This window comes from Pinus tabuliformis, chromosome 4_1 (genome assembly GCF_031772625.1).
Source record: "Pinus tabuliformis cultivar Carrire ecotype Pingquan chromosome 4_1, CPIR1, whole genome shotgun sequence".
Lineage (NCBI taxonomy): Eukaryota > Viridiplantae > Streptophyta > Pinopsida > Pinales > Pinaceae > Pinus > Pinus tabuliformis.
In genome coordinates this window covers 722,564,256-722,636,344 of record NC_142303.1, presented here as the reverse complement: position 1 = coordinate 722,636,344, position 72,089 = coordinate 722,564,256, and positions in this window count along the sequence as shown.

The following is a 72,089-nucleotide window of genomic DNA, read 5'->3' as shown; positions in this document are numbered from 1 at the left end:
GATAGGAGATTATGAGATGGACTAGGTCATCTTGGACCTGGGGTCCGATGCAAACATTTTTCCAAAATAAACATGGGAAAGAATGGGGAGACCTACGCTATAGTACTTTCCGATCCAACTTAGAATATAAAACCAATAGAAGATCATCCCTATGGGATGATTAAATGGAGTAATTGTTGACATCGAAGGGGCGAGCGTGCTGGATGATTTTGAAGTAATAGATATCGTTGATGACAATAATCCATACCCTGCGCTCGTCAAAATTGACTGGGCCATTGACATGAATGGAGTCATAAACTTGAAGAATAGGTCATTGTCATTTGAAAAGAAATCGCTTCGAGTTGTAGTGTCATTGGAACCTGTAGAAGGGGCGAGCCACACTGAATCGGATGACTTAGATTATATCTAGAAAATAATAGGGTGAGATGAAGAATGGATCAATCCAACAGTAGATGGATGGATTGCATGGGACTGGGAGAGTTCCTGCACCTCTGATTAAAATAAAGAGTTGGAGCATTAGAAAAATCGGTTGCATGAAGTATCTACATTGCACTGCAATATGATGACTAAATCGTTGCGCTTTGTTTCGTCGGAGGTAAGGAATTTACCTTATTATGATGGTTTAACTGACATGGATAGGTTTTTGGATGCGTTTTAGAATGAAGTCCCTGAGCATCACCGCTTCCAAGTGTTAGATTTGGCATTGTGCGCTATGCCAAGATGATGGTGGGGTACGCACAAAGATAGCTTTGATGGATGGCAGGATTATAGAAGAATGATGAGGTTATAGTTTGGGCATCCTAACATTTGATTGGCCGAGGAATATGATGGGAGGGATGATCCATGAGATCGCCTAGCAAAGTGGACTAAAGCTTATGGAACGGAGCCACAGCCGGAGTGGGTACACTTATTTTTCCATACTTTAGACACAATCCCCATGAACTGGTATTTGGAGACGAATCTCTGCCATGGCACCGCATAGTGGGATATATTAAGAGAAGGATTCTTATTAGCCTTCACTTTTGAAGATGGTTTTGAGAGCATTGATGAAACTCTGCAGGATTTTAAGGCAGTTATCTTCAGAATGCCACAAGAACCTCTAAAATGGGTACAACCAGATTAGGGCACCTAGCTGCACCATGCACTGGAATATCATAATGTGACCACTATGGAGGAGGATGAAGATCTAAGAAATAATAATATTCCAGAGGTCGAAGGGCATCGGGAAGTATAGGGCCTACAAATAGACAACCTAGAAATCACCGCGATGTTGAAAACCAAGCAAGTGAACATTGGTACTGAAACAGAAACGAAGTTTGCAAAAATTGGGGATTATTGGGACGAAGCTACTGTGGATAAGGTTGTTGAGTTACTCTGTGAATATCAGTATCTATTCCTATTATGTGCAATTTTGCATCTATGGATAAACACAACTTCCATAAGTGGGTAGCTACACTTAGAACAACATAATTAAAGAGTTTAACCTTTTTCTATAGAAGATAAATAAGACAAGGGACCTACTTGTTATCTTTCGCTTCCCTTTGTCTCATTTGAATAGCTCCCGTGGCTCCTTTCCGAACTAAATCTGCTCAATCAGTACCTGCAATCATAAACAGAGGACAAAAACAAATCAAAGCAAGATATCTATCTACTATAAACAAATGGAATCGAAAGCATTTACACATATAATCATCATTCATAAAGACAAGAATATGGGAAAAGTGCAAACAACTTTATTACATAGAAGGAAGAGTTACAACTAAATAAGTCTGATCCCATGTCACTCATCCAGCTTGAGTTCCATCCTTCATCACACCAAAAGCACAACACTCTGGCAGCATAACAATACTTGCTTATGATCTCAAACCTCAAACCAATAGTGTCTCCTTACAATTCTTCAAAGTCGAGCCCTTGATCACTATGATGAGTGCTCAATTGATAGGGAAATGGAGGTGATTTTGTCATAAAATTGGCATTGAATGGCTTTCCAATTTGGGAGTTAGTTTCAATGGAGGAAGGGATGAGAGGATATGAGGTTATTTTATTCATTCCCTATCCAATTTCAAGCTCATAGGAGAGGATAAGAGGTGGGAATATTCTGGAATGAAGGAATATTCCTAGAACCCTATGAATATTTCGCTCAATCTCACCCAACGTAGGTCAAGGTGGGCCTAGGTGCTCTGTAGAGCAGGCTTGAATGGGCCTAAGTGCTCTACAGAGCACTTACCCATGACTAAGGTTGCGTTGGTCCCTCAAGGAGTCATTTTAGGATGTCTTCAGGCCATGAAACTCTCAGGAATGATGGAATTCAATGTGGTGACTTGTCTAGGGCATGTAGAAACTAAATTATGGTTTGATGAGCCCTAATATTACTGATCTGAATGTTGGGAGTGATGTGCCCAAATATAATTTGATCGACAGCTGATTTGGGTCAATCAATTCATCAACTAGTGAAGGATTAAGGGCGAGTCTCCTGTAACTAGATGGAAGTCGTTGCGAAGAAGCAGGACGGTTATCCAACACTTTTTTGGCTTCATACAGATAGGGAAAAAGGTGAATGGGGTGATTCATTCACATAACCTACAGGGAAATTGAACTTTACCCTTTTTTCCAAGAACTTTACTACCACTAGTTGATGGTGTGTCACCAGCATGATCTCCAGAAGTCGATGACACAGGATGATGTGAACGAGTAGATCATTCTTTTAAGATCTGAGGAATACCAGAACAATTTAGAAGAAGATGGTCTCCCATACAAAGTTTGCATGGATATCGAACTTTGTGAGGCTTATCGGATGGTTTCTCATCAGAAGTTGCATTCAAAGCAATGGTTTCTTGGTTTCTCCCCTATTGAATTTTCTTGTTCTTGTTCTTGTTCTTCTTCTTCTTAGCCACCCAGTTACTAGTGTCAATACTTTCACCAAGTGAAGAGGAAGAAGGGTAGGAAGAAAAAACCGAGGAAGAAGGAAAAGGTTCAAATTTAGGATCAACTGGAGGTTGATTTTTTCCAATTGGAGGAGTACTCGATTGCAGAGAAATCACGACATTTTGAACCAAGGAGGTTGAAAACAACCATACTGGCAAGCCAATGGTAAATCCTGGAAGGGACAAAGTAGCCATATAAGGAGCACCAATATTTTCAAAAGGAGGAAAAGGGCTAGGATTCCCATCAAAAGGAATCCCTTGATCATAGGACTCCAGAGTTGTTGCCATATGTCTCAACCTAAGATCAACTAAGGAGTGATGTGGAGGAGGTTATCCATGGTCACTTAATATTATTTTAATCAAAATAGCATAACAAAACAAAAGAGAGATAATCTATGGAACAATATTACCAAGTAACTGTGAATTATAGAATACCTCCTGGCGAACCGAGAAGTACAAGCAGGAAATCTCCTCGAATGCTGTGTTCAATGTATCATGGTGTACAAGGCGGCCAACTCGGTTACCTAAGGGTGGATAGCAACCTAATGTAGTCCTCCCATATGTACCTGAAAGTACATGGAGGCCCAATCTGTGTTAGCATTGTCTAATGTGAAACTGCACAATGAGAGCATTCCTTTATACTTTACGTATTGTAACACCACCCTAGATACCCAAAGGTACGTGGAAGAGCTACGATATACTCATGTATGTGGAATGAGGTATCGCACTTGGAATGTATTGCAGACAAGTTAGCTACAACTGCTATGTTTTACAATGCTGGAACACCTCTCTAGCCTATAACCTCTAAATTTTTTGTGTTAGGTGACAATGCTCCATTAGGTTAATTGAGATAACTTTTAAGTTGATCTTCTTAAGAATTTTCATTTCAAGGTTCACCACGTGATGTATGCTTGCAATTCCTAGAATGCAATTAACATGAGAAACATTCTTTCATTTAATTAACAATGAAAACTGTAGCTAGTAACGGATAGAGAAATCAGATCTTTGACAAAGAGCAAAGAGCACACATAATGCAATTTCCCTAGCTATTCCTATCAAGCATTCAAAAACTACAATATGAAAAATGCAAGTTTTTCTTTTCAGTCCCTTTAGTATTTAGATGAACAAAAGGAAACTAATGCACATACAATCAATCAATCTTTTTGCAAGAACGAAGACTTTATGACAGTTCCTTTTTGAAAGAAATGAAGACTTTACGACACTTTCCTTTCAACAAAGATTAATCGACTATAAGCTAACTTTGAAAATGATAAAGAAATCACTTAAGAAACACTAAACAATCAAGGTCAAAGTAGGGCTAGGAAAGGAAACACAAATTGATTTCAGAGACACAACAATCATTGATCTTTTAGCAAGCAAAAACAAAAGGAAATTTGCAAAAAACTAAACCAAAGGTGGGATTTTTGACCTAAGGAGGATCAGTGCAGCCCTGATTTGGAGAAAGTGCACTTCAGAGCACTGTCATCAAGTCAAGGGTGCTCGACAGTGCACTGTGTCCTGACCAAGCCTGCGCTGGTGCCAGAGAGGCCATTCAAGGAACATTCATGCACAATTTTTTACCAAAAAACACTTCAAAAAGGCTGAAATAAGATCAATGGAGGTAAGTAAAGTCTACCAGGGTGTACTAGGATGAAGGTAAAATACCCAGAATGATGATCGTTCCCCAGTGGAGTTGCCAATTTGTTATGTGGAATTTTGCATCTATGGATAAACACAACTTCCCTAAGTGGGTAGCTACACTTAGAACAATAGAATTAAAGAGTTTAACGTTTTCATATAGAAGATAAATAAGATAAGAGACCTACTTGTCATCTTTCGCTTCCCTTTGTCTCCTTTGAATAGCTCCCGTCACTCCTTCTCGAACTAAATCACTCGATAAGTACCTGCAATCATAAACAGAGGACAAAACCCAATCAAAGCAAGAGATCTATCTACTATAAGAAAATGGAATCAAAATAATTTACACATATAATCATCATACATGAAGACAAGAATATCGGAAAAGGTGTAAACAAATTTATTAAGTAGAAGGAAGAGTTACAACTAAAGAAGTCCAATCCCATGTCACTCATCCACCTTGAGTTCCATCCTTCATCACACCAAAAGCACAACACTTCGACAACATAACAATACTTTCTTATGATATCAAACCTCAAACCAGCAGTATTACAATTCTTCAAATTCCAGCCCCTAATCACTATGAAGAGTGCTTAATTTATAATGAAATGGAGGTGGTTTTGTCATAAATTAGGCATTGAATGGCTTTCGAAACTTAGAGTTAGTTTCCATGGCGGAAGGGATGAGAGGATAATAGGTTATTTGATTCATTCCCTATCCAAATTCGATCTCATAGGAGAGGATAAGAGGTGGGAATCTTCTAGAATGATCTAGAATAGAGGAATATTCCAAGAACCCTATGAAGATTTCACTCAATCTCACCCAACGCAGGTCAAAGTGGGCCTAGGTGCTCTACAAAGTAGGCTTGAATGGTCCTAGTGCTCTGCAGTGCAGTTACCCTTGACCAAGGCTGTGCTGGTCCCTCAAGGAGTCATTTCAGGATGTCTTCAGGCTAGGAAACTCTCAGGAATGATGGCATTCAATGTGATTACTTTTCTAGGGCATGTAGAAATTGAATTATGTATTGATGAGCCCTAATAGTACTGATATAAATGTTGGGAGTGATGTGCCCAAATAGACCTGTAACAATTCCCTACTAAGTTTTCAGACTTGAAGGGCATAATAGGAGACTTGGGTGTTATGAAAATACTCTGAAGCCGGACGTGAAGCCTATTAAGCAGAGGTTGTATCGCCTGAATCCTAAGTACAAGGAAAAGGTTCTCTTAGAGTTGGATAAGATGCTGGAAGCAAGCATCATAGAACTAGTTGAAGAATCTGAATGGGTAAGCCCCATGGTCGTTCAGGAGAAGAAGTAGAAGGGTGAGATAAGGATTTACATAGATTTTCGGAAGCTTAATGATGCCTCTGTCCATGATCCATTTCCAACATCATTTACTGATGAGGTATTAGACAATTTTAGAGGGCGGGAGGCCTACTTGTTCATTGATGGGTTTTCAGGGTACCATCACATTAAGATCACACTTGAGCATAGGAGAAAAATGACCTTCACGAGGGAATGGGGTTGTTTTCAATACACTATAATGTCATTTGGACTCAATAATGTGCCTGTGATATTTTCTCTCGTAGCCATTGCATCATTGAAGGAGTTTATTTCTAAGTTCTTGGATGTGTACTTTGATGACTGGACAATGTTCGGACTAGTAAAGCGCCTTGTAGCAAGTCTACGCTTGATGTTTAATATGTGTCACAGATACCATATCGCACTCAATATGAAGAAATGCATATTTTGTGTTCCCTTTGGAATCCTGTTGGGTCTTGTGGTGTGCAAGCAAGGGTTGATGGTGGACCTTGCCAAGATAGCGGCGATAGTGAATCTGGAGGCCCTAAGGAATGTAAAGCAGTTGCATGCAACGTTGGGACATACGGGATATTACAAAAAAATTATCAAGGCATATGCTCATATTACCAAACCTATGGAGAAGTTGAAGAAGGACACAACATTCTATTGGGACGAAGAATTCCAACACAGCTTAGATGTTTGAAAGAAAAGATGGTCACTGCGTTGATCTTGGTATTCCTGAATTGGAAGAAGGAATTTCACGTACACATTGATGCCTATTGCATTTCGTTGGGTACAGTGCTAATGCAAGTCGGTGAAGGAGAAATGGACCACCCTATAGCCTTCACCAGTAGGAAATTATCGATGGCTGAGAAGAATGACTCAACAACGGAGCTTGAAGGATTGGCCATGGTGTATGCGCTGCAGAAGTTCAGGCACTATCTGTTAGGAGGAAATTTCAAGATGTACACAGATCATTTTTCCTTGAAATACCTGGTCAATAAGCCTATGTTGGGGTGATGATCTGTTGATGGTTGTTATTATTCCAGGAGTATGACTATGAGGTCATTGTGAAGCCAGGGAGGTTGAATGCAGAACCTGACCATCTGTCGCGGATCGAAACAAGAGAGGAGCCTACTAATTTGGAGGAAGGGTTGCTAGATGTGTAGCTCTTTGCGATGCGTGTAGAGGATAACCACTTTGCAGATATTATTCACTTTTTGACTATGGAGTTGGCACCTGAAGGTTATACAAGTTAGAAAAAGAAGAATCTAGTAGTGCACATGATAGACATTTTAGAGATTGCGGGACATCTGTATAAGATGGGTGCTGATGAAATATTGCGAAGATATGTGCCTAATTTTGAAAGAAATAACATTCTCGATAAGGCTCATGGAGGGGCTAAGGGAGGACACTATGTAGGAAAAGTGACTGCGCAGAAGGTTTTTCCCGTAGGGCTATGGTGGCCAACACTACATAAGGATTCCAAAGCATATTGTAAGGCATGCGATGCGTGTCAGAGAATGGGAAGACCATCACAAAGGGATGAATTTCCATTACAACCTCAAGTATCATTGCAACCATTTGAAAAATGGGTGATTGATTTTGTTGGGCCAATTCATCCCCCAGGCAAGAAGACAGGTGCGCACTACATCATCAACGCGATGGAGTATCTAACAAGATGGGTAGAGGCATAGTCGGTTAAGGATTGTACAGGGGCTACAACAACGAAATTTTTGTTTGAATATGTCTTAACTAGGTTTGGATCCTTGAAAGTGTTGATGAGCGATAGAGGTACACACATTCTGAACGAAATCAGCTTGCTGACATAAGAATTCTAGGTCTACCATCAGAAGAGTACATCATATCACCCACAGCCCAATGGAACTATTGAAGCATTCAACAAGATTTTGGAGAATACACTGACAAAGATCTATAACGCAACAAAATGACTGGGATGTGCATGTACCTACAGTAATATGGGCATACAGGACTATTTGCAAGAATTTGATAGGAAAAATGTCATTCTGAATGGTCTATGGTATAGAAGTTGTGATGCATATGGAATATATTGTGCCTAGTTTGCACATAGCAGCTCTCACGGATATGGCAGATGGCGAAGCCCTGGAGGAACGGCTCGTGCAGCTGATGGAGCTCGAAGAGGACCGCTTCCTGGTTGGGTTCCATTAACAAGTACAGAAGGTATGTGAGAAAGAGTGGCATGATCGACACATCAAGCTTTGTACGTTTAAGGTAAATGACTTGGTCTTATTATATGATAGTAAATTCACTAAGTTTCCGGGGAAATTTCAAATGCATTGACTAGGGCCATATATTATCAAAGAAATTATAGATGGAGGTGTAGTTCAGCTTTGTGAAGCTGAATGGAGAACCTTTTCTAGGAAGAGTGAATGGAAGCCCATTGAAGCTGTATACAGGGTATCCTGCACAATGACTATATGGCAGTAGGATAGTCTTAGTGCTCTAGGTAGTTGCAAGGGAGTGCAAAACTATAAAATACGTTGCCAGGGTTAGAGGACTATGTAGTCTGCCAGTTGCATGGAAAATGGTGAATTTGAAACATATGAAGATGCGCTATGGATGGAGGTGCCATGCAACACATCAGAAAAGTGACCGTTGGAGTGATTGTTCATGATTTGATAGCTAGAAGGCAGTTAAGAGGAGAGGGTTGGTGGCATTTAAGGCCAAAATATTTGAATATCCATTACCAAAACAAAATTAATGGTCGAAATTTTGGGGCAATGGTTGGATTAGAATTCAAAAACCCCTATAAATTACGTGTGCCGGTCCAACAAAGAACACTTTGCACACTTGGAGTTTTTGCTGAAACTTGATGTTTATTGCTTATGAGCCAAGCGTTTTGGGAGGAATTCTTCGCCCACACAGATGTTTCCCTAGAAGCCCGTGAGCTATTTATGGAAAGGATGACTCCCACCAACCCCACAGAATCTTTGACTTCGAAAGCCACTGTATCCGATGCCCCAGCCCTTGAAATATCTAGTGTTGAAGCTACGCTTGCAGTGCCCATGGCGCCGAGGTCACCAAGGCTGAAACAATCCATCGCAAAGGTAAAACAACCTGTAGCAAAGGAGAAGCAGAAGAAGCCAATACAGATACAAGCTTCCACCAAGAACCATACTACGACACCAGCCCAGAAGAAAGATAAATAGTCGACTAAAGATAAGTAGAAGGTTGTAGACTTGGAGGCGGAAGAAGGCCAAGGAACAAAGGATATTGATGCTGAAGACGCAGAGCCCATAACAAAGCTCCCAGGGTATATCCCTCCAAGAAAGGGGAAGGAAAAGATCAGAAAAGACCCTGAGTCAAACAAATTCAAGTTGTCCACGCCTTACTACCTGAGCAGGTTCCTTTTGAAGGTCTGCGGCTCGCACGAGTCTTGTTATTGAAGATGGAGGACTCTGCAGAAAATTTGTGATAGGTTAACCTGATAATGCAATATAAATCAAAGAAGAATACTATAACCTACTTCTACTATCAATTTGCGGAAGATTAAAGATCGATCTGAACAATATAACTAGAAGAGGAAGAATCAATGGAACAATACACATGAAAATACTTTGGGGAAAGTCTTAGATAAAAGCCCCACACTATTGTATTATCATACATGGTAGAAATAGATAGGAATTATACAAAGCCTTAGCTCTCACAGCTAGCCATCTCTTAGTACAATCCTCACAGATGCTCACAGGCAATCTTGGCTTCTCTCCATCCTTCCTCTCTACCCTCCAAGCTCCTATTTCCTTGCGTTGTTCCTTGTGGATGATTAGCCTATTACCAAGTGGAAAAACAAGCCTTCAAAACTGTGCAATCCTCAAGGATGAATCCTTGACTACATGCATGAGTTTTCTCCATGAGAAAACACATGCAACTGATAGTACATTGTCCTTGAATATTAATCTCAACTGGGTCTTTCTCAGAATAGACATGCATGAGTTTCTGATGAGGGAATCTTCAGTTAACTAGAGTAGCAATAGTTGAGTGCATTAATGCATCAGCTGATTGTTAACTCACTATTAGTTCCTCAAACAATTTGGAACTAATTTAACTGGACTTAACTCAGTAAATTGAGTTAACTAATTACAACTCAAATATAACTCAATCTTATCTCCTTAATTTAAGGGATAACTCTTGCATGACTTCAGAAAGACTTCTAACTTGAATTTCTCCAGCTAATTAATTTAAAATAAATAAATTAATTATTTCCAAGTAGTTGTTAAGACTGAATTTGACTTTAATTCCCAATTTAATTCAAGGACAAATTAAATTGGAATATTCTTGTTTCCATATTTCAACACTCCCTCTCAACAAGAAAGGGATTATCTGCCACCTCGATCCTGTCTCTATGGAACTAGAATTTGCACTTTGACAATACCTTTGTCAAAATGTCAGTATCTTTCTCCTCTGTCAAAATATACTGCAGCAACATGATCTTCCTCAACTTGTAAAAAGCCACCGGCAACAAATATTGCCTTATGCTTCTCCACACTACCATCAATAGCTTTCTTTACCTTGTAAAGCTAATAAGAACTCACAACTGACTTTTTCTCTAGTCTCGGAACCACGTCCCAAACTTTGTTACGAACTATGGAGTCACACTCCTCCACCATAGCATCAACCCAAATTGGCTGTTGCACTGCTTCCTCAAAAGAAGATGGCTCAGTCTCAACACATTCCCCAGCAAGGGCCATGTATCCAGTGTACCTCTCAAGTGACCTCCTATGTCTGCGCTAAGAATATGGTGCTCCCACATTCTCTCTCGCATCCTCCAACAATCTGTCATCTTCTCTTGTGCGCTTCCATCCATATCTCGAAGACTCTGCTTGAGTGGATGTCTCCACTCCTGGAACCTCTGCATGTGGCTGCTCCACATCAGTCTGAGGCTCCTCCTCCTTAGGAATCAACAGTTCATCCACAACTTGTAGTTTGAGCTCCCTCTCAAGGGAAACTCACATGGCCTTCTGCTCATCAAACTTGAGATCTCTGCGAACCATTGTCCTCTGACTGGTAGGTAAGTACACCCGATAGTTGTGAGGTGTATCAGTGTACCCCATAAATATCCCCAACTCTGTTTTCGGCTCAAGCTTCTTCCATGCATCCTTTGTCACATGGAAATATACCGATGAGCCAAAGATCTTGAAGTGACCCAAATCTAGTCTCTTACAAGAGAAAGCTTCCTCTAGTTTCTTCATCCCAAGTATCTGATGCGGGCTTCTATTCTGCAAATAGACTACTATGTTTCATGCCTTAGCCCACAAGTGAAGTGGTAGGCCTTGGTCATGCAACATTGCGCGTGCTGCCCTACAATAGTTCTTTTCTTCCTCTCAGCCACCCCATTCTGCTATCGGTTATGAGGTGTTGTCAACTCTCATTTAATTCCTTCCACTGCACAGATTTCCTTAAAGTCTTGAGAGACATATTCTCCACCATTGTCACTTCTCAAGGCCTTGATCTTCTTCCATGACTCTTTCTCGACCAAAGATTTGAACTCACAAAACTTTGTGAAAGTTTGGTCCTTCTTCTGCATGAAATAAATGTTAAGGGATAAATTCCCCTAGGGTCTTGGGTTAATACCCTAGTAGATCAAAGGTTATCTACAAAGAGAAACACACATTCCACACAGCCATGATGCTAATATAAACAAACTACACGAAGAGGGGTGCACCTGGGGGTCCTTCGTTTGAGAAGATCCAGTTAGGGTCCAAACCCTCTTGGAGTTCCTTTTAGTCCTTCAACCTGCAAAACAAACAATTCCAGAAAGTACAACAATATATTGACCAAGCATCATAAAGAAATCATCTTCATAGCATACTGAAAGGTAGTTAGTTATGCAATTAAAAACAACCATTCATATGTGAATCATAACATTGATATCATAAACATGAAGAAGATTTATATCAGGAACAAGACAAGTGTTTCTTTTATTATAGATAACTAAAGTACAGAAAGGAATAATTTCACCTGAGTCTTCCTTTCGCAGGCTCCAAGCGGAACCGTCCTCTGGATTCGTCCAGTCTCAAGCCTTCGACAAACTCCTTCCATGACTTACTCCAAGATATCTCAAGTAGTTGAAAGACATCATAACACAAGGAAACAAGGGTTTCCTGTAATGGGGGAAGTGCTGGAAGCACAAGGATCTTTAGACCTGGTCAAGGATATTCTCAGCAAAGTGATATTTCTCTATATTCTCCCCCCTTAGGCCTTCCCATTGAAGCCTTTATACTTCTCCCAAAGTAGTTTTTTAGTTGGGAATTCGTTGGGAACAGTTGGGCCACGGGCACTAATAGGTAATCAACAGGTAAAACCCGCGATCTCCGTCCGAAATTAAGGAGTTTTAATTTTTTTAAGTGTTTTAAGACATATACGCAGGTTGGGTATACACAGACCCGCGTATACATGCATTTAGCTCAGGGAAATGTCGCGTATAGGGAGTAAAACACTATTTTTTGAATATTTGGACCAGGTCTAGAAGGATGGGTTGCCTTAGGCCATGAGTGCAACATCACAAACATCAAAAGTGAGATTTGGAGCTATAACAATAAATCCAGCATTTACGAGAATAGTCATCAATTAAAATCAAATAATACCTTTTCTTCGATGTGGATGCCATCGAGAATGGTCCACAAAAATTAGTATGAACTCGCTCTAAGATAGCCTCTACTCGACTATCTCGATCATGAAAGGAAGACTTGGTGTACTTTCCCAAGGTACAACCTTTGTATGTGTCAACTTGCTCAAGTTTACCTTTGGGAAGTACTGTAGATATCTGCTGCATTATCTTCAAAGCCCCATGATGCAAATGGCCCAACCGCCTGTGCCACAACTTGCCAATGTCTTGGCTTTGCACCAATTCTGATTTCGTACTCGATGCTGCACAATCATCTACCTCTAGTTTATAGAGATTCTTCACCCGAATCCCTATCCTCTTGGCCTGACCTGTGGCTATGTGTCTTAAGAATGCCTTTTCTTTACCGAAGACAACATCGTAGCCTTTGTCCTCCAAAATCACAACCGATACCAAGTTCTTCTTCAGTCCAGGCACATACATCACATCTGTCAAGGTGAGAGGAGCTACATTCTCCCTTTGAAAAGCAACAGTGCCCACTCCTGAAAAACTGTACCTTCTGTCATCACCCATCTCTATGAGCATATTGAGGTATTTCTCCTCCAAGGCACTGAATAAATTTTTATCACCGGTCATGTGGAATGAGGCTCCACTGTCAAGATACCAGACACAACCCATCATCGATGAAACCATGCATGTGATGAGGGTAAATTCCATTTCGAACTAAGAGGTTAATGCCTCACCTTCTGATCCTTTCGAGGATCCCTTCTTAGACTTCTTCGATGGGAAATTAGTCACATAATGTCACATCTTGTGACAATTAAAGCATCTTACTTTAGACATGTCACCCCTCTTCCCTCCATGAGAAGAATTCGATTTGAAATGGGAAGCCTTCCCCTTCCCTTTCCTTGCCTTACTTGTTAAGGCCAGATTTTCTTCATCATCATTCTTGGATGAAGAACCATCTGGTGTGCTCCTCCTGATCTCCTCCTGCATAATATCCGACCATAGTCGTTCCCAATCTGGTAGTTTCTCCCTTCTATTCACAGAGTCCTGGTAGTTATTCCAACTCTTTGGAAGGCCAAGGAGAGCGAGGCTCACCATATCATCATCGGTAGTAATTACTGCCAAGCTCATCTCTGCAGGTGGTGAGCTTGTTTAGATATGTGGAAATAGTATCGCCCTTCTCAATCTTGATTCTTCGAAGCTTATCCTTGAGCGCCAATTTCCTCTGGTCGCTACGGTTCTAGTAGAGGTCCTTCAATGTCTTCCAAATTGAAAATGGAGTATCCTTCCCATAGAGACTCGAGACAATATGGTCTCGAACTCCCTCAAGAATGATCCGTCTCACCTTCGCCACACACTTGTTCCACTTAGCCAACTCTTGTGCATTAGTTTAAGCTGGCTTTGGGATTTCTTGATCAATGAATTCCTTCAAGCAATTGTCTTCTAATATAGCCTCCATTCTATCTTTCCATGCTATTTAATTCAAGCTACCTTCGAAGGCATACTCGAGTCTCAAGCCATAGAACGCCATTGGCTAACCTTGAAGTATGATATGAATTAAATTTGCACTTGCAACCCTAAACTTCAAACTTCGAATTCTCTTCTCAATATACTGTTCACAGCTCTAATACCATGTAGAAAATCTATGATAGGTTAACCCGATAATGCAATATAAATCAAAGCAGAATACTATAACCTACTTCTACTATCAATTTGCAGAAGCTTAAAGATTGAGCTAAATAATATAACTACAAGAAGAAGAATCAATGGCACAATACACATTAAAATACTTTGGGGAAAGTCTCAGATAAAATCCCCATAGTATTGTATTATAAAATATGGTGGAAATACATGGGAACTATACAAAGCCTTAGCTCTCACAACTAGCCAACTCTCAGTACAATCCTCATAGATGCTCATAGGTAATCTTGGCTTCTCTCCAGCCTTCCTCTCTGCCCTCCAAGCTCCTATTTCCTTGTGTCGTTCCTTGTGGATGATTAGCCTATTACCAAGTGGAAAAACAAGCCTTCAAAACTACACAATCCTCAAGGATGAATCCTTGACTGCATGCATGAGTTTCTCCATGAGAAAACACATGCAACTAATATTACACTGTCCTTGAAGATTAATCTCAACTGGGTCTTTCTAAGAATAGACATGCATGAGTTTCTGATGAGGGAATCTTCAGTTAACTAGAGTAGCACTGGTTGAGTGCATTAATGCATCAACTAATTGTTAACTCATTATTAGTTCATCATTATTAGTAAATTGAGTTAACTAATTACAACTCAAATATAACTCAATTTTATCTACTTAATTTAAGGGATAACTCTTGCATGACTTCAAAAAGACTTCTAACTTGAATTTCTCCAACTAATTAATTTAAAATAAATTAATTAATTATTTCCAAGTAGCTATTAAGACTAAATTCGATTTTAATTCACAATTTAATTGAAGGACAAATTAAATTGGAATATTCTTGTTGCCATATTTCAACAAACTGGGACCTAGCAGATCACACTAAGTTCCCACACTTAGTGACGGATAACTTTGTGAAGCGTGTATACTATGAAGACATGGGTGTGACAATGTTGGAAATGGAGGAATGAGTCCACAGTGTTGAGCAATCCAGGATGCTCAATTTTCTTTGGGTTCCACATTACCACCGCACCCTAACCAACACAACTTGCATAAACTAGCTGCTCACTCTGGTGAATGATGGGTGTTTATGCTATGGGGGCCTAGTGGCCTAGGTGTAGGGCATATGAACAAACATTCAAACTCTGATACAATTTCCTCTAATTCTGGTTGAATCCCTTCTTCAATCCCAACTGGAGTATTAGTCATCTATTTGTAGACTGATTGTTTTATAAATTTTCCATTTTAGGGCCACTATTACCAATCCTTTTCCCTTAATTAGTCCAATCCTTGTTATTAGGTGCAATTTCATAACAGAGGCGATTTTCCCACTATCGGAGTTGTAATTCCATAGGAATTACGTAATACACTATCAACACTGTTTAAAATGACAATAATGCAATTATGCGTAAAATAAACTATCGGCGGGTTCAATTGCCCATAATGTAATTATACATGAAAATACACTATCGGTGGGTTATTCCATGAGAAATGGAACAACACTGTCAGTACTTCAATTTAACACTATCGACGTTGTTTTCCCCCAAAGGAATGTGGTAACACACAAATACACTATCGGCGGGGTTTATTCCATAAGAAATGGAATAACACTATCGACACTTTGCTATCGGCCTTTTCCCAATGCGATAACACTATAGCATTATCAATGATTGCAATTGGCAGTTTCAACGCCCCTCCTCCAGGCTCCTTCCGCTTAAACTTGCAATGCGATAACTCTTCGCAGACCCGATAGATTATAAGTCTTCCTGTATAATATTTCGGATTCGAATGTGTTGCAACATTGGACTTCGGTGATTCAAAAGGCCAATTCCTCTCCATTGAAGCACTACGATGTGATAATGCTTATGGAACTGATATGGATATCAACCACACTTAACAAGATTGCAAGTCTGAATTCCAAATTTAGACTAAGCTTTTCACGGTTTCTTAGTGTAAACCAGAATTTGGCTTGCGGACTAAAACGACACGTAAATTGGAAACGGAGCACGCCGATATGAAGGAAACACACTCAAATAGACTTCAATCAAAGTCTTAACTATAAAACCAAGCCGAACCACTATTGTAAAGGCTTAAAAGAAAGCGATGCGTGAAAGCCAAATATACGCATAAATACCAGATTTAATAGACAAACAAGTGTTCAGATGCATAGAAAGGGTTCGAAGGCCACAACGCCTCTGTAATCGTAAAATACACAGAAATGTCCTACTCTTTTCATAAATATGAGATAAACCCACTCGGTCAAAATCCCTTTACAATAGCATAAAAGTTACATATATACTAGTTCGTTTTAACACCGAGATCCTAAAACAAAGGCTAAAATTCATTACTACTATCTGTTCTATGAGGCATTCTCCTCGAGAATCTCCATTACACTAACTAATCCTATCTGTTCTGTGAGGTATTCTCCTCGAGAATCTCCACTACAGTTAGCTAATTAACACTTATTACATCATGATCTAACTCTAGATTTTAGCTCTATGCTAAACTAGAAAAACATGGAAATTCATGGCTAAAGGATCCCACTCCTTTTCTTGTATATTTTTTTTGTATTTTTGGAATAAGTTTGAAGTCTTTTCCCTCCAAGTCTCATGCTCCTGCATTAGACTCCTGAGGACAAAATTATTCATGGGCTCCTGTCCAGGAGCTCTTCTATAGAACTGCCCAACTTCTTTAGCATGTTTTCTGTTACCCAAGTAGGTTCAGCAATTGGCTTATCCTTCCATTTCACCAAATACTAAAAGTACTCCTATCCTCTAGTTTTCTTGAACACTTTCTTGTCCAGAATCCTTTCTCGCTGCAATTCCTTTGCTCTAGGTAACTGTTTTACCCAGTCAATTTCCCGTGTCTCTTGGTCTTCTTCTGTATCTTTTGCAATTTTAAATTCATACTTGTATAGATCGGAAACATTGAAAATTAGAGATATCCCAACATCAGGGGGTAACTCAATTTCATATGCATTTGCAGAAAATTTCCTTAATACTCTGCATGGTCCAATTTTCTTGAACTTCAATTTGTTGTACTCCCTCTTTGGAAATCTTTCCTTCCTTAGGTGTGCTAAAGCCAAATCTCCAACTTCAAAGTTCACTTCTCTTCTTTTCATGTATGCTCTACTTTTGTACTTGATGTTACTATCCTGCAACTTTTGTTTCACTTGTTCATGTATTTCTTGCATTTCTGAAACAAAATCTTCTCCCTCTGCACTTCTCATCTCATCTTTTCCCAAGTTTCTTAACTCAGATACTCCTCTTGGGTGCATTCCATAATCTATATGGAATGGAGTTTGCCCTGTACTCCTGTTAGGTGAATCATTGCATATTTAGCCTGTGCCAATACGTGATCCAACTGTTTTGGATTTTTTGCAGCAAGACTCCTTAAAAGATTACCCAAACTTCTATTCACAACTTTAGTCTGTCCATCAGTCTATGGATGACAGGCAGAACTGAAACTCAGTTTAGTTCCCAACTTCTTCCATAGTGTCCTCCAAAAATGTCCAACAAATTTGGAATCCCTGTCTAGACAATACTCTTAGGAAACCCATGAAATCTTACAATCTCCTTGAAAATCAAATTAGCAATGTGAGTAGCATCACTAGTTTTATAACATGGAATAAAATGTGCCATTTTTTAAAATCTGTTCACTACAACAAAAATTGAATCACTTCCTCTTTGAGTCTTTGGTAAGCCAAAAACAAAATCCATACTTACCATATCCCAAGGCCTATCTGGAATTGGTAATGGAACATACAAACCTGTGTTTTGGCTTCTTCCTTTTGCATATTGACAAACTTTGCAAGTTTTCACATACTTTTCCACTTCAAATCTCATTTTCAGCCAGAAATAAAATATGTTCAACTATTCATAAGTCTTACCTATACCAAAATGTCTTGCAAGTCCACCACTATGTTTCTCTTTGATTAAGTTCTCCCTCATAGAACAATTTGGTATGCACAACTGATTTCTTTTAAACAACAATCCATATTTTAAGAAATAATCCAACCATTTTCTCCTATCCATCAAAACAAGATTCTTACAAGCTTCAAATGCTTCTTTAAAATCTAAATCTATCTCATACAATTCTTTAAGAAAATCAAAACCCAATACTTGAATTTGATTCTCTAGAAGTAACGTATTTCTCCTACTTAAAGCATCTGCAACTTTTTTTAATTTCCCATTAATGTGCTTCAAAACAAAATGGAAACCTTGAAGATACTCTACCCATTTAGCATGTTTCTGGTTAAGCTTTGGCTATTGCATAATATACTGTAGTGCATGGTTATCTGAATAAAGTATGATTTCTTTTGACATTAGATAATGTCTCCACTTCTTCAATGACTGCACAACTGCATAAAACTCTTTATCATAATAAGAATACTTCTTCTTTGAATCATTCAACTTTTCACTAAAATAAGCTATAGGTATGTCTTCATAACTTAAAACACCTCCAATAGCTTATCCACTGGCATCACATTTCACTTGGAAAGGTTTATTAAAATCAGGTAGAACCAAAATAGGTTTTTCAGTGATCTTCTTCTTCAACAACTGAAAATTCTTTTCTGCTTCAGTAGTCCATCTAAATGGTTTCTTATTCTTATTTATAGTCTCAACAATAGGAGCATTGATCTTACTAAAATTCCTTATGAATTTCCTATAAAAACTAGCAAGACCATGAAAACTTCTAACCTCAAAAACACTTTTAGGTGAAGGCCACTTCATGATTGCCTTGATCTTTTCTGGGTCCATCTTCAACCCTTCAATAGAAACAACAAAACCCAAATACACTAACTCCTCTTTCATGAATGAACACTTCTTCAAATTCAGCAATAATTTCTCTTGCTGTAACCTTTGTAAGACATAATTCAGATGTCTCATGTGTTCCTCCTTAGACCTGTTGTAAACTATTATATCGTCCAGATATACTTTTACAAATTTACCAATAAACTCTTTAAGAACTTCATTCATGAGTCTCATAAATGTACTTGGTGCATTTGACAACCCAAAAGGCATTACTCTCCACTCATACAATCCTTCATTTCTCTTAAAAGTAGTTTTCCACTCATCTCCTTCTCTTATCCATATCTAATGATACCCACTCTTAAGATCTAGTTTTGTAAAATACTTTGCTCCACTCAAACAATCCATCAAATATTCAATTCTACGTAAAGGAAATCTCTACCTGATTGTGATTTTATTGATGTCTCTTGAACCAGTACACATTCTCCAGCCTCCATCTTTCTTTGGACTCAACACTGTTGGTACTACACAAGGACTCAAACTTTCTCTGATTAGTCCTTTGTCAAGCAATTCCTGAACCTGCTTCCTAACCTCTTCATTTTCTGTCGGAGTCATTCTGTAAGCTGCTTTGTTTGGTAGATTTTCTTCAGGAATCAAATATATATGATGGCTAATTCTTCTAATGGGTGGCAAATCATTAGGCAAATCATCAACAATGATATCACAATAGTTGTCCAACAATTCTTGAATTTCAATGGGTAAATCAGAAACTTTAGTAGAAGTCATTAAACCTTGGGCTTGCAAATTACAACAAAATTTACCTCATTCTCTTCAATCTGCTGTAAGTATTCCTTTCCTCCTAGCAATAGAGTTTTTGGATCAGTCTTCTTTCCTGATGCATCCTCTTCTCCCATAGGCAGTAATGTATGATTGTTACCATCTTTACCAAACTTGTAGGTGTTTCCTTTCCCATCATGCATAGCTCCTCTGCCATATTTCCAAGGTCTTCCAAGAAATATGTGACACACATCCATGGGAATCACATCACATACAATTTTATCCTTATATTTGCCCAGCTGCAACTCCACTTCAAACTGTTTGTTCACTAATAACTGATGTCCCTTTTGTAACCATGACACCTTGTAAGGTGTTGGATGTTTCATTGTCTTCAACTTCAATTTATCCACCACTTCTGTAGAGACCAATTTAATTATCAGTGCTGTCACTATCAATGATCATCTAACAACATTTTCCTTGAACCTTACACACTGTTCTGAACAAAGTCTTTCTTTGTGATGGTTCAACTATCTCCTTTGCTGGCTTGAGCAAAACTTTATTGACTACTAAAGATTCTCCTCCCTCTGGTACATTTTCTTCTTCTGCCACTGCTGCTAATTCTTCCTCAACTTGAGCAACAATTGCATTCCTCTGACTTGTTCCTGAATTCTCTGGGCACTCAAAATCTCTGTGTCCCAGGTTTTTACACCTGTAACATCTTACTTCTCTTCCGCTGCCTCTGCCTCTTATTCCTCTAGAGAAACTCCCTCTGCCACTTGCATCACCTCCTGTGGGAGCATGCTGGTTTGAGCTGCTGCTAGCTCCATCTTTAGGTGTTGTAGATCTTCCTCTACCACCTTGACTTCCTTTTCCTTGGAAAGTACCCCTTCCTCTGGAAGACTACTTCCTTATGAGTTTTTCTTCAGCTCTCAGTACCATCTGATAAGCTTCTTCTGTTGTTTTAGGAGACAGTATACTTATCTCATCTTGAAGGTCCATCCTAAGACCATTCACATATCTAGCCACCTTCTCATCTATATCTTGAGTTTATCTAGCTCTTATGATTACCTTATAGAATTCCTTAGTATATTCTCTCACTGTCATAGACCTCTATCTAAGATTCCGCATCTGTCTGAACAAAGTTTGCTGATAATTACATGGTAGAAACTTACTTCTTAGCTTTGCTACCATCCTATTCCAATTTCTGATTGGTTACTTGTTAAGAATCTTTCTTTCTGCCTACACTCCATCCCACCAAAGTGTTGCATGTCCTTTTAGCTTGGTGACAACAAACTTTACTTTCTTCTCATCTCCTGTTTCTTCATAATCAAATAATTTCTCCATGCCATTAATCTAGTCTATCAATTCTTCTAGATTCAATCCTCCCTCATATATTGAAACCTCAGTCTTTGGCCTAGCTGCGGATCTCAACAATAACTGGAAGAATCTCATCTCGGGAGTAACTGCTACAGTTTCCTCTTCTTCTTCAGCTTGAAACTCAGGCTCACTAATATCCCCATCATCTATATTTGTCCCTGTTGTTAATGCCTCTAATCTAGCCTACATCTGGTGCATAGCTTCCATCACCTTAGCATCAGTAACTGGTCAACCTCTTCTACCATGTCCTTGTCCTCTTCCAACTCTGAAAGCCATATTAGATTGTCTTCTCTTTCTGAGATTCAATTCAGTGTCAATAGGTTGCTCTGATACCACTCATGGTGGCCTGGGTGTAGGTGATATGGACAAACGTTCAAACCCTGATACAATTTGTTCTAATTGTGGCTGAATCCCTTCTTCAATCCCAACTGGAGTATCAGTCATCTATTTCTAGACTGACTCTTTTATAAATTTTCCTTTTTAGGCCACTATTAGCAATCATTTTCCCTTAATCAGCCTAGTCCTTGTTATCGGGTGCAATTTCATAACATAGGCGCCTTTCCCACTATCGGAGTTGTAATTCCATAGGAATTATGTAATACACTATTGGAACTATTTAAAATGGCAATAATGCAATTATACATAAAATATGCTATCGACAGGTTCAATTGCCCATAATGTAATTATACATGAAAATACACTATCGGCAAGTTATTCCATGAGAAATGGAACAACACTGTCATCACTTTGATTTAACACTATCGGCGGTGTTTTCCCCCAAAGGAATGCATTAACATGCAAATACACTATCAACAGGTTTTATTCTATAAGAAATGGAATAACACTATCGGCACTTTGTTATCGGCCTTTTCCTGATGTGATAACATTGAAGCATTATCAACAATCACAATCGGCAGTTTCAACACCTCTCTGCCAGGCTCCTTTTGCTTAAACTTGCAATGCGATAACTCTTCGTGGACCCGATAGATTATAAGTCCTCCTCTATAATATTTTGGATCTGAATGTGTCACAACATCAGACTTTAGTGGTTCAAAAGTCCAGTTCCTCTCCACTGAAGCAATGTGATGTGATAGTGCTTACAGACCTGATATGGATATCAGCCACACTTAACAAGATTTCAAGTCCGGATTCCAAATTCGGACTAAGTTTTTCGCTGTTTCTTAGTGTAAACCAAAATTTAGCTTGCGGGACTAAAATTATGCATAAATTGGAAACAGAGCATGCCGATATGAAGGAAACACACTCAAATAGACTTCAATCAAAGTATTAACTAGAAAACCAAGCTGAACCACTATTGTAAAGGCTTAAAAGAAAGTACTGCGTGAAAGCCAAAGATATGCATAAATACCAGATTTAACAGACAAACAGGTGTTCAGATGCATAGAAAGGGTTCGAAGGTCACAATGCCTCCAGGATTGACCAATACACAAATATGTCTTGCTCTTTTTAGAAATATGAGATAAACCCACTCGGTCAAAATCCCTTTACAATAGCATTAAAGTTACATATATACTGGTTCGTTTTAATAATCAGATCCTAAAACAAAGGCCAAAATTTATTACTGCTATCTGTTCTGCGAGGCATTCTCCTCGAGAATCTCCACTACACTAACTAATGCTATCCATTCTGCGAGGTATTCTCCATGAGAATCTCGACTACAGTTAACTAATTAACACTTATTACATCATGATCTAATTCTAGATTCTAGCTCTATGTTGAACTAGAAAAACATGGAAATTGATGGCTGAAGGATCCCACTCCTTTGCTTGTAGATTTTTTTGTATTTTTAGAATAAGTTTGAAGCCTTTTCCCTCCAAGTCTCATGCTCCTGCATCAGGGCCTATACCCATCACATATATGCTTATTCACAGGATTACACACCTTCTGCATGAAGGTCTGAACCCGACCAAGGAGTTTGGTGGAAAAACGGGGAAGAAGGACCTTCCAGAGAGAATGAAGGATTATGAACTGGTGAAAAAGTCGCGTGGATACTCAATCACCTCCATAAACGACCCCACAGTTCAATTGGCTGTGCATATATTAGCTAGAAAGGTGATGAGAAAATGCTGCACGGATGGAGTTCTGACGCCCGTAGTGTCTCTAGTGGCTCAATGTGCGAAAGGCGTACTATTCAATTGGTCTAGGTACCTATGCCAATAATTCCTCGCAAATTGCCGTGAGGCCCAATATGAAACCAAGTCATTTCATTACGCTTGGTTGCTACTCTCAATTGTTGGTTGCATGGGAACTGCCAGAGGATAGCCAGTTTCCTCCGTTGGAAGAAGGATTACCAGAAGTAGCACAGTTTGCATCACTATGGGCCACAAAGGACCCTGCGTGAATCACAAAGACTAAGATTTTTTGGGTCTTGATGGAAGCAAGTCTCTGCATGGCAGTTAACCAGTGCCCAAGTTTGTCCCCAACCTTGTACATGTAGCTGTCATCCTACGCAACCTTCAAGGTTGACTTTCATCGGGTATATATCTAGGTGCGGAAGGATCCCACACAAAAGTGGCATGATTTTCCATACTTGGTAATAGAGACCAATGTGCAGGAGGTAGTGGCGCATTGGCCCGTCGAGTGGCACGCCCCTTCGGATCTAGCTGTTGGGCCAAGAACAAGTGCAGAGAGTGCGACTGCGAAGAAAAGGAAGGAGGCAACCAAGCAGGCTACGCAGAACTTGGTTGTGCAAAAAAAGAAAGATGTTGCAGAGAAGGCTCGAGTCGAGAAGGAATGCACTTCCAAGGAGAAGGAAAAGTAGGAGCACTGTGAGACCCTGAAAGGTGACAAGTCACCTTCACCAGCAACAGAAATAGAAATAGGGTAAGGCGACAGAGGCGAGGAAGGACAATGCACCCCCTTCCTTTTGAAAATGTGTGAACTAGAGAAGAAATAAGGATTGAGGAAGAAGTAGAAAGCCCAAAAAACGTAGGTCGAACCCATGGTGCTCATAGAAATCGATCTGGATGAGATCAGTGACAAAGTCTACGACACCACAACAGAAGTGTTGCAGCAACTGGAACAATAGTACTTGAAAACATTGGGTGGAGTTTAGAAGGATCTCAGCGAGTTGCAACTCCAAGCAACCCAGATCCAAGCAGATGTTGGGAAAGTGAGTGGCGCAGCAAGAAGTTCGATGTGAGGTTAGAGTACAGGCGTAGAGATAATTTTGTGGCTGTCGCAGGATGTGCGAGTCTTCCCCTTTCCTGCAGGTTCATCCTCACCGACACAAAGGAACAACACACCCTCCTTGATAGAGTCTCGAAGATGGGCCTGAACCTTACCGTGATGCAACTAGAGTCATTTCATGCACTATTACAGGGATTTGTGGAAGAGCTTCGTGTCAGGGAACAATGAACTCTTCGTGTTGTCGGCGAAATCAAGGTTAATAATCACTAGTTGTTTGCCGAGAAGACGTTGGTCCTGCAGGAAAAGGAGGCATTACAGGCACACAATTCACAACTGGAGTCAGCAGTCGCAGAGACATGTAGGACAGTAACTGAGATTCATATCCCTAAAGATGCATAGCCATAAGCGAAGATGAGGAAGTTAGTTGCTGGTGTGCATGAAGCAAAGGCATAGGTTAATCGAGTTGAATTTGAACTCAACATGAAGATCATCAAGCTGCAATTGAAGATGCAACCAAAAATTCCACTAGAGGTCCAAGAGTAGTGCAGAGTGCTGATGAAGGAAGGACTGGCCACTCTGGATGCCATAGTTGCAGACTGCAGAGCAGTATTTGAGTAGGTCATGGAGTTGGTAACAAATTTGTGAGAGGATCCAAACCTGCAAAAAGTAAATACTGAGATCAAGGAGCTGTAGAAGCAGTATGATGAAGTTAGGGCAACGATGTGCTCCATTGTACCAGCGCAGTGCCTAGCCAAACTACAGAGGGGAAGCAGCTCCTCGAGCAAGTAGAAGTAGCACAGAAGAAGGAGGCCCTTCTTAAGGCCGGGCTGGAGCCCCCGTTAGAAGAAGCTTATTAGATCTTGACTACCATTTAGGATAAGCTCAAGGGCTTGCAGCAAACGCAGTGAACAATGAGGTTGGCCGCAAAAGGAACAACTACAAAGAAGCTAGTGGAAGAGATCAAGCAGGCAACCACTCAGAGCGCTACTGAAGTTGTTGTAGTACAGGTGGAGCTGGGCGATCTTCACAGCAAGATCGCAATGCCAGGTGAGTGACTTGAGGGTGAGTCATGATCTTTGTGTTGGGGGCCTGTTGGGATGGGGTCCCTTGGGTCAGTTTTGGGGTTACAATAACCCAAGTTTTGATGTATATTTTGTCAATGTTGTATAGTCTTTGTGATTTGTGGGTGTGAAGCGCGTAGATTGTTATGAGTGAAAGGGGTTTTATCCCCTTGTTCATGTAAAACTTGAGTCGGTTTTGAGATCCACCCATGGTCCACAGACCATGGGATTGTATGTAAAAAGCTATAAGTAGGTGTGTCTTAGAGAGTCTAAGGCAGGTATCATTTAATCTGGATGTGATGGGTCGATATAAGAGAAGTCTTAGTGCAAATAAGTGGGTCAGATAGGAGAGAAAGGCTCTACGTCTGAGTGCGCAGAGGCCTAGCTAGAGTCCACAGCTGAGTGCACGGACCCCTGCAGCTAAGTGCGCAGGGAAGTTTTGAGTATGTATTTTGAAATGGAAATCAATAAAGAAGTTATTTCTGGAGAAATCTTGTGTATTCCTGTTTACTTTTGTTTATGACTTATGTTGTTAATGAATAATATGTTTATGAAAGATTGATATAATAATGCACGATTCTATTGAATAACTGTTAGATGATGTATGCAAGCATTGTTTAGGTAATTTTGCAAAGACATTGATGAGTTATCTAATGTTATTAATAACACAAGCTTATCTATGCGAGCCGTAATCTATAGTTGTTCTCTGATGTGCATGAGTGGATAAATCAACTGATAAAGGTCCACAAAAGTCGATCATAGACCTTAGCGAAGGTCTCAAGACTATTTGAATAGAGTTGTAGTGCTAAGCCCTAGGGGCTTATAGATCTACACGAAGGTAGATCTAGGGCACTAAAAGACATGACACTGATCTCTGGATGCAGAAACTTGGTTCCAACATTCCCCCATATTGCTTCGGGTAAGACTATTGCGTGCACTATGTGAGTTGTTGCCGAAAGGGCTAGTAGTGTAGGGTTTTGTTGGTTGGTGCAACTAACTTTGAACCTGGGTCAGGACCCCCTAAGCCAAAATACATTTATGACATCCTCCTTGGAACTACTAGTGACTTCATTTACCCTTAAATATCAGTGGAAGTGGTGGTGCTCGATTAATGAACCAGAGGTTTGCAATACAAATTCCACCATGTCAATATTGAGTAAAACAAAGTTTCGATGAACTCTTAACAGAGTCAGGGAAAATTTATCAAAATATAAAATATAATGTTGACTAAAAAATCAAATAATGAAATCTAAGAGAAAGGAAATTATGAAAATTTAAGTGTAGAAACAAACATTCATGCATGGGAATACTTTTGTTAAATTGTAGGATTTTGTTGAACGTGAGTATTTTGAATAATCCTCTGCCATAACATGGAGCCACCCATACGACCGATCTCTAGTTTGAACCCTTTCAAATAAAGAGTTTATGACAAGGAAAGGGATTTATTGAATGGATGAGGCTAGTCCACAACACTTATTTCCATCAACATATAGAGGGACAAGAGACGACGAACAATAGATAATTGAGTGACTCAGTTCAGCGTGTTATGTAATTTTTTAAATTTCAAACCGGGTACGGCCACACTATTGACTAATGTTTGAATACAGTAACATGCAAGATACAAGGCATACAACAAAGCTTCATCCATAACTCTTAGCATGCTAGAAAACGTATTTCTACATATAATCCAGTTGCAAAAACATAAATTTTTTAATAGTGAGAAAATTGATCAATTATTCAGATATTGCCCAAATTGATCGCCAGATGAATTCCCATGATCATATGGAATTCGTAACATAATCATAACCGAATCAAATGAAATGGATTTAATGAAATTGATGAGACTATCACCTCACAAGAATTCGTATTGACTAATATCAATTGTTATGAATAGAGCTTAGTTATGATCATGCTTTGTAATAGCTATTTTGTCTGTTAGTCCACCACCTTATATATTAGCATTGTGCAGAGGTCCTTACTCACAATGAAAGCTCCGCAAAATATTAATTGGAAATTAGTTCAACATCCCCACCCTCCCCGTCTACATAAAGGACTTGCAATCGAATCAGTTATGGAATCATTGGGCAGAGCAGTAGCATAACAATGTCAGTGCCAGAGTTAGTGTTAAAGCACTCCCATACAAAATAGTCACTCACAAAATTAGCATTTTTTAGATTTTAAAATCACTCACATACAAAATAGTCACTCACAAAATTAGCATTTTTTCAATTTTAAAATTATTTTTCAGGCACTGAAAAATACCAAAGATAAAACACCCTCCACTAGGGGAGTTATGTCCCTTTAGAACCAGCTCAACCAATTGAAAATTGGAAATAAAATTTCTAGAAAATTAGAAAATTAAATTTTTAATTTACTAGAAAATAAGAATATTAAACATTTTCTTAATGCTTTAGTTTAAATTACAAAAAGATCAACTTGAAAAATAAACGCACTTTAACACTAGATGAATACTATAGTCCTTGATGAAGCAATGACTAATAAACATAAAACTAGTATAGATTATCTAAAATATATATACATACTTTATAAAAACTTAATTGACAAGAAGCTATGCTAATAAATATGAATTATATATATACAATCTTCTTTAATAATTTAATCACAAAGACCATATAAATTCTCATATCAAGTAGATAAATTATAACTTAATAAACATTGATTCAATAAAAATTTCCAAATTCAATGGAACATTACCCAAAAGCAAGTCAATACATACAAAGTCATTGTAAATTGTTTTTTAAGATTCTCATATCAAATATATAAAATATAACTTAATAAACAATGAATCAATATAAATTATTTTAAAGAACATGTCAAGGTTTTCTTTGTCATAACCAAAAAGCAAGTCAATAAATACACAATCATTATAATTTGTTTGAAAAAATGCTATATTTGTCCAAATTTAATGGACAATTTAGAGAAAAGAAACTAATAAATATAAAGTTTATTAAATAGACTTTTTTTTTATATATATATATATATATATATATATATATATATATATATATATATATATATATTATATTCATAATAATTGTCTTGAAAGGAGTAACAATATTTTATAAAAAGAAGGTAATATATCATTTCACATAAATACCAAGTTTAGATTTTAAACATGAAGAAATTAATGGCGCATTTGAAAAAAAACAAGTTCAAAATATTAATTCAAGATTTAAAAGGTGATTTATTAGATGTGGTGTTAATGTGTTTAAAGAGGGGGCTTGGGAGGCTGTGCTCACCACTCTCAGAAATGATATGCATTAATGAAGGGACAGCGTGGCCAACCCCTTGCATTTAATTGCATGCAAACCCCTAGTTGGCAATGATAATTATAAACCTAGCTCAATTGAAGTTTTAGAAAATTGTTGGTGGTGGTTTGAGTGGAGGCAAGGGTAAGTCCTCGACCTCCTTGTGCATGCCTTTTGTTCCAGCTGGTAGTGTAAGGAGTTTTTCATTTGGGCTTGGGTCTATGATTGAAATGATAAAAACTGAGTTTTATGGCTTGAGAAGGTGTTGGTGGAAGCCGTGGAGTTTCCTTTGAGGTGTGGCCTATGTCTAGATGCTTAGAATCTTGGAGTACAATGGGTTGGTGTGGGTGTCATTTGCAACTCCCTCCACTAAAACTCAGGGGGATTAATCTTTGCTTGAGAATTGGTCTTAATATTAGTTTTGTGATAGGGCTTGAGGTGATAGGTCCAATTTATTTGGGTTATGAGGTTTTGTTTTAATCTTCTATATGGGGTTAGGGAGGCTTGGAAGCCGATTCATATCCTTTATTTTGGGATTTCTTAATTATGACTGCTCAAATTTACAACATCAATGAATAGAAGAAGAAAAATGCAAGTGTTAAGAGAGGCAAGAGAAATTCAAGCTTGAGATGTACTCAGACGGGAGACCCTTTGACACTAGATTACAACTGACCAATTGTTCTTTGAATAAGTAGGGTTTCCCTATGAAAGAGATTGGATTAAAATGAGAAAATAGGCCCTCTGGGACAAGAATGGAAAAGTTATTTTAAGAGAAATTCATGGTGATCAATTTTGTCATTTTCACAAATTTTGTGGAAATGCTCTCATTGAAGTGATTTCTCGATAGTTTTAGAAGTAGATATTGCTTATGAGGGCGATTTCCATTGGGATGGTACTATTGAATTCATTTTAGATAAATCAATTCTATAAGATAAATAATTTTACCAATTTATGTGGGAATCATACCGGACAACCTATTTGTGTTAATCTTAACATATGTTAGGGAACTAAACTTTTTATCTCCCTAAGAATCTTACCATAAAGTCTATTCTTTCTAAAATCGATATGTTTTAAAGCACTCAAGTTTCTTATCTCCCTAGGAATCTTACCTGAAAACTTGTTCTTGTTGAAATTGATATGTTCACACTTACCCAGATGGCCAATATCTAAAGGAACATTACTAGACAACCTATTTGCATTGAAATCAATGTAAGTAAGAGCAATGAAGTTGCTTATCTGCCTAGGAGTCATACCAGAAAGGTTGTTCTTACTGAAATCAATATGCTCAATTTTACCAAAACTTGTTATATTTGAAGGAGAACTACCATACAACTTGTTTGTGCCGAGATTAATGTATATCAGAGCACTACAGTTGTTAACCTCTATAGGAATCATACCATAAAAAAAAAATTGATGAAATCGATATGTTCAATTTTAACCCAATTGGCTAACCTTTGGTGGAACATTACTTCTTAGTTAATTTCCATCAATCACAAGTTGCTTCAAAGCACATGATTTCCACATGGACTAATGAATAGAGAAAACAGGCCCTTTGGGACAAGAATGGAAAAGTTATTTTAAGAGAAATTCATGGTGATCAAGTTTTTCATTTTCACAAATTTTGTGGAACTCTTGTTGAAGTGATTTCTCGATAGTTTTAGAAGTAGATATTGCTTATGATGGAGATTTCCATTGGGATGGTACTATTGAATTCATTTTGGATAAATCAATTTCTATAAGATAAATAATGTTACCAATTTCTGTGGGAATCATACCAGAAAACCTATTTGTGTTAATATTAATATATGTTAGGGAAATACATTTTTTATCTCCCTAAGAATCTTACCATAAAGTCTATTCTTTCCAAAATCGACATGTTTTAGAGAACTCAAGTTTCTTATCTCCCTAGGAATCGTACCTGGAAACTTGTTCTTGTTGAAATTGATATGTTCTTACTTACCTAGATGGCCAATATCTAAAGGAACATTACTAGACAACTTGTTTGCATTGAAATCAATGTAAGTAAGAGCAATGAAGTTGCTTATCTGCCTAGGAATCATACCAGAAAGGTTGTTCTTGCTAAAATCAATATGCTCAATTTTACCAAAACTTGTTATATTTGAAGGATAATTACCATACAATTTGTTTGTGCCGAGATTAATGTATATCAGAGCACTACAGTTATTAACCTCTATAGGAATCATACCATAAAAAAAATTGGTGAAATCGATATGTTCAATTTTAACCCAATTGGCTAACCTTTGGTGGAACATTACTTCTTAGTTAATTTCCAGCAATCACAAGTTGCTTCAAAACAGATGATTTCCACATGGACTAATGAATAGAGCCACTCAAATGATTATTGGAAATTATCAATGTTAGCAATGTTGAGGATACATTACACATTACATGAGGTATGCTCCCAATAAGATTATTATTTTCCAATTTGATCCAAGTCAACATAGTTAAGTATAACAATCCTATAGGAATCAAACCATTCAAATATTTTTCCCCATGTGAACTTTAACCAGAGAGTTGCATATACCTAGAGACTCAAGAACTGAGCCAAAAAATAAATTATTTGTTATAAATAATTTTTGTACCCTTCCGCCCTTGCAGAGATTTTGAGGGATGAAACTAGTGATTCTGTTAGAATCAAGAAAAAATATTTCTAACTTTCCACTTACACCCAATTACTGAGGAACGAGAACCATAAAATTATTCCTCGAAATCCGCTAAAAATATAATTTTGACAAGTCTCCGATGGAAGATGGAATCCTGCCATGTAGTTTGTTATAGGATAAATCCAGGAATTTTAAGCTCACAACTTGGCCTAGTTGAGGAGGGATAGGGCCCGCGAGCCATTTTCCGTACAAGAACAACATCTCCAGATTTGGAAGACCACCAATATGCCAAAGAATTGCACCACTAAGAGCACAACTACTGATATCTAGGAATACAAGGTTGCTCAAATTTCCTATCTCGGGAGGAATCACACCATTGAATGAATTAAAAGACAAATAAAGTGTTCTCAAATTCCCTAGTTTTCCAATCTCTCTAGGCATTTTTCCACTTAAACTATTTTGATATATAAAAAGAGATTAGACATATTTTAGCTTCCCGTACTCACCGGAATGCTACTTGAGAATTGATTTCTTTTGAGGTCAATATAGTTGAGCTTCATGAGATATGCCAAATCCATTGGCAATGCCTCTGACAAAAAAATGTTATGGATGTTGAGGACTTCTAGGTTTCTCAATTTTGGCAAGTCCCCAATGAAAGATGGAATATTTCTATGTAGTATGTTATAGGACAAATACAACTCCCTCGAGTTGTACAAGCTTGCTCAAATTTCCTTTTCTTGGAAGAATCCCACCATTGAATGAATTCCCCACCAAATAAAATGTTTCCCAACCCACCATGTAACACCCTCCTCCCACATCTACCCAAGAAATCAGCCAGCCGGCATAAACATGTGACGAGAGGCCACTATGATATGATTCGACCTCCTAAGTCATGTTAAGGAAGTGGAACTGATGGAAACACACCATACAGACATTAATCATCAGCTACAAGACCCTCATGAACCAATCCAATACTTTAGACAACTTGCCTTGGCGTCCCACTGAGCTTTTGAACAATTTAAGGCTTAGTCTCTCCCATGGTATAGGCATGAGTATGACCACAAACCTAAATTCTCTCTCAGAGGCTTGCCTGCCAGTGACTAGATACCAAAAATGTCAATGATATGCCATCAACTCTGGGATTTGGGCCACTTTTTCAAGCCCGCAGCCTAGGTCACTGCCCATAATTGATCCATCTCTTCATATAAGTAAAATAACATGGAAATGACAGTACTAAAGCAAATACTCATTTAATACCTTGAATGGACCCATACTAGCCATGACAGGCATGTTTTCAAACATATTGCAAATGTGTAATCTTCAGGTGTAATTAATGATTCTAAGCATAAGGGTCTCACACTTAGCTGAGAATCACTAAGAACCATTGACGCCTCAACAGATAAACTTCCATTCCATCCATTAGGTCATAGATACATTGATCATTCAATTACGAGTAAAAACATGATGAGAGCCGCACATGGATGCTGTCATAAAAACACATACATAACCAACCTAATAGCGACATAATTATCAACAATGTAAACTTTAAAATGGGAACTATAAACTCAAAATGGGAACTCTAGCAAAAAAACCCCAAAAAAACATAAAAAATAGTGCTAAAAACAAAAAGTGTGTATACGAGAACGATGATTTTATTTTTTAGGGGTCAATTTTGAACATGTTTTAAAAATGCAGTGACTACGAAATTTACTACGAAATTTTCATGCAAAATATAGCTTCAAAACGAAAGTGATGATACTGGAACAATGTTTTTTTTTTAGGGTAAATTTTCAAACTTTTTAAAAAATGATAGTAAAACTGAATTTTTATGTGCCAAACAAAGTTGTTTATGAGGAACAAAACACATTAATGTTTTTGGAAGAATATATCATTTTTCTTTCCTAAGTATAAATTCAACATGTTTTCAACCATAACATGCTAGATACAAAAGAAATTGAAATTTTTTCAACTATAAAATTAAAAAACCCTGACATTATGAACAAATTACATCACTAAATGAATTCATAAGTCATTATTTGTATATTGAATAAAACATACATTATATCTCTAATTTAATATTGCATTGCAGATATTTTAAACAATAAAAATTATCATAATTAAGACATATAATCCAACAACATAAAAATGCCTCATAACTTCTCATTTAACACCATATGGAAATCATTAATTTTATTTCAAGATACGATGCATACATCAGTTATATAAACTGTCTTAAACAATTATTCAAAATCACTCATATTTTCTTGCACACCATCAGAATTCACATCTTCAGATGAGTGACTGGATGCTGACGAAGATGTTCCATATTCTTCTCTTTCATCAACTAGTGCCCCATCTGAGTCCACATGCATGCCCAACATTTCAGGTTTCAAAATTCTTCTAGATCTACGACTGGTTTTAGCAGACTCCCATCTCAACATTGTTCCTTCTGGTAACAACCTTTTCAGAATCTCTATCATCTTGAAGCGAAGAGTTTCTCTCTTTGTTAAATTGAAGTCATAAACAAGTATGTCAACATCCTCCAATTTTAACATGTCTGTGTGGTGGAAATTTATATTTGTACCCTTTCTTTTTCTCTTTCCGCCATTTTTTTTGTCAACTACCATCTTTGGCTTATACATACCATTGAATGGGTGTGCATTTGTGGCATACCAATGTACTTCAACACTTGTAACATCCTCATTTTCTGTAAATACCTTTATAACTTTAGCAACCCAAAATGGATAGCCATTGGGATATCCATCTGCTAGCACTGCAATCATGCAACCCTCCTTAATATCCTGTACTGAACCCCTGTAAAGGTCTTCCATGGGTTCACGTTGTGCATGAGATATTCTGGAACCAATATACATCTCTCTTTCCTCTGCCTGTGAAGAATTAATAAGACCTTGAGATTGTTGCTGTTCAACAATGTTTATTTCCTCATGTTCATTCGACACATTTTGTGGCGAAATAAATGGATTTTTCAAAGGTATATCTTCATCTGTTGTTGTTGAAATGATATCACTTTGATTATTGAAAAATGACTCCCACCAAACTGAATCAGCAATGTCAAAGTACTCATATGTACATCTAATACATTTTTTAATTTCTTCCAGGCAATCAGAATAATTTATATCTCTATTTTGTCTGCATGCATTCTGAACATCACAACTGATTTTAATAACAATATTTTTGATGCAAATATTGGATGATCTAGAATGAACTTCAAAAATTGCAAGCGTGATGATGGTGCCCATTCTGCAGTAGTTGAATACTTCTTGCCCCAAATTAGTGTTTTCCCATCAATTTTTTTGATACGAAATTGATGTTGGAAGCTAATGTCCTTAACTTGTTCAATGCATTTCCCCTCACCATATGATCCCAGAATAAACCTTCGCATGTGAACAATTTCTTCCAACACATCAAAAGTAGGCTCTTACATGTATGATTTCTTAATACATTCAATTAGTGATGGAAAGCTCCCAACTTCCTTCCTCCTCAATGTGACTGAAAAACGACTGAACATCTGATAAATATGGTCATGAGTATGCCCAACAAGAAGGAAGCCAACCTTTACCTTTTGAAAAATTCTCAATTCAACAAGCATGTTTAGATATCCAAAAACAACCTGATTTTTATTTTCACGGCAAGTGTTGTCCAATTGTAGATACAAAACTTCAGGAAGATTACCAAACCAATGAAAAATCACATCATGAATTATGGTTATGGTCAGATTTGAATCATTATGAATATTTGGAGCTGTGAAGTACACCCTTGGCAACATTTTCCCATTGAAGAGCATACAACCGACCAAGTGAAACTGAATAAAATTTTCCTCCTGTAAATTTTTGGGTGTGCGAAAAAAATGTCGTAGAAGTGTTTTCTCCTAGTCCATACCATCAATTATCAAACCCAAATATTTATTCGGATTATCATAACACTTCTTTCGATGCTTGTACAATTTATTCCTTTCGTTTGTTTTTTTTTTTTGATGCTCCTGAAGTTCTTTGACAATTAAATCTACACAACATAAAAGAAATTCATTAAGAAATATGTTTTCATAGTTGATTACTATAAAATTTTAAAAGTTAAAGTTATGAATGCTTACCTCTTTCTAACCCTTCACATTTGTCCCTTTTTTATTTAAGAGAAGCACATGTACTGCAAATCCCCATCCTTGTCTTCTTAGGAATACGGACATTTTTGAATTCTTTCTTCCATACCTTCACAAAATATTGATATGTAATAAATCGGCCATGTATGTCAGCACCTTCTGCATATTCTTTGTATAAGTTGTAGATTTCTTGTCTTGAAAAATTATCTGGAATATCTATTGTCTCTCTATTTGGCATACACTCTCCATGCTTTGAAAAGAAATCTTTCATCCATGAAATTGCAGTGTTTGATAATGGCCCAAACTGTCTATTATGATGTACTTCCGAATAAAATGTGGGATCCTTTTCCAAATTTTCTTGAATTATCGAGAGACAAAAATTCCCAATCGAATGAAACATTTTGAAAGATTTTCTACCGATAAATAAAGTCCTAATATGATAATCAGAACCTAAAAATGTAGATTGCATGCACCCAACTAAATATGAATTTTGCATGCTTTTATTCATTGAAAAATATCTCTTCGTGCTTTCGAATGCAAATTTGAAATCCATATGTTTCAAGCAATATTTTTCACAACATTCACTTGAAATGAGAGCGCTGATAGAACTTCTTCTCGTCAGATATTCTGCTCTACCCCTTGTATAACTAGAATAGCTTGCATTGATATGAAAAGGTCTGCTCCTACTCCTTAATACAATATTTCTTGGCAACATCTCCATCATTGGATCATAATTTGTATAAGGATTTTCATCATCATTAAGAGGAATGTTATCTACACTATGATCAACTCTGCTTTTCAAATATTGACTTGGAGGATATTCTTCATCTTCCCCTTCTTCAGTGCTACTATCATAGTCCTTAAAATTCAGACTGAATGGAAAATTTGACTCGATGTTTAATGGATAGTCTTCCTCATGTGCATTGCCAGTGCTATTCTCATAGTCCATAGAATTAGGACTACGTCGAAAATGCAACTGTTTACTTATTGAATATGCTACATCCTGTCCTTTGTCACTGCTACCTTTATACTCATTAGAATTAGGACTAAGTGCATCATCCTGTCCTTCATCACTCCTGCTCTCATAGTCCTTAGAATTAGGACTAAGAGGACACTATGACACTCCATTCTTTCGAAATTCATCATCACGCTCTTCATGACTATTGCTCTCATAGTCCTTAGAATTAGGACTAAGTGGACACTGTGACACTCCAATCTTTTTAAATTCATCATCCCGCTCTTCATCACTGCTGCTTTCATAGTCCTTAGAATTAGGACTAACTGGACACCGTGACACTCCATACTTTTGAAATTCATCATCATGCTCTTCATCACTACTACTCTCATAGTCCTTAGAATTAGGACTAAGTGGACACTTTGACACTCCATTCTTTTGAAATTCGTTATCACACTCTTCATCACTGCTGCTCCCATAGTCCTTAGAATTAGGACTAAGTGGACACCGTGACACTCCATTCTTTTGAAATTCACCATCATGCTCTTCAAAATTGTTGCTCTCATAGTCCTCAGAATTAGGACTAAGTGGACACCGTGACACTCCATTCTTTTGAACTTCACCATCATGCTCTTCATCACTATTGCTCTCATAGTCCTTAGAATTAGGACTAAGTGGACACCATGACAATCCATTCTTTTGAAATTTGTCATCAAGCTCATCATCACTGCTGCTTTCATAGTCCTTAGAATTAGGACTAAGTGGAATCTATGACTCTTTATTTATTTGAAATTCTCCATCCCCTCTTTCATCAATGCTGCTCTCATAGTCCTTAGAATCAGGACTAAGTGGAAGAATTGACTTTATATTCATAATGGAAGAATTCCCGCTATATTCATCAACATGAATAGAGTTGTTACGCGATGAAGATGCTGATGGTGTATAAATCGAAACTTCACTATCAGAACAATCCATCCCTTTCAAATAGAAGATTTTGAATGATACAAATGGAGAGTCTCCTAAAGATATTATATAGCTTAGAGAATGAAATTTTCCCTCCAAAAAGTTTGTTAGATTTATTTACCTTCGTTACTTTATTCTACAATTTATTGAAAAATGTAAACTAATTTTTTTTATGAAATAAATCATTAAAATTAAAATTGTAAACTACAACTTCTACATTAATTATTTTAATAGTTAAAGTATATAATATTTACTAAACAATTGAATATTTTTTTAAATTTTTATAATATATTCTAAAACAAATTAATCCCACATTCAACCCGTTGTAAAACAATTCTACAATATTCGCTTTATAATATTTTAAAACAAATTATCCCACATTAACCGTACAGTAAAACATCTCCGTAATTTCACTTATATACTAAATTTCATTATCACTATTACTCACATCACATCCAGGTTTTCTGAAGTTCATTGAAAGACTTGTGAATTTGTGGAGCAGCTACATTGCTATCAACAACATATTCAATGAAGAATTCTCGCAATTGAAAGGTAAGTTAAATTTTTTTCCTTGAAAATTTTCATATTAAATTAGTTTAATGAAGAAGAATTTTTTTAGACTTAGTTACCGGAGAATACACAGTAAAAACCATTTTTCTTAAATCATGAATTTTTTTTTCTAAATTAATAATTTTTCTGAGCCAAAATAACAATTACGTCCATCATGAGCATGGTGGACCCGACCAAACTCAATTGCCCAACAACCGTGGGTGGGGAGGGAAGGCAGGCGGGCGGGCAGAGTGTGAGGGCGTGGGTGGGGCGGTAGGGGGTGTGGGGGCGGGTGGGGTTGCGGTGCCCACCCTAGCAGCCCGCCCGCTCGTCGCGGGGGTTGGGAGATTCTTAGAATAGCCCAACCCCCGTGGTGGGCGGGCGAGCCGCCGGGGTGGGTGCCACAGCCCCACCCGCCCCCACACCCCCTACTTCCCCCCTCCCCCACACACCCTCACCCCCTCCACCCACACCCCGCCCCCTGCCCCCTCACCCCCTCCACCCACACCCCGCCCCCTGCCCCCTTACCCCCTCCCCTCACATCCCGCCCCTTCAACACCACCCTCACCCCCTAATCCCCACACAACCCCCTAATCCCTACACAACCCCCCAACCCCCCCATCCCCACCCGCACCCGCACCTGCCCTACTTCCACCCTCACGTGCCCATGCCACCACTCCCCCCTCACACCCACCCACCTCTCCCCCCTCACCCACACCCACTCACCATCCCCACCCACCCCCCCCCCCGCCCGACCTCCTCCCCTGCTCACACCCACCCAAACCCCCCCCCCCACTTTATAGCCACCTGACCACCCCCGCCTCCCTCACCCCTCCCACTCGCCCACCCCTCCCGCCCCCTCACACACCCGCTCACCCCTCTCGGCCCCTCACACACCGCCCTACTCACCCCCTCACACACTGCCCTCACAATGCTGCCCACACCCTCCCACCCTTCCCCCTGCCCTCCCCCACCCTACCCCTGCCCACCCTTCCACCCGCCATGCCCACACCCACCCCCTCACCCGCCCTCCCCGCCCACAGCCTCCCATTCACCCGACCTCCCACTCCCCACCCACCCACCCTCCCCGCCCACAACCTCCCATTCACCCGACCTCCCATTCACCTGATCTCCCTACACAACCCCCCAACCCCCCCATCCCCACCCGCACCCGCACCTACCTACTTCCACCCCCACGTGCCCATGCCACCCCTCCCCCCTCACACCCACCCACCTCTCCCCCCTCACCCACACCCACTCACCACCCCCACCCACCCCCCCGCCCCCCCCCCCCGCCCGACCTCCTCCCCTGCTCACACCCACCCAAACCCCCCCCCCCCACTTCATAGCCACCTGACCACCCCCGCCTCCCTCACCCCTCCCACTCGCCCACCCCTCCTGCCCCCTCACACACCCCCTCACCCCTCCCAACCCCTCACACACCGCCCTACTCGCCCCCTCACACACTGCCCTCACACTGCCGCCCACACCCTCCCACCCTTCCCCCTGCCCTCCCCCACCCTACCCCCGCCCACCCTTCCACCCGCCATGCCCACACCCACCCCCTCACCCGCCCTCCCCGCCCACACCCTCCCATTCACCCGACCTCTCACTCCCCACCCACCCACCCTCCCCGCCCACAGCCTCCCATTCACCCGATCTCCCACTCCCCACCCACTCGCCCTCCCCCGCCCACGCCCACCCCCTCACTCGCCCATGCCCTCTCTGCCCACGCCCGCCCACTCGCCCTCCCCCGCCCACGCCCACCCCCTTACCCGCCCATGCCTTCCCCGCCCACTTCTGCCCCTTCACCTGCCCTCACCCGCCCTCCCTGCCCAGGCCCGCCCCCTCACCCTCCTGCCCCCTCACCCTGCACACCCCACCCGCCCTCGCCCACCCCACCCCCCCACGCCCTGTACACCCCACCCTCCTCACCCGCCCTCGCCCACACCTGCCCCACCCCCTCACCTTCCCCCTCACCCGCCCTCACTCGCCTTAGCCCACGCCTGGGCCGCACCACCCCGGCGACTCGCCTGCCCACCCGGCTTGTGGCTAGGTGATTCCGGGAATCGCCCAGCCACTAGCAGAGCAGGTGGGCCGGCCGCCAGGGTGGCACCACCCTAGGCCACGCCACCTCGGTGGCCCGCCTGCCCACCTGCGGGGGTTGGGCGATTCCCACCCTCCCACTCGGCCTCCCGCTCACCCAACCACCCACCTCGCCCTGCCTCCCGCTCCCCGCCCGCCCACCCACTTCGCCCTCCCCACTCGCCCACCCAGTCCATCGGGAATCGCCCAGCCACTAGTAGTGCTGGCGGGCGGGCGGCCAGGGTGGCGCCGGCCTGAGCCACGGCACCCGGGCGGCCTGCCTGCCCACCCGTGGGGGTTGGGTGATTCCCACCCTCCTACTCGCCCGCCTGCCCGCCCGCTCACCCACCCACCCATCCCTCCCTGTCACGCCCCTACACCTGCGGTAGTCTTTTAACCACTTATTGTGAGGTGCGGCACCACCGAACACTTTCTTTTCACCAATATTTAAGTTCATGGACTACGCCTTAATTCACTTTCTCCTACTTAGTTTGTGTTTCGCAACCAAGTATTATTATGTTTACCCTTTATACCAATGAACACCCATACTCATTCATTATCAACAGCAATTACAAACAACAAGACAATTGCACAGTATAAAGGGGAGGGGCAACTCCCTGCAATATGAGTTTGCCCGAATCAATATATTATATAATCTTCACTTTTACAATGTACAAGCTAAATCTTGGGAAACCCAAAATTTACACTTAGTCAATTTTCACAACTTCGGCAAACTTGGTTGCCCAGCTCGTCGGCACCTCCGCACGGTCGCCGCACGACTCTCCAACCCGTCGTTCACCTCGTCGCACGTCTTTGCCGGTTCGCTCTTCGTTTGGTCGCAAACGCCCAAACCGTGTATCCCTGCCCACACGCAGTCCCGCTTGCCAACTCTTGACAAACGCCCAAATCATATGAATAGCATGTAGTACCGTCTGCCCAACTCTACGACCTCCTGTTCCAACCTTTGTTCACCTTCGTGCACACTTGCACGGTGGGCAGGCGCTCACCCGAGTCGCCAAGACACCCACGCCAAGTCGTCGCACTATGCAGGCGGCACACACCTGTGCACGCCGTTCTCCAACCGGTAGGTGACCCTGCCCGCGCCCTTCACCCAAGACCAAGATGTGCGTTCCTTCGTGCGGCTTCGCCCAAGAACGGGCACATCATCAATCTGCGTCTTCCATTGTTGCGCCTTCACCTTTCCACGCACTTCTCTTGTTGAGCGATGAGCGATGGAGTTCGTTGCAAATGAGAGCAGCGCTCCACCAATATATACACAAGCGTGGTTGAAGTCTGGTTGCCTAGCCGACTCACCTAGCACCCTAAATGCCATCGCAAATACACCCCACACGCACGTCGGCTCCTCTCAAACATAGGTCGGGCTCCACGCATGTTAAATCCACGCACCACACATATACATATGCCAAGCCTCTCTATATCGTCGCATTATGTCGCACAATACTCCAAGAGACTTCGCACAACCATCGCAAACTGTCACCACCGCAGCTCGCCCATGTGTGCACGCTCGGGTCGTGCAGCCCAACTAGTCGTGCACGCCCGTGCGCCCGTGCCTGGTTCACCCACGCACCCGAGGACCTTACATCCTCCTCCACCTGAAATCGTTGTCTCCCTCGACAACATACCATCCTAGTAGCCATCCACCAAGATCATCAATATCCATGATGTCAACTCTTCCACATACTGCAAACATCTGCAACATATGTAGAACTACCATGTCCACCATGTTTCACCTCGGCAACCATCCATCACCAAGATAACCATACCAAGGTATACACCTCATCAGTATGTCATCCATCAGTGATCATCTCAATCCATGACCATCGATCACCCTGTCACAGTCTCCACATGCTGCTCTCCATCATGGAAGGCTGGTCCCTCCATCCAAGCTACATGCTCACTGCAACATATCGTGTCGACCTCCTCATGTGTCATCATGTGAACTGCTGCCATGATACTCCAACATAATGCTAACACATCTCTGTACACTGTTAACCCCCATGTCTGAACTAGTTGGGTAGCTAATCCAACCGTCACGCCCAAACCATGAGAATGCACATCCTCGTGGCACCATCAGTCGTTTCTCAGAACATCCTGTCACATCCTCAACTCGATCAAGAATCCATCTCCATACAAGTGTAAGCCATGCTCAGGTCCATGAAGTAGCCCTCATATCATCTGCAACATGTTGTCCATGATGTTTGGTGTCAATGTGCCACATGAAATCAGCATTATATATCCCACATCATCCATATGTGTATCTCCTCAATATGAAGAGACCATCTCATCAATCTCCAACTCTCGGTGTGCCACATCCAGGTCCATGAAGCAACCTCCATCATATCTACAATGTGTCATCCCTAAAGTCTGCCATAGAAACAAGTATACACCTGTCTCATCTATCCATGTGCTGCCCATGAACATGGATCAATCAGCTCCCATGTGCCAAAAGTAGTTGAGTCTCGACTCAACCCATGCCCAAGTGTTGCCACCAAGGCATCATCAACATCGTAACTCCATCACTCCAAAGTGTCTCATATCGATCCTCTACATCAAGTCACTCTTCCAAGCCATACCCATGCATGTACTTGAAAGTATGCACCTACATCAAAGTCCCTGACCTCAGCTCCTCAATGCACCAAATCCTCCAAGTCCATCATATATGAAGTCTCCAAAAGTCACAACAATCTCATGTCATCATGAGCTCCATAAACCATCCTTAACCAACATCTCAGCAAGCATACAAGTCTCGGCCCAAAGGTCTCTGCAAGATGCCTCAGCTCTCCATGTAGTAGGAATGCTCCATAGTCTGCTCACAACTCCATCCAAGTCCATGGCCTTGTTGTACATAAGTGCACAACCTCTCCATCGGCTCATAAATAATAAGTCTCCATGTCACATAAGCAAATCCACCTGAACAACATCCCTGCTTTGGCACTCCTCATTGGATGCCCATAAGTGACACCTCTATAAGTGCTCTCACATAATATCCCTGCATAAGACTGCCATGCTCCATGTCTCCAACCTGATGTCCATGACTAAGCTTCCCATGTAGTCCAACCAAGTAGACGCATCACAACAATCGGTCATCCTAATCCAAGTCTGCAATCTTTGGTCTAGTGACCTCGGTCACCCAACCATATCATCAACACATGAGTCTCTCCATCATAGCTCCCCCCACTAGGTTCCACCAAGACTATCTCTTGGTCTCGGCCATGAGAAGTCCACCCAAGTAACATCATACCTCAAGTGTGTGCCCTTCTCAATCTGTCCATGAGTCATGCCGGGCACTTATCCAATTCTCCATGTGGCTAAAGCATGACCCAATCCTCCACAATGATCATCATGTTCCTCCCTTGTGACAGGCCTTTGTACCTTCTGCCACAGGGTCACAAACAACCCCAACAAGTCTTGCAACAATCAACAATCCTTGCTCTTCCTCATCACCATGAGGTTCCTCCAAATGAGTATCCTCATTCATCCATGTCTGCAAACTGCACGATCCTGGTCCAACTTGATCAATCTCAAGTTCATCCTCCATCATGATCATGTCTGCAACATCTTCAATCATCACAACTTCCTCTTCCTTGATAGTACAATTTGCAACTTCACCTTGCTCCATTGTCCAACCAAGTTGAAGAAGTTCGTCTTCAACATTCTTTTCCAAGACTTCAAGTTCTTCTCGAATCTGGGGATTCTCTTCTTTCAACCTCTTCAACCTGTATAAGGTAAGCAAGAGCTTCCCTTCGTATTCTTCCAAACCTACCATGCCTTGTCGTTCAGCTTGGCCTAAGCACTAGGCTTCACCTCTGCTAAGCCTGTTTCACCATTCACCAGCTTCACCAAGTTCCCTGCAACCATGAACCGACCCTTGTTCCACTTGTATGTGAAACCAGCTTCCTTCACCTGCAAGTACCTGCTTCCACTGTCATCAACTGTCAAGTTTCCAAGTGTGTGGATACACTTGCTTCACCCAGCTTCCTGCAAGACTCCTCCAAGCCTTCAGACTAGCTCTAATACCAACTGTCACGCCCCTACACCTGCAGTGGTCTTTCAACCGCTTATAGCAAGGTGCAGCACCACCGAACACTTTCTTTTCACCAATACTTATGTTCATGGACAATGCCTTAATTCACTTTCTCCTACTCAGTTTGTGTTTCGCAACCAAGTATTATTATGTTTACCCTTTATACCAATGAACACCCATACTCATTCATTATCAACAACAATTATAAACAAGAAGACAATTGCATAGTATAAAGGGGAGGGGAAACTCCCTGCAATATGAGTCTGCCCAAATCAATATATTATATAATCTTCACTTTTACAATGTACAAGCTAAATCTTAGGAAACCCCAAATTTACACTTAGTCAATTTTCACAACTTCGGCAAACTCGGTTGCCCAGCTCGTCGGGACCTCCGCACGGTCGCCGCACGAATCTCCAACCCGTCGTTCAACTCGTCACATGTCTTCGCCGGTTCGCTCTTCGTTTGGTCGCAAACGCCCAAACCGTGTATCCCTGCCCACACGCAGTGCCGCTTGCCAACTCTTGACAAACGCCCAAATCGTATGAACAGCACGTAGTACCGCCTGCCCAACTCTATGACCTCTGGTTCGAACCTTCGTTCACCTTCGTGCACACTTGCACGGTGGGCGGGTGCTCACCCGAGTCGCCAAGACACCCACGCCAAGTCGTCGCACAATGCGAGTGCCACACACCCGTGCACGCCCTTCTCCAACCGGCGAGCGACCCTGCCCGTGCCCTTCACCCAAAACCAAGATGTGCGTTCCTCCGTGCGGCTTCGCCCAAGAATGGTCGCATCACCAATCTGCGTCTTCCTTTGCTGCGCCTTCACCTTTCCACGCACTTCTCTTGTTGAGCGATGAGCGATGGAGTTCGTTGCAAATGAGAGCAACGCTCCACCAATATATACACAAGTGTGGGTGAAGTCTGGTTGCCTAGCCGACTCACCCAGCGCCCTAAACGCCATCGCAAATACACCCCACATGCACGTCGGCTGCTCTCAAACATAGGTTGGCCTCCACGCATGTTAACTCCACGCACCACACATATACATATGCCAAGCCTCTCCATATCGTCGCATTATGTCGCACAATACTCCAAGAGACTTCGCACAACCGTTGTAAACTGTCGCCATCGTAGCTCGGCCGTGTGCGTGCGCCCGGGTCATGCAACCCAACTCACCGTGCACGCCCGTGCGCCCGTGCCCGGTTCACCCACGCACTTGAGGACCTTACACTCCCTACCTCCCTTTCCCCGCCCGCTTACCCACTCCGCCCTCCCCACTCGCCCACCCACTCTACCCTCCCCACTCGGCCTTCCCCTCCCCACCCTCCCTACACGCCTACCCGCCCCGCCATCCCAGCCTCCCCCGCCCCGGCCACCCACCCCCGTCCCCCCCACCCACCCTCACTCGCGGCTCGCCCTACCCACTCGCCCTCGCCCGGCTGACCCTCCCCACACCTGCCCACCCTCACCCGGCCCACCCCGCCCACCCATCCGCCCTCACCTGACCCACCTTGCCCACCCACCCACCGCCCCACCCGCCCTCGCCCGCCCGACTCGCACCACCCTCGCCCGGCCGACCCGCCCCGCCGTCGCCCACCCACCCACGCCCGCCCGCCTAGCCCACCCCACCCACACATCCTCACCGTCCTGCCCCACCCACCCGCCCACGCCTGCCCTTGCCTGCCCACCCACGCCCACACCCGCGCTCACGCAGCTCGCCCTACTCCCCAACCCACCTACCCGCCCACCTGCCCTTTCCCGCCTGACCCACCCTGCCCTCGCCCACTTGCCCACACCCGTCAACCCTCACCCACCCTCGCCCCCCCACCCACTTTCCCTCGCCCGCCCGCCCTCACCCCCGCCCTCACCCGACCCATCCTGTCGTGCCCCTACACCTGCGGTAGTCTTCCAACCACTTATAGCGAGGTGTGGCACCACCGAACACTTTCTTTTCACCAATACTTATGTTCGTGGACTACGCCTAACATTCACTTTCTCCTACTTAGTTTGTGTTTCGCAACCAAGTATTATTATGTTTATCCTTTATACCAATGAACACCCATACTCATTCATTATCAACAACAATTATAAACGAAGAAGACAATTGCACAGTATAAAGGGAGGGGCAACTACCTGCAATATGAGTCTTCCCGAATCAATATATTATATAAACTTCACCTTTACAATGTACAAGCTAAATCTTGGGAAACCCCAAATTTACACTTAGTCAATTTTCACAACTTCGGCAAACTCGGTTGCCCAGCTCGTCGGCACCTCCGCACGGTCGCCGCACGACTCACCAACCCGTTGTTCACCTCGTCGCACATCTTCGCCGGTTCGCTCTTTCTTTGGTTGCAAACGCCCAAACCGTGTACATCTGCCCACACGCAGTCCCACTTGCCAAGCTTGACAAATGCCCAAATCGTGTGAACAACACGTAGTACCGCCTGCCCAACTCTACGACCTCTGGTTCCAACTTTCATTCACCTTCGTGCACACTTGCACGGTGGGCGGGCACTCACCCGAGTCGCCAAGACACCCACGCCAAGTCGTCGCACAAAACGGGCGCCACACACCTATGCACGCCCTTCTCCAACCGGCGGGCGACCCTGCCCACGCCCTTCACCCAAGACCAAGATGTGAGTTCCTCCGTGCGGCTTCACCCAAGAATGGGTGCATCACCAATCTGCACCTTCCTTTGTTGCGCCTTCACCTTTCCACGCACTTCTCTTGTTGAGCGATGAGCGATGGAGTTCGTTGCAAATGAGAGCAACGCTCCACCAATATATACACAAGCGTGGGTGAAGTTTGGCTGCCCAGTCGACTCACCCAACACCCCAAACGTTATCGCAAATACACCCCACACGCACGTCGGCTCCTCTCAAACATAGGTCGGCCTCCATGCATGTTAACTCCACGCACCATGCATATAAACATATGCCAAGCCTCTCCATATCGTCGCATTATGTCGCACAATACTCCAAGAGACTTCGCACAACCGTCGCAAAATGTCGCCACCGTAGCTCGCCCATGTGCGCGTGCCCGGGTCGTGCAGCCCAACTCGCCGTGCACGCCCGTGCGCCCGTTCCCAGTTCACCCACGCACCCGAGGACCTTACATCCTCCTCCACCTGAAATTGTTGTCGTCCTCGACAACATACCATCTTGGTAGCCATCCACCAAGATCATCAATATCCATGATGTCAACCCCTCCACATACTGTAAACATATCTGCATCATATGTAGAACCACTGTTTCCACCATGTCTCGCCCTGGTAACCAACTGTCACCAAGATCACCATACCAAGGTATACACCTCATCGGTATTTCATACATCAGAGATCATCTCAATCCATGATCATCTATCACCCTGTCATAATCTCCACATGCTGCTCTCCATCATGGAAGGCTGGCATCTCCATCCAAGCTACATGCTTCCTGCAACATCCTGTATCGACCTCATCATGTGTCATCATGTGAACTGCTGCCATGATACTCCAACAAATGCTAACACATCTTTGTACATGCTATAGCCCCCATGTCTGAACTAGTCGGGTGATCAGTCCAACTGTCACGCTCAAACCATGAGAATGCACATCCTCATGCCACCATCAGACGTTTCTCAAAACATCCTGTCACACCCTCAACTCGATCAAGAATCCATCTCCATACAAGTATAAACCATGCTCAGGTCCATGAAGTAGCCCTCATCTCATCTGCAACATGTTGTCCATGATGTTTGGTGTCAATGTGCTACATGAAATCAGCCACATCTATCCCAACATCATCCATATGTGTATCTCCTCCATATGAAGCGATCATCTCATCAATCTCCAATTCTCGGTGTGCCACATCCAGGTCCATGAAGCAACCTCCATCACATCTGCAATGTGTCATCCCCTCAAGTTTGCCATAAAAACAAGTATACACCTGTCTCATCTGTCCATGTGCTGCCCATGATCATAGATCAATCAGCTCTCATGTCAAAAAGTAGTTGAGTCTCGGCTCAACCCATGCCCAAGTGTTCCCACCAAGGCATCATCATCGTTGTAACTCCATCACTCCAAAGTGTCTCATATCGATCCTCCACATCAAGTCACTCTTCCAAGCCATTCCCGTACATGTACTTGAAAGTATGCACCCCATCCTACATCAAAGTCTCTGACCTCAGCTCGTCAATGCATCAAATCCTCTAAGTCCACCATGTATGAAGTCCCTAAAAGTCACTACCATCTCATGCCATCATGAGCTCCATAAACCATCCCCAATCAACGCCTCAACAAGCATACAAGTCTCGGCCTAAAGGTCTCTGCAAGATGCCTCAGCTCTCCATGTAGTAGGAATGCTCCATAGTCTGCTCACAACTCCATCCAAGTCCATGGCCTTGTTGTACATAAGTGCACAACCTCTTCATCGGCTCATAAATAATAAGTCTCCATGTCACACTATCAAATCTATCTGCACAACATCCTTGCCTTGGCACTCCTCATTGGATGCCCATAAGTGACACCTCTACAAGTGCTCCTGCACAATGTCCCTGCATAAGACTGCCATGCTCCATGTCTCCAACCTAATGTCCATGACTAAGCTGCCCATGTAGTCCAACCAAGTAGACCCATCACAACAATTGATCATCCTCATCCAAGTCTGCAATCTTCGGTCTAGTGAACTCGGTCACCCAACCATATCATCACACATGAGTCTTTCCATCATAGCTCCTCCACTGAAGGTTCCACCAACACTTGCTCTTGGTCTCGGCCATGAGAAGTCCACCCAAGCATCATTATACCTCAAGTGTGTGCCCTTCAATCTGTCCATGAGTCATGTCAGGCACTTAGCCAAAGTGGCTAAAGCATGACCCAATCCTCCACAACGATCATCATGTTCCTCCCTTGTCACGGGCCTTTCCACCTTCCATCATAAGGTCACAAACAACCCTAACAAGTCTAGCAACCATCAACAATCCTTGCTCTTCATCATCATCATCATGAGGCTCATCCATATGAGTACCCTCATCCATCCATGTCTGCAAATTGCACGATCCTGGTCCAACTTGATCAGTCTCAAGTTCATCCTCTATCATTGTCACATTTGCAACATTCTCAATCATCACGGCTTCCTCTTCCTTGTTAACACAATCTGCAACTTCATCTTGCTCCATTGTCCAACCAAGTTGAAGAAGTTCGTCTTCGACATTCTTTTCCAAGACTTCAAGTTTCTCTCAAATCCGGGGATTCTCTTCTCTCAACTTCTTCAACCTGTATAAGGTAAGCAAGAGCTTCCCTTCGAATTCTTCCAAACTTGCCATGCCTTGTCGTTCAGCTTGGCCCAAGCACTAAGCTTTACCTTTGCTAAACTCGCTTCACCATTCACCAGCTTCACCAAGTTCCTTGCAACCATGAACTAGCCCTTGTTCCACTTGTATGTGAAACTAGCTTCCTTCACCTGCAAGTACCTTCTTCCACTGTCATGAGCAACCCTGCTCACCAGCTTCAAACCGAACCCCTGATACCAACTCACAATGTGATGAGATCAGCACTTCATCAACCTAGTCAGCAGCCTGCTCTCATACCAACTGTCACGCCCCTACACCTGTGGTAGTCTTTCAACCGCTTATAGCGAGGTGCGGCACCACCAAACACTTTCTTTTCACCAATACTTATGTTCGTGGACTACGCCTAACATTCACTTTCTCCTACTTAGTTTGTGTTTCGCAACCAAGTATTATTATGTTTATCCTTTATACCAATGAACACCCATACTCATTCATTATCAAAAACAATTATAAATGAAGAAGACAATTGCACAATATAAAGGGAGAGGCAACTCCCTACAATATGAGTCTTCCTGAATCAATATATTATATAAACTTCACTTTTACAATGTACAAGCTAAATCTTGGGAAACCCCAAATTTACACTTAGTCAATTTTCACAACTTCGGCAAACTCGGTTGCCCAGCTCGTCGGCACCTCCACACGGTCGCCGCACGACTCACCAACCCCTCGTTCACCTCGTCACACGTCTTTGCCAGTTCGCTCTTTGTTTGGTCGCAAACGCCCAAACCGTGTACACCTGCCCACACGCAGTCCCACTTGCCAACCTTGACAAATGCCCAAATCGTGTCAACAGCACGTAGTACCGCCTGCCCAACTCTACGACTTCTGGTTCCAACTTTCATTCACCTTCATACACACTTGCATGGTGGGTGGGCGCTCACCCGAGTCACCAAGACACCCAGGCCAAGTCATCGCACAAAGCGGGTGCCACACACCCCTGCACGCCCTTCTCCAACTGGCAAGTGACCCTGCCCGCGCCCTTCACCCAAGTCCAAGATGTGCGTTCCTTCGTGCGGCTTCGCCCAAGAACGGGCGCATCACCAATCTGCGCCTTCCTTTGCTGCGCCTTCACCTTCCCACACACTTCTCTTGTTGAGAGATGAGCGATGGAGTTCGTTGCAAATGATAGCAACGCTCCACCAATATATACACAAGCGTGGGTGAAGTCTGGCTGCCCAGCCGACTCACCCAACGCCCCAAACGTCATCGCAAATACACCCCACATGCACATCGACTCCTCTCAAACATAGGTTGGCCTCCACGCATGTTAACTCCACGCACCACGCATATAAACATATGCCAAGCCTCTCCATATCGTCGCATTATGTCGCACAATACTCCAAGAGACTTTGCACAACCGTCGCAAACTGTCGCCACCGCAGCTTGCCCGTGTGCGCACGCCCGGGTCGTGCACCCCAACTCGCCGTGCACGCCCGCGTGCCCGTGCCCGTGCCCGGTTCACCCGCACAGCCGAGGACCTTACACGTCCCGCCCACCCACCCAACCTTGCCCACCCGCCCTCACCCGGCCCGCCCCGCCCACCTGCCCGCCCTCACCCGCCTGACTTACCCTCGCCCACCCTCCCATGCCCACCTGTGCCCACCTGGTGTGCCCCGCCTGGCCATCCTCACCCAGCCCACCCTCGCCTGCCCCACCCGCCTCACCCTCACCCAGCTCACCCGCCCCGCCCTCGCCCACCCTCGCCTACCCCACCCGCCCTGCCCTCACCCACCCTCGCCTACCCCACCCGCCCTGCCCTCACCCACCCTCGCCAGCCCATGCTTGCCCTCGCCTGCCCGCCCTTGCCCGCCTGAGCCAACCCGCCCTTGCCCACCCGCCCTCGCCCACCCACCCACACCTACCTGCCCTCACTCGGCCCGCCCTGTCCACCCACCCGCCCTTGTCCGCTCGACCCACCCACGCTTGCCCGCCCGCCCACGCCCGCCCTATCCCGCCCGCCCACAAATAATAAATTTATGATATATTTTCATTGTTAATTTTAGTTAATATGTTTTTGTTATTTGCTGATTTATGTGTTTCTATTTTTCATGAAAATGGCATCAAAAAAGATTTCTATGAATCTTTCTAGACCAAAGACTCTTAAAGGTGTATCTTCAAGAAACATTGGTGAACGAACTCCACCTGAGCTCATGGCTACAAATATTTCTAGTGCCTCAAGTGATAAGAAGATGATTTCAGACTGGAAGAATTCAAAAGAGGTGAAATTCCCATCAAGAATCTGGTATGTGAAAAAAAGATAAAGCAAAAATTTGAATATATATCTATATATTGATATACTGAATGATAATGGAATTTTTGAGGTGATGGGAAGAGTCATAGATATGTGTTCGGTACCGGACACTGAAGTTATTTACATACTTACAAAAGCTCCCAAGTCACATGAAAGGATTAAATACCGACTATCATATTCATTGTATGACACGAGAGAGGTATCTACAAAGTTGTGTAAACGATTCATAAATGGGATGACACAAAACATCGTAAGTATTGTTATTTATATTTGTATTTTTCGTTTTTCAAAGTGTCTCGCTATATTTTTTTAACTTTGTTTTTGTTGACATATGATATTTTGTTTCGCAGAATTTTGTTGAAAGTTGTTCAATTAGGTTGGGAGGCATTCATTTCATAGAGGATGATATCATGAAAGTTGTCAGCACTTTTTACTCAGTGTCAGAAGAAGATATAGAAAACAAGAAAAATGTAGTAATTGATGATGCTACAAAACTACATCCAAAGAATCAGAAAAAAATACCTTTGGTGGATAAATCTAGCAAGGGTAAACAAGTTACTTTTGAGGACAATGAAGTTGAAACTGACAGTGAAGCATATGTTGCAATTACTAAAGATGACATTAGAAATGAGAAGAGTCGTAAAAGACCAAAAGTAACAATGCCCAAGAATAAATCTGTTGAGAATGTTATGACAAAGAAAATTAAAGTTGAATATTTTGAAGTAGTCATTACCAGCAGTCAAGAACCTAGTGAAACTTGAAAAGAAAGCAGAGAAATCATTACACTAGGAGCTGATTTAGAGGATGGCATTATCAAAACAAAACAAAATGCCATTCGACAGAATTTGAAAAAGAGAAACTTAATTGATGGTGGTCATACATTTCAGCTTAATGTCAGACAAACCTATAAGGCAAGTGAAGGACAATGTCAATATCAAGTCAGAAAGCCACATCATCTGCATGTTCACAACTTGAAGACAATGATGAGGTACAATCCATATGCTCATGTGGTTAGTTATGTGCTTCTTGTTGATCCACTTCAAGTTCCCAACAAAGAAGCATTTGATAAGTCAAAATGTTTTGAATACAATTATTATGTGCTTGGGGGGAACCATTCTATAGAAGCTCAAAGACAATTGATGGAGGAATATCCTAATAACCCACATTTTGAAACAATGAAATGTATCATTTATGTTGGTTTATCAGATACAGAAGAAAAGTTAGTGGCATGGGATCATAATTCAGATAATGAATATAGGATGTCTATGACTTTCATCCAAAGGGTTAGATTTATTCATAGTGAATTTCAAGAAAAATGTGGTGGGGATAGGATAAATGTTACTGCATATTTCCGAAATGAATGTTGTATGGAAATAGGCTATCAAATTGAAGAGAAAACCAATTCAAAAGGTGGAAAAGACAACAAAAATAGTGATTTATTCAGAGCTGTTGATAACATTTTCCAATTGGCATTTAGAACTGGAGATGTTTGGAAGTTGATTGATGAGATTTTTAGCATATGGGAAGACATTGGCATTAAAAACCAAAGGGTCAAAAAGTCTAAGCCATTGATATGTAGCAACAGTAAATCAGCTCCTGAAATGAAGCAACTTCCAGACGATATGACTATCACACCTTGGAGGGCGATGCAAGGAATGAAAGATGAAAAAATTGTCAAAACAATATTATATTGTGTGATGTCAGGGGAATCATCGTTGGAGGAAATGTCTGAAGAATTTCAAGAGTAAGTTTGTTGAATTATTTTTATTTATTTCTAGATTATAATTATCTTTTAAATAAAACATGTTGTTCTTGGTAGTGTTTGTTATACATATCATTATATTAACTTTTTGTTACTTTATCTATGCAGTCACAAAGTTTACATGAAAAATCAAGAACAAATAGTTAGATTGTTGAATGAAGATAGTTGGGATGATGTTGTACGCAACTATCCAAATTCAAGTTCTACATCAACATTAAAAGCTTTTTATCTTGCATTTAAAAAGGTATCTTGATTTATACATTCATTTTTATTCATCTGTGTACTATTTTTAATTTATAACTTACACATATATTTGTTTATTTTTATAAAAGATGAGGAAGGATGATAATGGAGCACCAGATAGTTTCAAAACCTTTATTGAAAAAATAAAGATTGAAAGATTGAGGAAGCAACGTATTAAGAATGTTGAACTTGAACCAAATCTTAATCATTTCATTTGGAATGGGCTAGACACTATTCAATATCAAGTAATACAAGGTGACTGTGAAGACATTGCTAAACTCATACCTAAAAGGGATTATGCCCTAGTTATTGCAGATATTCCCCATGGTTTAAATATTCCAAACATTGACTATGATAGTGACCCTTATACTTATCAAGCTCTTAGTAAAGTGGTTGCGGGATTTGTAGAAGTCAGGTCATCACCATTATGGAGATTTGTGACATTTCATTCAAACACACAATTGGCAATGATATTGTTAAGCTTCAAGGGGAAAACAAATTCAAGGATGCAACTTACATGGTAAGACGTTTAAAATGTATATTTGATTAATGTTGAAAAATTCATTTATGTACAAGTTAATTGAACTTTTACTATTTCATGTTACAGGCAAAAGTCAAATCTTCTTAACAATGAAGATCAACAATTTATAAATGATTGTGAGTTCATTCATATTGATAGTTGGGCAAAAGATGATAGCCATATGTCTATGATTTTTAATTGGGTAGATGGAAAGAGTCATAGCCAAATACTAACTTATGATGCTGTTGTGAGAAAACTAACATATGAAGACAAAGAAGCAAAAGGAGAGATAGTTAACATTTATCAAAAACCACAATTATTGATTAACTATCTTATAGACATATGTTCAAATGAAAGAGATTGGGTTCTGGATTTATTTTCTGGCTCAGGTAAGTTTTATTATAGGGAATTGAATTTCAATATGTTATTTTTTAATTAATATGTCATTCTACTAATTTAGTTCATTATTTCTTTTGTGCTTGATAATTAGGTACTACACTAGCATGTTGCCTTCAAAAAGGAAGAAATTGCATTGCAATTGAAAAAGATCCAGTACAATGCAATTTCATTCAGCAAAGAATTAATGCTCTTCAATTTCTTCCAGATGCAATGCAAGAAATTGGGTTGAAGAAAGGGGAATTTAGTGAATCACATGTGGCAAAAAAGGCAAAGGAACCCCGACCACCATTACATGGAATGTTTGGAAAGACATACATTGGGAGATTCACAAACATCAAAGCTCCATTAGAAGAGGAAAATGAGCAAAAGGAAGCAGAAAATATTGTGGAAGAAGACAATGATGAAACTCTAGAGGACGAAGAGTTTGGATTATGTGACATTGTTGATTAAATTTAAGTTGTGCTTGGAAACCAAGCTTTGCAATGTTTTGACTTTGACATTTTATGAGAAGAATAAACACTCAATTAAGGTTGTTATGCGTTCAATATTTGTAATATGCGATTTTCATATTGATTTTTAAGTTAATCATTATTTTTTGAAAAAAAAAAGTGATTATTATTATTTTTTTGACATGAAATCATTAAAAAAACTATTATTTAACCATTTTTAGTTAAAATTTTCATATAAAAATTGTGATTTTGACATGTCAATTCTAGCAAAAAATTATCAAAACGTGTAGTTTTTTAGTTATATTTATGTTAAAAATGGTTATTTTTATATCCATTGTTAAAAAGTAATGTTTTTTAGAAACAATTATTTCATGTGGATTGAAAAAATAATTAAGGATGTATAAATATTTAGAATATCGAAAATTCAAAAATGGACTTTCTAATTTAAAAATGCAAAACAATAAAAACCTCACTACAAAAAAATTAAAATTAAAATAAAAAACAAGAAAATATGAAGAAAACAACCACTTCAAAATTATCAAATTTACAAAATAATTATTTACATTTCATACATTAGAAAATTTAAAGTCAAAAAATAGGTCTTTTAAAAAAAGGGTCTGATGCAGAGTACCCACTTTTTTAAATCAGCATGAAAATCACTACCATTCTAAAACGTAATGTACATAAAAAAAATTAAAGTACCAAGAACTATGCTCTAAAAAAAACATGTGTGTTTTGCATCACCCCTTTTCAAAATCATGTCACTTTTTTGCTATCTCTACGAAACGGGTAACAGTATCAGTTCCCGTTTCAAAGTTTACATTGTTTATCCATGAAATCACAATCATATAAACCACATTTAGTCCATCATAATACTCCTAGAAATACCAGGAGAAATAACCTTTCATTGATGATGCAAAATACAAACCTGAGATCGTATTTCCATGCTTCACCCAACCGTAAAATCACTAAGCTAAATCTCTCTTTAGCCATTCACCCTTGTTCCATATTCCAAGCATGAATGTGGAATCTCATAGAACACATCAATCAAAAACCATCTAGGGCTTCCAAAGGCCATCCACCTCAACCCATCAAACAATGATTCCACCTCATGGTCAAACATCAAAAAACCATCACCAGATTGGTCTCTATCTCAGTCATCTAGGGCTCCAAAGCATTTATCCAACCCAACTATGGGACTAGTAACTCAACCCACAATTTTTACTGGGCTAGAGAGCATATGTCCAACCAAGGCTACGTGACTAGTAACTCAACCCACCAAGGGCTCCAGAGCATTTTTCCAACCCAAGATGCAGGACTAGTAACTCAATGTAAGTTGTTCCAGGGCTTCAGAGCGTTTGTCCAACCAAGGCTACGAGACTAATAACTCAACCCAAGCTAAAGAAACATGAGAACCAACCAAAAACATAACAAGGAAATAAACCCACAATCACCATGGATATCTAGGAAATGACAAGGCTAGGCAATCCACTGTCAATCCCGTCCATCCTCCATGCCAATGATAGATCACAACAAAAAATCCACATGCATATACCATGCATGCCAGAACTAGTGAAGGAAACATACATAAAACTCGATACCTGCTAGAAAATTTGATGTAGTTACTGATCTCGATGCGCTCTAATGTTTTCCTGCTCTTCCTTTGCCTTCTTGATCCAAGAATCAAAGTATGCCACACCCCATATCAAGAAACTTAGTCAACAAAAAAGCAACCGTTACCATAGAACTTTCATAAACTTACCCTTATAATACATTTCAATGTTTTGATTGACAAGGGTCATTACCTAACCATTCATTTATTAAACAAAATTCTTTGCAACGAAACATAAACAGATGTTGAGAGAGTAAAGTGTTTTTCTTACATGTCAACAAGTAATTAGTACCAGTTTTGAATAGGCCTAAAATAATTATATGTGGCTGCAAAGTCACGTAACATAATTTGTGTGCGAACAAAGGTAAAAAAAATGCAGAATGACATTTAGGGGTTGAATTTGATGGATATTTTTTTATTTTTTTATTTAATCATAATTTTTTTTTAATTGAGTAGAGAGGTTCATTGACTTTATAAGTTTATTCTACAACCAAGTATGATGGAGGCACAACTTGAAGTTGACACACGTTCTTTTTAAAATAAAATAAAATAAAAATCTTTAAATAGATTATAAAATGTTAAGATAATGAGAAAACAAAAATGAATATATGTCCCAAGTTCTAGTTACCTGGTGCAAGCCCCATGATGAAATCAGTTGGTTACAACTACCTCTCATGGAAATTGTCATAGATGAATGACTCGCTTAACGCAGTTGAATCTCAAAAAATATATCTAATGAATATATGTGTTTGATTGTTTAATTAATATTATAAAACATCAATAATCTTATTCTTAGTGGTCATACTAAGGAGAAGGGGTAAAACTATTTCATTCTCATGAGGATCATAAATAAGATTTTTAGATATCCATATGAAATAACATAATTTTATATAAACTTCATAGAGAAATAAAAGTAGTTGAAAGTATATTATATATATACACACACACAAACACACACACACACACACACACACATTATTCGGTCTGAGTTTTGGTGTTTGTAATCGATTTGCAGGTAGTCTCACCCATAAAACAAAAAATTGGTTAGAATAGTAAATTTTGAACACTTTGAATCCATTTTATACATTAAAAAATGCAACTTAAACAATGAAAAATTACAAGCAGTGTCTATATATATATATATATATATATATATATATATATATATATATATATATATATATATATATATATATATAGAGAGAGAAATTACAGATCTATCAAAGCTTAGATAGAGATAAACTTTGTCTAGGTGCAAACTATTTATTCAAGTTTTACACTTTAAAAGAGGTTTGCACCTCAAAGATTTGATCCCTCTTTACTCTTGCTAGATTCGTGGTTAAGATGGATCTATACTGGTTTTAAAATTAGCCCATATAATATATATATATATATATATATATAAAATAAAAAAGTATGGTTTCTAAAATTGTTTCTGTTTAGCTAAAAAATTGATGTAAGGAAACATGTTATTAGTCCAACTCTGAATCAATGTACATTCGCCAATAACAGCCAGAAATAACTGTCCTCACTGCTGCATTGTCAAATAAGTTATGATAAATTTTCCCACTACAAAAAGAATGCCACTTACTTCTCATAAAAACGAAAACTGACTTTCTAAAAATGTAAAGAGCTATAATTCCATGTGATGAAGGCTTGACATGTCTGAAAATGTGAAAATATGTAATTGAATGGAGAAGCTCATTCTACAACCTAGTGTGATGTGTAACTATATCAGTCCATCATCAAAGTTGAAAGTTTGCTCATATTCACCAAAAAAAACTATACAAAATATTTTAAATAACATCCCTTCATAAAAAAATTGTATATGAAGAAATTAGATCTCTCTCCGCTTATCTTATATCCATATTTAAAATAGATCTATGCTGATTCTAAAAATCATCCAACCAAAATTAATTTTCTATGAATACAAAAAATTGTAATTAGATGTGATGAAGCCTTGACCTTTCTGAAAATGTGAAAAAATGTAATTCCATGTGATCAAGGCTTTATTGCCTCGAAATTAATTTAGAAAGGGAAAACTTATTGAGATTTCCAAAATTCTTGAATTTCAGTTTACTGACTTCACTCATAGCGATGGCTGCTTGATGGGTCCAGCCCTTTTGACCTCGCGATTAGACAATCGATTAAACGGTGATTAACGTGGTGATTGTAATGATGGGATTCTTGGTGATTTGGTGGCTGATATTTTGATTGTTTAATTAATTACCCGGTACCTGGTAACTGTTGTGAGGGGAACACCTGTCCCGTCCTCAAGATGTGTATTCCTGCCTTTGGTTTACACTCCCATCCTCCGTTCACTTGGAATTTCACTCATTCTCTGGCAACCGAGATGGTTTCTTGACTGCTCTTCTGCGACTGTCGGGGGCTTGGTTCAGTGGCATCATGGCCTCGGCCTCTGCTATGTTCACAGGCTTTGTTGGTAGTCCTAAGCCCAACCTGGCTCTACTATCTGGGTTCTGTTAATATAGTGGCTCCGCGTATGCTCTTCGCTCCGTCAATGAGCTCGAAGGGCTTGGAATTTGGCCCTCTGTGGTCTGCTACTAGGCTTCTCTGCCTTATAGGTTTCATGGGTGCTTTTCATAGTCACTATTTTCTGAATGCACTTGTTATTATGTTGCTTTCTTCTGTCACCAAATGTTCTTTGTTGTTTAACTAGTTATTTGTCTACAATTTATCAAGTCGCCGCCATCAGGGGTCTCAGCGTTCGGCCTCAACTCTTTAGCAAAATGATGGTAAGTCCTCCCTCTATGTTTTAACTGCTCTGTCGATTTTTCTGGTGGTACTAAGGGACTTGCTCCTGTGTGAGCAGGGTTCCCTTGCTAGTTGGCGACCGGTCAAAACTCTTCTCTAGTTCGACACTGCCTTTTTGGTAAGTTTTGTGCTTGCAAACCCTCGCCCTGCTTTACTCCTTTTCAGGCTTCAATACTCTCACATCTTTAATATATATTGTGGTTGTTCTTGTAGGTGGCTGATCGGGCGCCTCAATGTGGACATCGATTCTGTTGCTACTAGCCCCAAATGGGTAGGGTCTTGTCCTGCTTTTACTTGCTAGCAGTTAGGTTTCTAGAGTCAGAGCTTCGGCTCTCCTTTCAATTGTTTTCTAGGTCGACTTCGTCAATAGTTTTTGGCATGGAATCTCTCTGTTTGTAATGGTTCTGGTACTGTGTGCGGTCATGGCTCTTAGCTTGTCAATCGAGCATTTTTCTGGGTTCTAGTCTTGGCACTTACAACTAGGTTGCTTATCTTTTCAACATTGGGGTTTTGAGTCTAGTTTATTTATTGAACGCGCATTGAAATTTATCTATCTTGGAATTTTATTGATTCAGATATTTATATAAATTTTACTGTGTGATATTTCGTGAAAAAATTTACAGTGCTTCAGTTGGAATGATACCTGATGGTTATTGTAATGAATTTGTGCTTGCGTGGAACCCTCTGGTTATTCTGGTGATTTCTTTTGTCAAAAACAATCAATGTGTTCTAGTAGCTGTAGATCTGTAACGTTCTGGAATTTTATTTTTTTTTGATACTTGACTGCAACTCTGTCCGTGGGTTTGGTGTATTCACACCCACCTACTCTTGGCCCCGTCGACTCTGTTGTTCCTTTGATGCCTATAGAAAACAACTATTTTACCAATTCCTACCACTATTTATAATGCATTCAATATTATCATGTAACGAAAAGAAAAGTATACTCAGTTGCGAATGGACTCGGATGATCTTGAAAAATTCTTTGTATGATTTGTATTTCAGTCTTCTGCTATGATGGAATCAATCCTTCCAATGTCTCATTTTTCTTTTTTTGTATGAGTTGTTGAACAGTTTTAGAAACTGTCAACAGTTACAAGAAGTTACATTGGATAACTGTTAATTTCTGTTCACCTAAATTCTATGATTAATTCAAAACAGTAGCTAAAAGAAATTAAAATGAAATTAAGAAAACATAACATGTTGTCAACTCCTAAATGCTAGAAATTAAAGGAATTAAAAGACTCAGGTACAATGACCGTTCAACCTATCTACATGTAACCTGTGAAACAAACACGTTCATTTTTGTTCACCCTGAGCTGGATGCTCCTGCATCAGGCTCCCAGGGTAACAAAAATTCATGGCTCCGCTCCATGAGCTCCTCGACAGAATATCCTGCACGCTGTAACTATGCCACGTCAAGCCACAAACTATCCTCAATGGGATGGTTCTTCCACTTGACAAGGTACTGAAGATACTCTTTTCTGCGAGTTCACTTGGCCACCTGTGTGTCGAGAATTCTCTCGATCTCAAGGGACTGAGCTAAAGGCATTTGCTTCATCCAAGAACCACTTTCCGTCTGGGTATCCCATTCTGGCCCTGCCGTACTGTCGCCTTCAGGACTGGTAGTGTATGGAAACAGGTTTGCTACATTAAAAATGGGCAATATGCCTATCCCCAGAGGCAACTGTAATTCATAAGCATTGGTAGAGAATTTTCATAGAATTTTGCAAGGGTCAATATTTTTATATTTTAGTTTGTTGTATTCACCCCTAGGGAACCTTTCCCTGCGTAAATGTGCGAGAACGTCATCTCCCACATTGAACTGTACCTCCCGCTATTTTAAATATGCTTGCTATTTATACTGTTGACTGTTGCCCTGCAATTTAGATTTTACCTGCTCATGTAGGTCATTCATTGCATTGGTGAAATCTTCACAATCAACACTTTGTCTTTCCAGCTGTCCTAGATCCTGTAACTCATGCACTTCGTGAGGATGCATGCCATACAAGATCTGAAAAGGACTGTATCTCGTGATATGGTTCAGTGAGTCATTGTAAGAAAACTCCACCTGGGCAAGTACACGATCCCACATCCTTGAATTTTCTCCAATCAAACTTTAAAGCAGGTTTCCCAAGCTCTTGTTCACCACCTTTGTTTGCCCGTCAGTCTGTGGGTGATAAGCGGAGATGAAACTCAATTGTGTGCAAAATTTCTTCCACAAGGTGCGCCAGAAGTGTCCTGTAAATTTCACGTCCCTGTCGGAAACAATGGACTTCAGTAGGCTGTGCAGCCTGACTATCTCTGTCAAAAACAAGTGTGCTACGTGAGTGGCATCACTGATTTTCTTACAAGGGATGAAATGTTCCATCTTTGAGAATTGGTCCACTACCACCATCATAGAGTCGTAACCTCATTGCGTTCTTGTTAGACCCAAGACAAAGTCCAAGTTGACTGAGTCCCACGGTCTACTTGGAATAGGAAGTGGTGTGTAGAGTCCCGCATTCTAACTGTGTCCTTTTGCCAACTGACACACTTTACACCTAGTTACAAATCGATGCACATCCCTTCGCATCTTTGGCTAGTAATAAAAGTGATTGAGCTGATCTAAGGTCTTATCAATGCTGAAATCTCTGGTAAGACCTCCGTTGTGCTTATCTCGAAGGATGTTCTCCCTCATCGAACAGTCGGGAATACATAGTTGTCCCCCTTTAAACAATAGTTTCTCATGTAAGTTATAGTCCAGCCATGGACTATTTTTCCTCAACAAAGGATTCTGGCAGGCTTGATAAGCCTCCTTGAAATCCACATTCGTCTGATACAAGTCTTTTAGGTGTTCAAAACCCAACACTTGTATCGTACTCTCCTGTAAGAGAAAAGCTCTCTTGCTCAACGCATCTGCTACCTTGTTGGCCTTTCCACTAATGTGCTTCATACGAATGTGAAGCTCTGTAAATACTCAACCCACTTTGCATGCTTGTGATTCAGTTTATGCTGCTGCATAATGTATAGCAATGCAGATTTATTTGAAAACAAAAAAAAATCATTACCGAGCAAATAGTGTCTCCAATGCTTTAATGCTTGGATGACAGCATAGAACTCATTTTCATAAGACGAGTACTTCTCCCTGTTTTCATTCAACTTTTCACTGAAATAAGCAACTAGTTTGACTTTCTGGCTGAGTACGGCCCCAATAGCTGTACCGCTTGCATCACAACGAACTTGGAATAGTTTGTTAAAATCAGGTAACCTCAAAATCAGTCTTTCAGTGATCTTCTTCTTCAAGGTCTGGAAGCTTTTCTCTGCCGCTTCAGTCCAACAGAAAGGCTAACTTGCCTTTTTTATTGTGTCCAACATAGGTGCACAGATCTCACTAAAATTTCTTATAAACTTATGATAAAAACTTGCCAACCCATGAAAGCTACGTACCTCGAACAGACTTTTTGGGGATGGCCAGCTAAGGATAGCTGCAATTTTTTCTGGGTCCATTTTTAGCTCATTTTTTGCCATCACAAAACCCAAATAAATCAATTCCCTCTAAAGAAAAGAACATTTTTTTATATTTATTAGCAACTTGTTTTGTTGTAACTTCTCCAACACACTTCGAATATGTCGAAAATGTTCTTCTCTAGTTTTACTGAAAATTAGTATATCATCAAGATATACAATCACAAACTTCCCAATGAATTCTTTTAACATCTCATTCATCAAGCACATAAAAGTACTAGGGGTGTTTCTTAACCCGAATGGCATTACCAGCCACTCATACAGCCCTTCATTGGTTTTGAAAGTTGTCTTCCATTCATCCCCCTCTCTGATTCCGATCTAGTGGTATCCACTCTTCAGATCGATTTTCGAGAAATATGTTGCCCCGCTCAAATAGTCCATCATGTCATCCATCCGTGGAAATGGTAACCTGTACCTAATGGTAATCTTATTGATGCCTCTCGAATCTATACACATTCGCCACTCTCCTCCCTTTTTGAGAGCTAAAACTGTTTGAGCTGCATAGGGACTTAAACTCTCCCTTAGCAATCCCTTATCTAGCAATTCCTGTACTTGTTTCCTGATCTCCTCATTTTCCTTAGGACTCATTCGGTATGCTTCCTTGTTCAGTAAACTAGCTCCAGGTATAGATTCGATGTGATGGCTGATACTTCTCTAAGGAGGCAATTTATCCGGCAAATCATCCACCACAATGTTGATGAACTCCCGCAACATGTCCTGAATTTCTTCACGCAAATCTGCAATCTTAGTGTGTAACAACACTGTTTTTGGCCTCCTCACAACATCATATTTTACCTCATGGTCTTCAATCTATTTAAAAAACTCCTTTCCTCCCACCAGTAATGTTTTGGTTCCACTAGTTTCTGTTGCTTCTTCCTCCTTGATGGGTACAAGCGTGTGTTTAATCCCATCCTTGACAAACTTGTAACAGTTTGTCTTTCCATCATGAACTACCTTCCTGTCATACTACCATGGTATTCCTAGCAGTATGTGACATACGTCCATAGGCATAATATCACAAATAACATTGTCCTTATATCTGCCAATATGGAACTCAACTTCACACTGTTCGTCAACCAACAATTGATGCTCTTTATGCAACCACGACACCTTATAAGGAGTGGGGTGCTTCAACCACTTCAAACCCAACATCTCCACCATCTCTGTGGCAACTAGATTATCCGTACTCCCATTGTTGATAATCAGCTTGCAGCATTTTCCATGTGACTTATAGACTATCCGTAATAATGCCTTTCTTTGAGTTTGTTCAACTGTCTCCTTTTCTAGTTTCAGTAGTACCTTATTCAAAATTAAGGCCTACCCTGTCTCTGGCACATTCTCAACCTCCTGGGGTGGTGCTTTTTCTTCCTCTAGCTGTGCAACATACACTCCTCTTGGACCAGCCTGTTCTCCTTTAGGACACTCAAAGGACCTGTGCCCCCACTTGTGGCACTTGTAGCACTGATAGGCAGCTCCTCTGCCTCGGCCATTTCCCCTTCCTCTCTGATATGGCCTTCCTCCTCTAGTGTTTCCCTCTTTCTCTGTTGTCCCTGAAGTTTTGGAACTATTGCCCTCTTCACTATTGTTGGCAGCTCTTCCTCTGCCAAAAGATTGTCCTTTCCCTCTACCAGTTCCTCGTCCTCTCCTAGAATTCTGCTTTCTTGTAATCTTTTCTTCTACCTTCAAGGCACTCTGGTATGCTTCTTCTATGTTCCTCGGGGAAAGAATACTTATCTCATCCAATATCTCTAGCCTTAGGCCATTCACAAACCTGGCTATCATTTCCAGGGTGTCTTCCGTATAACCAGCTCTCAAATTCATCTAGTGGAATTCTTCAGTATATTCTTTCACCGTCATTCCTATCTGCTTCAAATTCTATACCTGTCGATGTAGAGCAATCTGGTAATCTTTGGGAAAAAACCTACCCTTCATCTTGGCGACCATTCTAGGCCACTTCCTAATTGGTAATTTATTCATCCTTCTTCTCTCTGCTTGGACACTGTCGCACCATAGGGTTGTGTGTCCTTTCAGATTGGTAGCAGCGAATTCAACTCTCCTATCTTCGCTGACCTCCTCACATTCGAAATATTTGTCCAGCTCGGTAATCCAATCCAACAACACTTTTGTGGACAAACTGCCTTCTTATTTCAGAATTTCAGGCTTTGGCTTACTGCTAGCCAACAAGACCGACCTCAATAACCTGATTTCAGGTCCTTCCTCATCTGATCCATCTGTTGTAACTATAGCTTCTTCTTCACTATCATCCCCTACTTCTGGATCCCTTCTCCTTCCTACCTCTATTGCCGCCAAATGTGCGTTCAGGATCCTAATGTCTTCCTGAAATCCTTCCTCTGCTACTCTCCGAATACCTCTCCCACGACCTCATCTTCCAACTTCCATTTCTTATGAAAACTCAATCCTAATCTGATACCAAAATTTTGATGGGTCCAACCCTTTTAACCTCGCAATTATACAATTGATTAAATGGTGATTAATGTGGTAATTGTAATGATGGGATTCTCGGTGATTTGGTGGTTGATATTTTGATTGTTTAATTAATTACCTGGTACCTGGTAACTATTGTGAAGGGGACACCTGTCCCGTCCTAGAGATTCACATTCTCGCCTTTGGTTTACACTCCCGTCTTCCATTCACTTAGCATTTCGCTCATTCTCTGGTAACTGAGAGGGTTTCTCGACTGTTCTTCTATGACTATCGGTGGCTTGGTTCAGTGGCGTTGTGGCCTCGGCCTCTGCTCCATTCATTGGCTTTGTTGGTAGTCCGTAGCCCAACCTTGCTCCGCTATCTGGGTTCTGTTAATACAGTGGCTCTATGTATGCTCTTCGCTCCTTCAATGAGCTCGAAGGGCTTGAAATTTGGCCCCCTGTGGTCTGCTACTGGGCTTCTCCACTTTATAGGTTTTGTGGGTGCTTTTCGCAGTCACGATTTTCTGAATGAACTTGTTATTGTGCTGCTTTCTTCTATCACCGAATGTTCTCTATTGTTTCACTGGTTATTTGTCTGTAATTTATCAGGTCGCCGTCGTCAGGGGTCTTAGTGTTTGACCTCAACTCTTCAGCAGAATGATGGTAAGTCCTCCCTCTATGTTTTAACTGCTCTATCGATTTTTCTGGTGGTACTAAGGGACTTGCTTCTATGTGAGCAAGGTTCCCTTGCTGGTTGGCGACCGATCGAAACTCTTCTCCAGTTCGACACTGCCTTTCTGGTAAGTTTTGTGCTTGCAAACCCTCGCCCTGCTTTACTCCTTTTCAGGCTTCAATACTCTCACGTCTTTAATATATATTGCAGTTGTTCTTGTAGGTGGCTCGTCGGGTGCCTCAGGTGTGGACTTTGGTTCTGTTGTTGCTGGCCCCAAATGGGTAGGGTCTTGTCCTGCTTTTACTTGCTAGCAGTTAGGGTTTCTAGAGTCAGAGCTTCGGCTCTCCTTTCAGTTGTTTTCTAGGTCGGACTTCGTCAATAGTTTTTTTTTTGGCATGGAAGCTCTCTGTTTGTAATGGTTCTAGTACTGTGTGCAGTCACGACTCTTAGCTTGTTAATCGAGCATTTTCTGGGTTCTAGTCTTGGCACTTACAGCTAGGTTGCTTATCTTTTCAACATTGGGGTTTTGAGTCCAGTTTATTTATCAAACACGCAATGTAATTTATCTATCTTGGAATTTTACTGATTCAGATATTTATATAAATGTTACTATGCAATATTTCGTGAAGAAATTTACAGTGCTTCAGTTGGAATGATACTTGATGGTTATTGTAATGAATTTGTGCTTGTGTGGAACCCTTTGGTTATTCTGGTGATTGCTTTTGTCAAAAACAATCAGTGTGTTCTGGTAGCTGTAGATCTGTAATGTTCTGAATTTTCTTTTTTTTGATACTTGACTGCAACTCCGTTCGTGGGTTTGGTGTATTCACGCCCACCTGCTCTCGGCCCCATCGACTCTGTTGTTCCTTTGATGCCTGTAGAAAACAATTGTTTTACCAGTTCCTGCCACTGTTTATAATGCATTCAATATTATCATGTAACAAAAAGAAAAGTATACTCAGTTGTGAATGGACTCAGATGATCTTGAAAAATTCTTTGTATGATTTGTATTTCAATCTTCTGCTATGATGGAATAAATCCTTCCAATGTCTCATTTTTCTTTTTTGGTATGAGTTGCTAAACAATTTTAGAAACTGTCAATAGTTACAGGAAGTTACATTGGATCACTGTTAATTTCTATTCACCTAAATTATATGATTAATTCAAAATAGTAGCTGAAAGAAATTAAAATGAAATTTAGAAAACATAACATGCTGTCAACTCCTAAATGCTAGAAATTAAAGGAATTAAAAGACTCAGGTACAATGACCTATCAACCTGTCTACATGTAACCTGTGAAACAAACATGTTCGTTTTTGTTCACCCTAAGCTGGATGCTCTTGCATCATTGTTGGTGCTCGCGGGTCGTGATGATTCTTAGTGCACGTGGAATTATGGTCCTTTGGAACCTTTATTTGCGAAAATCATGTACGTGGGTGGGCCGAACTCAACTTTATTATTCTATTCCTACCCAAAGTCAATTTCAGGTGAGAAAATTCAATCATTTCAGTCTATGTACTTCCCATTGCAAGTCGTTGTGGTTCTCCGACCGTGTTGAAGTTATAATCCTTCAAACCCCTTTTTTTGGAAATAATGTACAGTTGCCTAATACGGAATTGACTTTTATTATTTATTTTATTCTTATGGAGAGTCACCTAATTCTTTTCTTGCCTTTGAAACAAACCTGAATCACCTAATTTTCAGCAGAGGATTTGCCATTACAAATTCTGGCAAAGTAATTCGCAAATAATTTGACCAAGAATTTGTAATTAGAAGGGAATTTTATTTCAATCTTGATATAATTACAAGGTTTAATATCTTGTTACTTATTCTTTTAAGTATAAAAATGTGTAATTTTCCACATTTGTGTGGACATGAACGTGAAATTGGTTAATTATCTGAATATGGGATGCATTTCATCCATTTTAACTCCATGTTTTGTCAAGAGCATATAATTTTTTTAATTCATAATTTAACTTTTATGTCATATTTTATAATAATCATATTAATATATATAAATTAGAGATTGAGATTTATATTCAAATTAGTTTTTTTTTTAATTAAATTGATTTTTAAAAATAATTATATAAATAAGTGCTATATGAAGCGAATTGTGATTTTTTTAGCATGTGGTATTAATAAGCCATGGTATTGTAACAAAATCTATTTACATATTAAGAATATCTATTGTAAAGTGGGGGTAAATTTCCATGTTTAAAAATATTGTTCTATTTTTTTTTCTAAAACTAAAAACATAGATATGCTTGAGGTATAGGTCACACTTCCAACAACGTTGTTGAAGCATATGCCTTGTGTCAGGGTTTAAGACAAATTGTGAATCTAGGAATTCAGGACATTATTGTTTTTAGTGGTTCCTTGAATATAAGTCGCCATTTATATTTAGTATCTCTCCCCTCAAAGTCATATTTTCAACCAGGTTTATCATCTGTATCAATGTATCCCTAAGAAGAAATGTCTCCATATTCTCAGATCAAACAACTCCAATGCTAATCATATGGCTAATTTGGGTTCAATGCTTAATCAAAGTGAACCTTGGCGGCATGGGAAAAAATGTTGGCATTATGGCACAGGGTTGGAACTATGGCACAGGTGTTGTCCTTGATGGCAACTCTCTTTGGTAACAGATCTCAGTTTAGGCTTTCAGAATGAAGGAAAAGACATATACGCAGGTTCATCTAGACGAAGGCACGTAAGCGTATACACACACTTTCATGCAAGGAAAAGCGCGTATATGTTGGAGAACTTACCCTTGGTCTGTGGTAGTTAGTCCTTGTTATTTGAACCTATGGTTTTGGACCATGGTACCTCGTCAGAAGTGTTGATCCCAAGTATTGGGTCTGTGGTATTGGTGTATTATGGTTTTGGACCGTGGTATTGTGGAAGGCCTAAAACTATAAAAGAGGAAGGAGATCATGTGGCAAAGCATCATCTGAATTATTATTGAATATCTGATAAAGTGTGAGATCTGAAATATTGGTGATTAGCATTGTGGAGCAGATCTGGATCTGAATGAAGGAGGAACCTTAGCAAAAAGAAGGATAAGTTCTATTGATGGGTCATAATCTCTTGGCTTGAATGATAATATCTTTGCATGATTTTGATCTGTTATATATGGCGCATGCGTGATCTATAAATCTGATAATCTGGGTTAATCAGTGCCTGAATATTTGAAAGAGTGAATTATCTTTTGTAGATCTGTACGCAGGTTCAGTTCAGCTAAGGCGCATATATACGCAGGTTCAGTGAAGGAAAACAACGTATACGCAGGTTGTTCCATACTCAGAAGCATATGCACGCAGGTTTCAGGCTATTAAAGTAGCATATATATTTTGAGTTGTGATCTTGCTGCTTCTATTTATTGTTGTAGTGTTCTGGGTTCAGATTTGGTGTGTGGTTACTGTTACTGTGATTTGGGTACAGTTGTCAGAGAAGTGTTTATTTTGATTCAGTTTTGGATTGGTGAGAAGGTGATTGGTTAATGCATAAATTCTTGATGTTTGATTGATGTTATTTGTGGATCCAGTCTGAAAATTTATGAAACGTGGTCCCTGAAAGAAAGAGAAGGTTGTAGCCTTCTGTAGGCCAACACCGACGTACTAGTATCTTGGCTAGTGCAAGAGCTAAGGGGGTTGTAGCTCCCTTCCAGGAGAAGCTGGAAAACGAGAGAGGGTTGTAGCTCTCTTCAGGTTGCATCCTGCGTACTGGTAAAGGACTGCACCAGTACAATTGTAAAAAGAAGTTTCTAATTAAAGAGAAGATAGATACGAATTGCAGCAGGTGGTTTTCACCCACATTGGGTTTCCACCTTATATCTTGTGTTCTTGTATATGATTGTCTTCTGCTATGTTTTAACTGTTCCTAGTTACTGGTTAATTGATTCTGATACATAAATTAACAATCAACATCTGACAGATAAAGTAAATTATATGTTTGCATTATATACGCGGTTTTATTTCAACATAGTTGCTTAGATACGCGGGTTTAATTAGTTGAAGTAGTGTATATCATCTGAATCTAAAAAAGGGAATATTTGACTTCATAATACTGATTCACCCTCCCCTCAATATTTTTTCCAACAATTGGTATCAGAGTAGGTCCTTCATAAGAAGCTTGATCACTTGAAGGAAGATCATTCATCATGAGCAACTACGAGAGGGAAGCATCAATCAGGACACCGATTTTTGATGGGACAAACTGCATTTATTGGAAGGTAAGGGTTACTGCCTATCTTCGATCTCTTGGTACAGAAGTCTGGGATATCATAGATACAGGGTATACTTTTCCATCAGCAAATCCTACAGATCCGGCTGAGAAGAAGAAATATGAAACAAATGCAAAGGCATTCAATACTCTATTAGGATGCCTATCTCAATCAGAATTTGTCAAGGTAATGCAGTTTAAATCCGCAAAAGAGATATGGGACAAGATTGTTCTGAGCTATGAAGGAGATGATCAGGTAAAATGAGCAAAACTTCAAACCCTCAGGATTCAGTATGAAAATCTCAGGATGTATAATGATGAAAGTGTGGCTAACTATTTTCTTCGTGTAGATGAGATTGTTAATTGTATGAAAAATTTGGGTGAAGAAATAAAAGAGACTGTTGTGGTTGAAAAAGTTCTAAGATCTTTGTCCCCTAGGTTTGAATCTAAAGTTTCTGCAATAGAAGAAAAAGAGAATCTACAAAGCCTTAAAATGTCATAGCTGCATGGAATTCTAACTGCTTATGAAATGAGGAAAGGAGGTCCATTAGACAGGAGAGAAGCTGCCTTCAAGGCTTCAGGCAAAGGAGAGTATTATGAGTCCGGACACGTGTCAAAAGAAGAAGAAGAATCAAATTTTGTCAGAAATCTTCAACGGGGTACTGGACGGTTCCGAGGTAAGTTACCTTTCAAATGATTTGCTCATGGAAGAGTCAGTCACTATGCTACCAAATGTCCTCACAAGGATAATATTGATAAAGGGAAGGAACCTGTTAGATGGAACAAGAAACAAAATGCAACTAAGAAAAGTTACTACACTCATGAAGATAGTGATGGCCTATCAAATAGTGACGAAGATGAATGAGGTAATGATTATAAACTTTTAATGGCCTTCGAAGATGATGATTACATGGACGCTATAGATGTAGATGGTTTTTATGAAGAGATTTAAATTTGTTAAAGGATCTGAAACTCTGGATGAGATTATCAATGTACAGTGTTCTCCACTAATCAAGACAGGTCTGGGTCATAATGGAGAAACATCTCAAGCATCCACCTTAAGGAGTTATCTTGATGCAGCAAGGAGGAATGAGCAAAAGCCCAATGGAGATCACCATGTAAAGCAGGGATGAATTACATCAAGAACAAACAAAGACTACCAGGTAAACCAGGGGCAATCCATCTTAAGGGTGAACAAAAGCTACAACCAGCCACAGGTAAAAGCTTCTCAATTTTCTTCAAGAATGGATGACAATAGAAATTACAATCATTTGGCTGGTAGATTTGATAGTCACAGAAGTTTCTTCAATGGCCAATGTTTCTCTTGCCATAACTTTGGTCACAAAGCAGCTCAATGTGTTGCTTATAAGACAATCATGACTAGAGAAGCTCAAAAACAAAGAAGTATGACTGGGATTACGAAAAGGACCTATAACAACTTTTCGGCCCTTGAAAATGAAATTGAATGTTCTATTTGTAATAACTTCGGTCATGAAGATTCTGAATGCAGGAGTAGGTTTCGGTAGACAAAGGAACAAGCCTCAAGCACCGGAACATGGAGAATAAAGGAACCAAAAACAGAAAGATGTGGGATAGCTTTTTATGCAGAAGGACAAGAAAATCTATGGTACATCGATAGCGGATGTTCGAAGCATATGACAGGTGATAAAGAAAAACTTGAATCATATACTGCTTTAGAAAAGGGAAAGAAAGTTTCTTTTGGAAATGACACCCCTGCAGCCATAAAAGGAAAAGGCACTAGTCAGTTGAAAGAAAAGGTCAAAGCTGGAAATGTTTTGTATGTTGATGGCTTGAAGCATAATCTACTAAGTGTCAGTCAGATGTGCGATCAAGGAACAGAGGTAATATTTCGATCAAGTGGATGTAGTGTTCGTGATCTTGATACAGGAAAAACAGTGATCAAAGGAAGAAGAACTCCAAATAATCTATACATATTTGAAGAAGGACAAAAACAATGCTATTTGAGCAAGGATGATGAACATTGGTTATGGCACCGGAGGTTGGGGCATCTAAGCTTTTCATAAATAAGGAAAGCATGCAAATACCAGACAGTTCGTG